The sequence below is a fragment of the Triplophysa dalaica genome, chromosome 21 (genome assembly GCF_015846415.1).
Source record: "Triplophysa dalaica isolate WHDGS20190420 chromosome 21, ASM1584641v1, whole genome shotgun sequence".
Taxonomy (NCBI): domain Eukaryota; kingdom Metazoa; phylum Chordata; class Actinopteri; order Cypriniformes; family Nemacheilidae; genus Triplophysa; species Triplophysa dalaica.
This window is the reverse complement of record NC_079562.1, coordinates 12163919-12236007: the sequence shown is the minus strand read 5'-3', so window position 1 is coordinate 12236007 and position 72089 is coordinate 12163919. Positions and strand designations below refer to the sequence as shown.

General features: G+C 37.7%; 3 protein-coding genes across 17 annotated transcripts in view; 2 read left to right on the top strand and 1 right to left on the bottom strand.

Annotated features, from left to right (window-relative positions):
* The window catches only part of mcf2l2 (MCF.2 cell line derived transforming sequence-like 2), a 55604-nt gene extending 14937 nt beyond the window's left edge, over positions 1-40667 (top strand). For 2 of the 8 annotated variants that reach the window (XM_056734296.1, XM_056734298.1), the window contains exons 3-34: positions 3459-3573; positions 3721-3811; positions 5054-5173; positions 5889-6005; positions 6801-6950; positions 7377-7501; positions 8932-9046; positions 9177-9296; positions 9669-9860; positions 11844-12035; positions 12712-12889; positions 13115-13218; positions 13976-14064; positions 19496-19562; positions 19984-20099; positions 21332-21401; positions 21486-21578; positions 21882-21974; positions 22819-22944; positions 23092-23313; positions 24362-24454; positions 24638-24716; positions 25805-25859; positions 25989-26086; positions 30990-31085; positions 31898-31981; positions 33446-33517; positions 34056-34145; positions 34344-34459; positions 35270-35385; positions 37902-37996; positions 39356-40667. In XM_056734296.1, coding sequence (XP_056590274.1) covers positions 3459-3573; positions 3721-3811; positions 5054-5173; positions 5889-6005; positions 6801-6950; positions 7377-7501; positions 8932-9046; positions 9177-9296; positions 9669-9860; positions 11844-12035; positions 12712-12889; positions 13115-13218; positions 13976-14064; positions 19496-19562; positions 19984-20099; positions 21332-21401; positions 21486-21578; positions 21882-21974; positions 22819-22944; positions 23092-23313; positions 24362-24454; positions 24638-24716; positions 25805-25859; positions 25989-26086; positions 30990-31085; positions 31898-31981; positions 33446-33517; positions 34056-34145; positions 34344-34459; positions 35270-35385; positions 37902-37996; positions 39356-39450 — 3584 coding nt within the window. In that variant the 3' untranslated portion in view covers positions 39451-40667. Of the gene's footprint in view, positions 1-3458; positions 3574-3720; positions 3812-5053; positions 5174-5888; positions 6006-6800; positions 6951-7376; positions 7502-8931; positions 9047-9176; positions 9297-9668; positions 9861-11843; positions 12036-12711; positions 12890-13114; positions 13219-13975; positions 14065-19495; positions 19563-19983; positions 20100-21331; positions 21402-21485; positions 21579-21881; positions 21975-22818; positions 22945-23091; positions 23314-24361; positions 24455-24637; positions 24717-25804; positions 25860-25988; positions 26087-30989; positions 31086-31897; positions 31982-33445; positions 33518-34000; positions 34460-35269; positions 35390-37901; positions 37997-39355 lie in introns of those variants that run through there. The other 6 variants (XM_056734297.1, XM_056734301.1, XM_056734299.1 and 3 more) reach the window with 6 other exon arrangements.
* b3gnt5a (UDP-GlcNAc:betaGal beta-1,3-N-acetylglucosaminyltransferase 5a) lies at positions 15447-18771 on the bottom strand. The gene is made up of 2 exons (XM_056734303.1): positions 18614-18771; positions 15447-16948 (listed from the first exon to the last, which is right to left on the bottom strand). The coding sequence occupies exon 2, from the start codon at positions 16714-16716 to the stop codon at positions 15586-15588; it is 1131 nt and encodes a 376-aa protein (XP_056590281.1). The 5' UTR covers positions 16717-16948; positions 18614-18771; the 3' UTR covers positions 15447-15585.
* Positions 40668-42671: 2004 nt separating the features above from the next.
* Positions 42672-65825, top strand: ect2 (epithelial cell transforming 2). Of its 8 annotated transcripts, none has more exons than XM_056735596.1 (27): positions 42672-42949; positions 43465-43634; positions 43793-43872; positions 45545-45640; positions 46724-46906; positions 47458-47547; positions 47640-47750; positions 49096-49169; positions 49840-49970; positions 50154-50269; positions 50516-50578; positions 50693-50915; positions 51217-51333; positions 52810-52934; positions 54153-54272; positions 54359-54427; positions 54542-54652; positions 55091-55187; positions 55473-55554; positions 55638-55716; positions 56639-56758; positions 59168-59306; positions 59569-59723; positions 60323-60430; positions 60602-60742; positions 62445-62752; positions 64968-65825. In XM_056735596.1, exons 2-26 carry the CDS (start codon positions 43514-43516, stop codon positions 62739-62741), a joined length of 3048 nt encoding a protein of 1015 aa, XP_056591574.1. In that variant the 5' UTR covers positions 42672-42949; positions 43465-43513; the 3' UTR covers positions 62742-62752; positions 64968-65825. The 8 variants fall into 8 exon arrangements, with proteins under 8 accessions (XP_056591574.1, XP_056591573.1, XP_056591575.1 ...); XM_056735595.1 differs by having other exon boundaries at positions 43399-43634; XM_056735597.1 differs by lacking the exon at positions 45545-45640 and having other exon boundaries at positions 43399-43634.
* Positions 65826-72089: the final 6264 nt, after the last annotated feature.

The window sequence follows — 72089 nt, the reverse complement described above, 5'->3', positions numbered from 1 at the left end:
ACATTAAAGCATTAAGCGCATGCTTTTATATTCAAAGTGACATACACAAATGAGGTAAACAATGAAGCAGTTCATCTTAAGGTGGCAATAATATAGAAATGTATACAATTATCCGTCAACTGCTACTTTAGTTGTCATACAGAGAGCAGAGTAAGGGATATTTCAATAAAAACAACAAAAATAGTTTCTATTTATTTAGATCTTAGTTTTGTTTCCTACAATGGTTTTATTTTTACCTGTTTTATATGAATATGTTGCAAATATGAGTTGATGTGACAGTATTCATTGGAAATCTCTTATTCCACAGTCGCCCCCTTGTGGCTGAAATAAGTCACCGCTCTTATCTTTAAGCAGTAAAAAATAATTGTGTGCACATACTGTAAATGGAGAAGCAGTAAAGTATAAATCAGATAAGATGCCTCCAGTTTTGCATACTAAGTAAGATAAGATACATCAGTAAATGGTTTTACTGCATAAGCCTTATGGACTTGGTTTAGCATGTGGGCAATTAAAAATTTGTGTGAGCATGCCTTAGGCTTAGAATAACCCTTTTTTTCATGTAAGAGCATCCGCAGAAATTTTCAGTTCCACAAACAGACGTTTACAGTGGAAAAGGTTCTTTAGACGCAAAACAGTAAGAAAGAAATAGTTATTTTAACCCTTTCAGCTCCTTTTTACTTTAAAGAGACATCAGGCCTGTATTAATGAAAAATCTTAGCGCTGAGAGTTCCTCCTTGTGACCAAATTCTAAGAAAATTCTTGGAAATGTGGGCGTTTCCCCTTAAAATGACAGAAAAGATTCTTGTAAAGAAAAAGTAATTCATAATGCATCTTAACCTTTCAACGAGCTCTTAAGATCAAAAAGTTTGAGAGTTGCGAGGAGAACTTTTAAGAGACTTAAGAGTTTCTTTAGCAGCAGAGAATATGGAGAAAACATGAAAAGTGAGCAGAAATGTGTTTCAATGCCTGACAATTTCCATTACTACTTTCGAGGTTTATTTGATTTTGTATTTTCATAATTTTTTTGTGTGTGTCTGTTCATCTTTCATTTTTCTTGGTTTTCGTTTTCATCTCCAAGACGGCGCAGAACTCCCATAGCGCCAGAAATAGAAGTAATCATATTAACATATTTGGCAACTGGAGAAATGCAACCATGCAGCAGAGATGATTTGGTTCTGTCACAACGGTCACAATCTGATCACACAAACAATTACAGCACTTACAGAAACTTACACTGTTCATTTTCTATCAAATACTTTGATATTTACAGCATGGAAAAATCTATGTATATACACATGCACACACACATATTTAGTGCAAGTGTGTGAGTGAGTATGTCAAAATCACTTTATTTAAAATGGACAATTTAAAACAATAACTATTGACCAATGTGCTGATCAATTAATCAATACATTCAGACAAATTAACAAATAAATTAAAATAAAACATAACACACAATGGTACATCAAATATAGCATGGCTTTTGTCATGTATTATAAGCTATTTCAAACAGATACGAATTCAGTTTTCACTTCATTATATAAAATCACCTATACAGTTCTGGCAGTCCAATATTAACCGGCAGACTTTTCCACAGTTACTGTAAATGCCCGCAGTCTCCATAAGTTAATAATCCTTGATTTGATGATCTCGGGGACTTCCCTGGGTCACATTCCACCAAAAGACCAGTAAGGTAATAAGGTGCCTAGCCATTCAGAGCTTTATAAAACATTAAAAGGACTTTAAAGTCGATTCTGCAGCGGGCCGGCAATGAGTGTAAAGACATCAACGTCGGTGTGACGTTCCCAGTCAGGAATCTTGGCGCTGCATTTTGAACCATCTGAAATCTAGTGAGTGATCCTTGGCTTATCCCTATATAAAGTGTGTTGCAATAGTCAAGCCTTGAGGTAAAGAGGCGATGAATAGCCCTCTCAAAGTTCTTAAAGAAAAGAAAAGACTTCACCTTTGGCAGTGCTCTTAGTTGAAAGAAACTAGATTTGACCACAGAGCTAACCTGACAGTCAAACTTCAAATCACTATCCAGATAGACTCCCAGGTTTTACATATGGAGCCAGAGGGCAACAATTTTTTTTATTTGTTTTTGATTCAATGATGGCTCTTTTCCTCCTCCTCCGCCTCAAAAGCAATTTAATGTTTTGCGAACTTGTCATATATCTTAAAGCTAACATCAAGCACATTCCGCGTTTGTCCATCATGGTTAGAGAGTATTCTTGGCTCAATAAACTGTGTTCACGCATGCGTGATGTTTAAAATGGTTTGGCATGTGTAAGCAAGTAAATCGGATATGTGTCACAATTGAAAGTACGTGTAAACGTACGGTTGGATACAGGGAACCAATCAGAATCGAGCATCAAGACCTGCAGTGTACACCGGGCCTTTGACTTAAAGAAGAGGTTGTTCGAATGGTTTCACTAGATGTTAAATAAGTCGCTGGTGTCCCCACAGTGTGTTTTTGAAGTTTTAGCTAAAAAAACACTACAGATCTTTTAACATACCATCCTCTACATGCCCACTTCTGCATGTGAGGAGAAACGCACTGTTGTGGTGTGTGTTTCTCTTTAAATGCAAGCGAGCTGCTAGTCTCCGCCCTCTTTTCACCAGAAACTGTGCAATAAGTGAACGAGAAACAAGGTCTCTTCTTTGAACACCAAACACATTGTTTCCGATAAGCAAACCGGTTTCCCCCGGGACCATTCGACTTTCGGCTTAAAATGTTGATACATTTTGACCCCATTTCACAGACAGGGCTTAAGTCTAGTCTCCGACTAAAAGAAATGTGTGACCTATCCTAACTGAATGTAACTTGCTCAGAAAGATCTTAAAATATATCAGTGGCATTGTTTTGTCTAAAGATGTTCACCAGTAATGTATTCTTCCAAGGCATTTTCTTAAAAGCTACATAAACATCTCAATTCAACTTATGCATAGTCCTGGCTTGAGCTAAACCGTGTCTGTGAAACCGGGCCTTTGTGTCCCTGTAGCTTGTTTGATGCTAACAAACCTGTTACCTAAAAGAGGTCATTGGTTTGATTTCTATAGGCAACTCAAGTGTATATACTGGGAGTCAGTGGTAGAAACAGAAGAAAAGAAGTGTATTGTTAATCATAGGTGAAGGAAGCTACATTTCTCACATCTGCACATCTGTGGCATGCTTTCCGCTGCACAATTTCACACAAGCTGCTGTAGCTTTCATTTTGGGTGTTGTTCTCACGCATGTGGAAAAAAACAACAGTAGTGAATTGAAACTATACGAGTCTTAAAGAAACAGCTCAAAATAAAATGAAAATCTTAATATAAAAGCAAATGGGGAGTGGGGCTGTCAAGTTTAAAAACTACTGTTAAGCCTCAACAAACTCAGTAGTTGTATGTGAGGAACAGATAAAATCAAAGTATGATTAAGAAAAACTTGATAAGTAATTCAACATGACTTTCCACAGGAGGAAGAGGAAAAGATGGAGCACCAATAATCACCTTTCCCGAGTTCTCAGGCTTCAGTGAAGTACCAGATGAAGATTTTGATAACGTTGTCACATACCTGACCAGCATACCAAGGTGAAACCTCACGTATATTTCTTATTACCTTCAGCAGAACCAACAGGATGAACATCATTGAATATCACTGGAGCACACAAATTCACATGAGATCAGATTGGTTTTATCACTGTGTGATGTCTTTGCTTCTGTTTCTCTCTCCATTAGCATGGACGCCTCTAGCATTGGCTTTGTTATAATCCTGGACCGCAGGAAAGACAAATGGAACTCAGCAATAAATTCATTGTCTCGAATAGCGGTTAGTACATACTCATGTATGCTCGATTCATATTTGATGTTAAGGTTGTCAGTACAAAGAACTGAATGATGTGCAGTTAGGCTAATATTTGAAGTCAAGTTGTCCATCTATGGACAAGAACTCAGTGGGTTATTTCTTCTGTGTGTTAAACCGAACCAAACCCACGAAAACTGATGCTGCTATGTTGAGAGAAGACTGGTGATTCTGCAAATGAGAAACAAATGAAAAGACACAAAAAAATCTGACATTATTTCTTCTTCTGATTGTAAGGCAAATATTTAAAACAGACCAAAAATATGTGTCATTTTGCCCTCATAATAGCCCTTACGCATAAAATATGCCTTCCTTTATATTAACTTTATATTAACTAATATTTAAAAATAAATAGAATAATACATTGTTTGAAATAATTGGAACTTATATAAAAAATATGAGCACATGGATCCAATATATGTAAATGAATTATTTTATAGATTACATTATATTTAGCAGTATATCCCAATGTAGGAGTAGTCCTATTAAATAGCAAGGAAAAATTATTAAGAAAAATAAAAGATTTCTCTACATTTTGTATTCCCGCTTTCTGAATTCAAGTGTTTAAGAGTTTGGAAAACATAAGGGTGAAATAATTGTGACATTTGACACGAGAACAATTTTTATTCTTATTTTAATAAAGTTTAAAGGAGGATAGTTTGGATTTCACAACACTATGGGGTGGTTTCCGTACAGTGCTAAGACAAATAAATCCTAGATTAAAATAAACGTTAGAGCTGTATAACAAAAAAAAAAACTTAAAATACATCAGTGCCATTGTATTGTCACAAAATGCACACACGTTTTTTGATAGGCATGTTTGGTAAAATTACTTAAAGGGACAGTTTACCCAACATGAAAATTCTGTTATCATTTACTCGCCCTTTATTCCAAAACTGTATTAAAATCTTTGTTCTGTTGAACGCAAAAGACAATATTTTGAATCATGTGTGAAACTAAACCGTTTTGGGGAACCATTTACCACCATATTAGTTTTTTCCCTACTATGGAAGTCTATAGTGCCCCAGATGTATTTGCTTACAAACATTCTTAAAAAAAAACGTACTTTGTGTTAAGCAGAACAACAAACAATTAAACTGGTTTGGAATAAATTGTGTACACACTTCGATTTTATTGCTATCTAAGCACACCGTTGTTGATATAAAAGGTCATATTTTTCTATGCATTCTTGTTTTTTATCACCTAAAGGGGTCCTTCCCAGGAAACCTGCAGCTCGTGTTGGTTCTCAAGCCATCACGTCTCCTCCAAAGGGCCATTGCTGACGTCAGCATGCGGTTACACCGAGATGACTTTAAATTGAAGGTACCGGTAAGCATGCTTCCGCCTGCTCGGACTCTCAGTGCGTCTGTTGACCCGCCGCAATGCTCCAGCAGAAACGTCTGTAACCATGATCACTCATCCAATGAATTATTGACATGCCGCCTGTCGCCCTGTTGCATTATGCATGTCTTATAGGTGCAAATGATCTTGTCTGTCATGTGCTTTTAACACCACTGCAGGAGACACAGGGTGCATTGTTACAAAGAGATCAGGAAGGTTTCCGCATTGTGCAGAAGGTCATGTCTGTTGTTGTTTGTATCAGTCACAGTAGTGATAATGCAATGTATGCAATGTAATAAACGCATGCACTGTAGTTTGTTTCCATGCCATTGAGTTTTCACAGCGGTGAATGCGATTATCATCTGCCTGCGATTGCAAATGTGAAAATGAGGGTAGGGGTAAAGATACGGGTGCAGCCTTTAACATTTCACAACATTTAAATGCATGAATGTTTGTAAGCTTTCATCAGCAACACAACGTTTTGTGGTTTAGTGAGTCTGGTGTAGGTAGATGGGGTTGGAAGGTTGAGGTCATGACCGCACACCTACACTGCTCAACAGACCCAGATAGTAACATGCAGATGTGTTGTCTTAACCTCAAAGTAACGTTAGACAAACGTTCTTTTAGTGTGTTTCCCAAGAGCTATGGAAAAGCCAAATGCTTTTAATGTACAGATTTTCATTATATTCTCTTTCCCTTGTAGATTGTTATGCTAAACTCCCTGTCAGATTTATATGGATACATTGACAAAGGCCAGCTGACCTGTGACCTTGGGGGAACTCTGGAGTATTGTCACAGTCAATGGATTCATCATCGGACAGTAAGAAAGACCGTCACAGTGTTATTTATTTAATTTCCTTAAACAAAAAATCCTTAAAGGGATTTACTCAACCTCGAGTTATTCCAAATCTATATACATTTCTTTGTTCGATGAATGATTGCTACCAAAGAGTTCTTGACCACCATTGACTACCATAGTAGGAAAATTGACCCAACTGTTTGCTTTCCTTCATTCTTCAACATATATTATATTGTGTCAAACAGATCACAGAAATGTATAAAGCAATGTTTCCCACTATGGTAGTCATTTCTGGGTGAACTGTTCCTTTAATTTTACACATTCAGTCATTTGAAAATATCTTGTTTCTCCAGAAGTAAATGTTCTACACAGTTTCACAGCATAAGAGTGGAGGTTTAAGGCATAGTTCAACCGGAAATGATTTACTCGCTTCCTCACCCTCATGTCATTTTACAGACTCAAAACCACTGAGACACCTTATTTTGTGTTCTGCAAGAATAAGTCATATACAGGTTTGGAACCAGATGAGGGGGAATAAAAGATGACAGAAATTTCATTTTTGGGTTGAACAATCCTTTTAATCACATTTATCATCATTTGCTCTTTCTACTTGAATTGAGTTCCTGGGAACAAAAGTAGCATTGGAACATGACTATGGGTGAATATCTTGAAAAGATATGTATATATTTTGCAAAAAGAAAATAAACCTATTTCAGGCCCATTTTTTATTGGTTTCTTGGATGAAATAGTCATAGTCTGTGTAGAAAGTATACACATGCACATTATTAAGATTGGAACTGAATTTTGCACCCTCAGGCTATTGAGAACTTTGCATTAACGGTGAAGAGTACAGCACAGATGCTGCAGCAGTTTGGCAGTGACCTGGCAGAAACTGAGCTTCCCAATGATGTGCAGTGCACCAAAGATTTACTCGTCACACACACCCAAAAACATGACAAACTCAAGGTACAGTCATGTATGATACAGTAATCTGTCTAGAGACAGTCATATTAGGAAGTCTGTTTATAGCTAGATGTGTTATTTAATAGTAATTGCTAAATATTATATACAACAGTTTTTCCATTATTTTACTGCCAATGTCAAACACAAGTTTTTAAATTAACATTTGATCTGTTCATTGAGTTTCACACTATGGAAGATTTACATTTTTTTATTTCTGAAGGTTTTATAACCTGTTTAATGCATAAGTACAAAATTGCTCTGACGGAATCTTGTTCATCATTGCTTTGTCTCAAAATGCTGTCATGTTTGTAAAAACTGCTTAAATATCTTAATTTACCTAAGCCCTAGTTCTCGCTTAATCGAACCTCTGTCTGGGTAACCACATATGCGTCATTGATACCTATAAAGGATTTCCTTTTCTCTGCACAGGATGAGCTAAAACTGGCTGTAAAACAAGGAAATACTCTACTCTCTTGTATCAAAGACCAAGCCATCAAATCTGAGAACCACATTCTAAACCCAGACGAGATAGAGAACCAAACAACTGTCGAGAGGTGTGTGACACGCTAACACGAGCCAAGAACTGCCTGACACACAAACAATTATTTTATGGACTGTTTAACCCAGATAAAAAACAATTAAACGAAATCACCATTTGTTATCAGATTAACCAGGAAAGTAAAGGTAATAAGAAGTCCATTCAAAATAGAAGAATAGAAACCTGTGATCAGAATGTGAATAGGGTCTGTTCTGATTTTAATGTCTTTGCCCAGCCTGATCTCACGGGAGTTCAGAAGTATTTTACGAGGTGGATAATTCGTATGAATTTGTATGATGTGAATCCTCCCAAAACGTACGATTATTCGAAAAATGCAATACTCAAGCCCCTCCCCTAACCCCACCCCCCACCATCATTGGCACGAAAGCAGACGAATAAGATCGTATGAATTGATAAGAATTAGCCACCTAGTAAATTCTTAAGAATTCTTGTAAGATTGTGTTAGTTTGCCCCATTTGCCCCATTTTTAGTGTCCATCAAAACTGTTCATTTCACATTTAGATGATGTAAATACTGCTTGAGATTTTTTGTGGAATCAGATAGTAGTACGTCATTACTCTGGCGTGCATTTTGTATCATAGCAACCAAAGTGTCTAAGCTAAAACAAAAGCAGCCACAGTTTGTGTTTTCGTCCACTTTTACTCTGGTTGACGCACGGTCTAAATGTTTACCAGTTTTGTGTAGGCCTACAGTTATGCATTTAGTAGACACTTTTATCCAAAACAACTTAGCGCATTCAGCTTTAAAAGGATATTACAATACCAAATCAAAATGCCCCCTTGTTTTACTCACCCTCAAGGCATCCTAACTGTATATGATTTTCTTCTAGAAGAATAATCCAGTCAGAGTTATAACACCACGTATCATTTACTTCAAAGCGGTAGAATGGGAGTGAACGGTGTTTGAAGCTCAGTGTTTGAAGCTCCAAACAGTTCATCCATCGATCAAAGAACTGCTCGACAAGGCTCTGTGGTCTTTCCAAAGGTCTTCTGAAGTGAATCAATGCGTTTGTTTAAGAGTAATATCCATATTGACAGCACTATTAACGTTGATGTCAAGCTTCTGTCATCTCTGAATGCGCTTGAACCAGAGGCTTGTTCTTCCGACAAATGACAATGACGTGATTTCCCGCCAGAGTAGACGCCATCCTATTGGCTGAAAACGGAAAATGGAGCGTTCGTCACCCGCACTTATAACACGACTGTGTCCCGTGTGTTTTTTTTATACGTGTATTATAACTCTGACAAAATTATTCTTCCAGAAGAAAAGCATATTCACTTAGGATGCCTTGAGGGTGAGTAAAACATGGGGAAATTTTGTCTTGGTGGTGAAATATTTTAATTTTAAGACAAGTGTCAACTTTCCTTACTTTAAGTGCAGACAGTGATGCACAAAGTACTTAAACTGTTTGTTTGTATGTTGTAGGTTGTTAGCGCAGCTTGATGAGACTGAGAATGCATTTGAACAATTCTGGTCGAGGCATCACTTAAAGCTGGAACAGTGCTTACAGTTACGTCACTTTGAGCAGGACTTTAAAGAGGTACTGGATGTACCTAAAATCCAACACGCTCTATAAATGTATTGGCGCTTTATAACAAAAATGGCAGGTTTGTCTGTGTTAGGGGTTCAGCCCGTCTGGTTATAGTTGACCTGTTGAGTTTATGTGTCAGGTGAAAGTTTCTCTGGACAGTCTGATGGAGGCTTTACTGGGGCTCTCTGACACTGCGGACTGCGTGACTCGAGTGGAAAACCTACTGGGAGATCTGAAAACTCTGGAGGACAAAGCTCAGGTATGAAAAATGAAGTGGGCTGTTTTGTTAACATTAAAATTAAATCAAACTGACAGTACATTTTGTATTAAATCAGTACATATAATATTTGTAATTGATAAGGAATAATTGTATTATTCTTCTAATAATACAACTTGTGAACTTGTGGGTAAACGACTTCTAACACTCATAAATCACCATGATACCATTTGCACATATAGTCAAATATTGTGAGAAAAACAATATTTGCATCATTTGTTAACAGATACCATCAGGTTTGAAATTCTGGTATACATCTTCTATCTATATAATACAATTAAACTTTTTCAAGGGTGGTAGAATGTGTGAAAATACCATTGTCATTTCTTGTGTTTTGAAATCTATTATGTCCAGGAGTGTTTAGAAAAAGCTCAGCTTCATGCCCAACATGGCGACCAGTTGATCCAAAGCAACCACTATGCTGTGGACTCCATCCGGCCCAAGTGTGTCGAGCTCCGTCGAATATGTGACGACTTCAGCAACGAGGCCAGAAAGAAGCAGGACATTCTGACCAAATCGCTTGACATCCATAAACGAATTGATGAGGTTGGTGAAATATTTCGAACCCTTCATAATTGAAAAGTGAAAAACGCACAAATAAACTAAAAATGGCTACAGCATGCTGAATACATACAACTTATCCAGACAATGGGCCTCATTTATGAAACGAGCATACGACCGAAAACTGATACGGAAGCCTATACCTGATTGGTTGACTACTTTTGACAGTTTACAATCCCTGAAAACACAGGTGGAACTCTCTCGAGCAAGAGTACCAAAGAATCTGTGAATGCACGGCAGGCATTTTGAGTTCGCACACACTTACTGAGCGACAGCAGAGTACATTCATAAGAGAGCAGCGTATGATTGTGAGCGCGCGTCCAGTTTTGTGCATGACAAAGGAAATCGTTGTGAGGGCGGAGAGATTCACGCGCTCGTATTGCATAAATGCGCTCTTACTTTGTAACGATGCGCCCGCGACATTTGTTACGGTGGCCGCAAGGTGTCACTGCGCTGCAACAGAAGAAAACACATGCAAACACAAAAAAACAAGCAAATTCAGAAAGCATCTTCATTAGTTTGACGACACATGCCCTGAAAATACTCGAAACACAAACAAACACAGAAACGCGCTGCAAACTGCACAGACGACAACGGAAGTGTTTCCGGGGAATTTTAACTTTCTTAACGTACGTCTGTAGGATATTGTTAGCCTGTCGATTTGAACAGTTTAACAAAAACGATGAGACGTAGTAACTGCTCGACTTACTTAAACAAGTGTCACTATAAAACAGTTTAAAAAAACGTATTCTAGTCGACATAGTCAGTGTGGCTGACAACTCAACTAATGAATTTGAACAGTCAAAATGAAGCGCGTCCCAATCAGGTGCATCAGTTTTTGCGGTCCCCGGAAACACTTCCGTTGTCGTCCGTGCAGTTTGCAGCGCATTTCTGCGTTTGTTTGTGTTGCGAGAATTTGCAGCGCGTTTCTGTGTATGTTTGTGTTGCGAGAATTTGCAGCGCGTTTCTGTGTATGTTTGTGTTGCGAGAATTTGCAGGGCATGTGTCGCCAAACTAATGGAGATGCTTTCTGAATTTGCTTGTGTTTTTTTTGTTTGCATGAGTTTTCTTCTGTTGCAGCGCAGTGACACCTAGCGGCCACGGTAATTTGTCATTAAATTAACGCCATAGAAGACATGCACTGGGTCACAGCTCGAGATTGCCTGGCTTTATGTGGCAGGTTCCAGGCCTGTTAGTGGGGTCTGAAGACCGCTGGTCCTACCACAGATCTTTCACCTTAATGAAGAAAACTGCATAAAACATTTACATATAAACATTATTCTATAATTCAAGATGAGATTGGCGGCATACGAATGTTTGATGATTCACACGTACACCCTGTCGTAAAATGATTGCTGCGCAAGAATGTTTTCACACAGTTTCTGACTGTTTACCCACAACAGACTGTTTTGACACTGTTTAGAAGAAACATCACAGGCATAAACATTATCTTATCTCTCTCAAATGACCCACAGCAGACTGTTTGCACACAGTGTTGCCATGTAGAAAGCTGTGTTTTTGGTTGGGGTATGGGTTGCTGGTAGGAAGGGGGGACATAGGATGCCCAACAACCAGACATAAAACTAGATTGACATGGTTTAAATAGCACAACCTCATTTGATTGACAGGTTGACATTGTTTTATAACCCGCCTGTTAAAACTATCAAATCTTGACTTAATGACATAAATTCGTTTTTAAACAAAAAACATGTTTTTTTATGTTATCAGGTTTTTATTGTGTTTCATTGTGTTAGTTTGCTGTTTTTTCTTTTCTTATTTTGCCCTAAATCAAAACAAACCAACTGCAGTTTGAATGATATTAATTGGAATGCATAATAAAAAAAAACTGATTTTCGAAACTTGAGTTATCCTTTTTGAACCAAACTCTTCACTTATATACTACTGAGATGTATCGGTTGTGTTAGCATGATGATGTGCATTGATGCTGATGTGATTGTGTGTCGGCAGGTCAACCGGTGGTGTGAGTCTGGTGTGTATGTGTTGGCCTCTCAGGCTGTCGACAGATGCCAGACTCAGGAAGGGGCAGAAGCGGCGCTAAAGGATATTGAGAGGTTCAAGGAAACAGCCCAAGAGCAGCAGCTCGCTCATCTTAAAGACCTCAGCCACCAGTACGAGATCACCCTATCAGACCTTGTCAAGGTACTACTGAAGTTTGTGTCAATGCAGTGGGATGGAAGAGTGAGAAACGGACATTTGCATTTTTCCAAATTTGTTGCATTACAGGTTGTATTTTTTGCACGATAATTTTGGGCAAAACTAACCAAATTATATGGCGAGTCTTGGCTGATTTGTATGATTCATGCAATCTTATTAGTAGGTTTAAGTACAATCTGCTTTGCACCAGTGATGGATAGGTTTAGGGGCAGGGTTACACTCTTAAAAATAAAGGTGCTTAAAAGGTTCTTTACAGCGATGCCATAGAAGTACCATTTTTGGTTCCAGTATTAATTATTCAGTCAAAGGACCTTTAAAGAACCATCTCTTTCTTACCTTTTTATGTTCTTCTATGACATTGTGAAGCGCATAAAGTGTACGGGGTGGGGCTTCATTATTATTTTTTTACTAATCAAAATTTTTTGTAGAATTTACTTCATACCAATAAAGAGTCATACAAAGAAACCACCTCATGAAATACTGTCTTCATCTGCTTTTTTCCAAAAATCATTTGGTGTACTTCAATGAGAGCAAGTAGATACTAGAATCTGAAATAACTGATTTGTGTCAAATTACATTTGGATTCCACTCTTCAGTAACAGTAGAAATTGTTTATCCGCGTCCAAAACTGTTATGTACCTGCACATTTCCCCCCTTTCAGAACAAAGTTCAAAAGGCTCTGAAAAGGTTGGATGACGTTCAAGAGATGCTTGATAAACGGCGCGCAAGTCTGAAAAAGCTGTCTGCTAAGCAAACAAGGCCTGTGCAACCTGTTGCTCCCCGACCAGAATCTTCCCCCAAACGGCCTTCGTACAGAACACCACAAGCCACCGGCCCAGGTGAGTTCTGCAGAAACCAGGCATGTTTTCACAGAAATGAATGCACGTCCAAACCGCTTGTGGTTAGATTTAACTTTTCCAGAAGCATGACCTGGTTTTGAGCATTTTGCCAACACACCCACACTTAGGCTCTCTTTTTATCATAATAACCTTAAATTCATCTGCAACATTACATTGAAAGTATTGTAAATCACTTATCCCTGTTTAATTCTTTCAATTCTACAGCGTCAAATCGCAGAGGTACAGAAAACTCCAGCACTAATAAGCAAACTAGTGAAGCAGAGCTGGCAAAGCGCAAGAATATTCGCAAATCCAAAACTCTCCTCAAGGTATAAACGCTCTCATCAGTCAAATTTAAAAAAATATATATGTAGAAGGAATTTGTGTACATAAAAATATCATTTACTCCTTCATGATTTTTTTTGTAAATCTTACAGTATTACACAATAAAGAGTGGTCCCAAAATATGTCGAAGGGTTGACTCTGACTCTGAAGGTCACATGAAGAACTAAAGGGACAGTTCACCCAATAACTTACTCTCTCGTTTTTCCAAACCTGTATACATTTCTTTGTGTGTTTGAACACTGGGAAAGGTTTTTGGACGAATGCTTACGTCTACATTACATTTATGCATTCGGCAGACGCTTTTATCCAAAGTGACTTACATTGCATTATACTATACTGTGGAATCCAACTAAACTAATCCAACTAATCTTGGTCCCCATTGACTTCCTTAGAAGGAAAAATGACAAAGGTAGTCAAAAGTTCCACAGAACAGTTTGCTGTCCTACATTCTTTAAATATCTTCTTTTTTATGTAGACACAAAACAAATTATAAAGTAATTTTTCCTACTATGGTAGTCAATGGGGTCCGAGCATTCTTCCAAATATCTTCCTCTGTGTTCATCAGAACAAAGACATTTATACAGATTTGAAATCACTATAACACAACTTGCCAAAGATTCTGAGAGAAGCTCTGACGTACTTTGGATATGCTATCTGATTGTGTTATTCTGGTTTGGTATCTAATGCAAGGAACCATTTCAAGGGTGACGGAATAAGTGAAATATTTGTGGTTTCTTACAGATTGAGGTCATGCATGAAGGAGGTCAGGGTGGTTCAAGTCATGTTTTCATGAACAATGAGACAGAGGAGACGCTTTCAAACAGACGCAGGTAAGAACCAAAATCATGTCGTTTGGAAGTAAGGGCCTTACACTAGAGTTAAAGGTCATGTTAAAATAATAAAACGAGTTTAAGAAGTTATAACCTATAATGATTTTTCTTCATAGCACATACATCTCGGCTTTTCCCACATAATGTTTGCATTGTTCACTTCATGAATTGCTTACCAAACCTTTTGTTATGGACTGCCCCAACTAGTTAGAAACTATGCTCCTCCTCAACACCTTCATGTCAGCTTTTGTTGTTTTAGTGTGTTTCTGTTTCCACAACGTAGTGAATTCACAGTTTGTTTAAAGGCTTTTTCTCTTTTGCCCTACCTCTTAATGTTGTAATTTCTCACTAGGATGACCACACATCCTGCTTTGTGTTCTCCCACATGGCACAGAAAATGTCAGTCTGTTGGTTTTTTGTTGTCACATTAAGAAAACACACTCTTTTGCCCGGAACGCACATGAGATGTTTGTTCAACCACGTAACAGCTCTGTGTCAACAGTAGCAACATGTGCCCTCCCTTGTCAACTTGCCGGATAAGTCTCTAAAACATCGTAAACTGTGTTTAAAAGGATTTGGCAATTATGCATTATTTAACAGTACTTTTTAAAAGAGAAACTCGAATTCATTATTTGTCCGTTCTTTATTCCTTCACTTTTCTCTTTATGAGGAGATTTTCAAAGTTTACAAACATTCTGCGTCTGATCAGTGCATTTAAAGAGAAGGTTAACCTTTAACCATTCAAATTGTTTTATGTTATTTTACATTTTATCTAAGCCTTAATTATGTTATAGTTAGAATGGACTAAATAACTAATTATTTTGATGAGCTGGAAGATAGAAAATATATATATATTTTTCATTACGTTATAATATCACAGTTTGACGCTAAAGTAATTACTTACTAATATTTCTGCTGTTTTGCTTAAGAGTAAACATAACCTTGTTTTCTTTGCAGCATTTGAGGTCTGAAAAGATACAGAGCATATTTTTGTTATGTTGACCTGTTTCTATGGTTTTCATTTTCTGCAAAAGGAAAGCAAATATAAACAATGTTTTTTTAATTGAAATATGGGAGTTTTGAAAATGGTTGAACCCAATAAAATGGAGTTGTTCAATTACAATTTCTCGAACAAATAATTAAAATCTTAACAACCAAAATTATTAGATTTTATTACCGAGATTTTTATGTAATTTTATCAATTTTAATGTCTTTTCACAAAGATCTACTAAGGCACATAATCATTTTTTTCCAGAGCTAAAGTCTTTCCACAGTTAACAGTTGTGATGTCATTTAAACATTTTAAAATGCAGAAGTGACTCCATAGTCAAACGTGGGTTCAATTTCTGGCACATGTAATTTCCCACTTTTGATTCCTCTTTTATAAAAAATACGTTGACCAAAGGCTTATAGGTACATCGTTTTATTTGATTGACACAACTGACATGATATTTCAAACTGAAAGCAGAAGTAAACAAAAGTATAAAAAATACTGCTTGGACATATAGAGCTCTCAGTGAATCATGTAAAAGCTCCCGTGCATGAGTAGGTATTTGAGAAGTACGGCTTGCAAAGTAACATCATTTTCACAGCCACACAATACAGTCTCCCCATTACTCCTGAAGATGTGCCTTTTACCTGCGGGTCAGTTGCCGCCTTCCACAGATACCCGATATCATTCTCGTGTCCGTGTGAGGTGATCATTTTTTCATAAATGCATCGGTGATAAGGCGTTTTCCCCTCACCTGAGAAGTAAACGTGTTCTTGGGGCGAGATGCCCGCTACGATGGCGCAGATACCCATGAAGACGTCATCGATGTACATGGAAGCATTAAGAGATAGGGTGGCCTGATAGATTTTTGCTGCCACGTCTCCGGACACCACGTAACCGGCGCCGGCAGTGTAGTCAGGATAGGACGACCACTGGTACATGTCAAAGGGCATGTAGTATTTACTGCTCTTACTGCGAATGGGAGGCGCTCCCCTGTGCACGTGGCCCACCCAGAAATTGCGCACGTTCTGTCTCTTGAGGTCCTGTAGGTAACGCACCAGATTAGGCATGTGAATGAAAACATCATCATCGGCAGACATCAAAAAGTGGGCGTGTGCGCAGTTATCATGCATCCAGCTGAACTGGAGAAGCAGTTTCACAGTGAGGTTATGGAAGGTGTCGAGAAAGTCCTGTTGAACCAGGTCGCCATGGCTGGTGCTTTCCTTGCGCAAATCCCCTTGCAGGAAACCATTGTCTTTGTGAACTCCCATAGCAAACACAACTTTCACCTCGACACCCAGCTCGCTTCTCATGTACGTTTCGTTGCCCCAGGTGGAACGTATTGCCTGCCTTCTGTTGAAGTTTTCCGGCGAGGATTTCACAAAGAGCAGCAGCAACACATCCTTGTCTTTACAAATGTCCTTTTGATTGAACAAATACGGGAAACTGCTGAACCTCGCCGCGTCCTCCTGGCTGACGCTCAGGCTCTTGTTGATGAAACCGTAGCTGTTGATCAGATAGCGGTAGGAGTACGACTTCACGTGGCTGACCACGTGGTTGTCCACGTGGTCCCAGCAAACCATGAGCACCGACAAGATACAGCACATTGAAATAAGCTGTAGAAAATGCCATTTCCTGATCCGTCTGTGATTTATCAACATTCTGCTAAATTAACAGCTCTCTCTCAAGACGCTCTTGTTAAGTCCAATAATGAGATTCCGATTTACTCCGAATTTCAGATTTTGTTCCATCGCAGGTATCTCAGTGCAGATGAGACTGTCTACCTGAAGCATTGACCTGATACATTTTCTTGGTTTTCTGCGTTTGCACTTTATAAAAATGGTCAAAGTTGCATTCGAAGCAGGAATATACACTTTACTCCATAATGGTAATCTGTGAAGAAAGATGCATGCATATTATAAAACAGTAAAGATATAGGAAGAGGACTTTACCATACAGACCAAAAATAATGAATAAAAAGTCATTTAAATTTTGGGTGATCTACCCCTTTAACTGCAATTTACCTTAAATTTTAAGTAACTTTGATAAGCTGGCATGCTTTAAAACATTGTAGCTAGAACAAACATGTATATAGTATACTATACAGTATATTGTATAAATAAGCAGTCCATATTTACTGTATTATTATTATTACAACTGTGGACAATTAACTCTCCATTTTATTATTATAGCTGTCAATTAAAATGTTCTGTTAGATTACACTGTAAACCCCACCAGAAAATATAATTTTACTTTTTTTCCCACAGATTTTTCATGTGGTTTTTAAAAGAAAATGCCCCAAAATGTACAAGATAAACAGTGAAAACATGTCATTTTTCAGGGAAAAACCTTTATATTACCCTCTATTTTTGGCGCCCCAGCTGCCAGAAAATATCAGTTTTTTAGGGATTTATTTTACAGTAAATCAATATACTTAAAATCCAGACAGTCATGGACTGGATCTGTTTGCTTTTAAAACACCAATTCTCTTTTAACAAATGCTCCCTGTTTACTCTGTTAAGAGAGCTCAAAACCTCACCCATGTGGGGGACCAGGCGAATCCATGTTGTGAATGAAAGCAACGGCTGACTCAGTCTTACATTGAATAAAAGAAGGCTTTAAGCCGCCCGAACGCATTGATCCGCTGAGAGCCGTACAACATTCACAACCATGAAAAAAAGCTCATTCGACAGCAATTTTACTCAAAGGGCACCACGCACAACAATGAAAGCGAGCTCACACGCGGGATCACACACGCACCAAACTACCATCCGTCAGGAATGGCAGAGATCATCTCTCAAACTAGATCACCTGCTCAAACAGTCAGTTGCAGGACAGGCTTTTGTATGATTGTCTACATGGCAATAGTCCACAGTCCTGTGTTTGTTTGTTATTTTGACGAAATGAATGAATGAAAGACATTACGTTTCATTGAATGCAATAATGTACACCACTTCTGAAACCATTTTTTTTTCTCTAGAAATAAATTGCGACACGTTTTCTTACCGTGAAGTAGAATTCAATTCAATGCCTTTGAATCAATTCAAAAATAGTTTCTTAAAATTGTACCCATATGATCCGTTGAAGCACTAAACACTACACTGATATTTTCCTTTACATATTAAATGAATAGAAGAAAAATAACACCATCTCTGCCATGATTTCTCAAACATCAGCACTACTTACAGATCTTACACTACTTACTATCAGAGGTTAAATTTCTTCACATGAATAACAAAGCCTGATTCTCATGTGACCCCTGCGAACCGGTTGCAAAGTTGCTAAGTAATAAAATATAAATAAAATGTATATTTAAAATATATCACACACATATAGTCATGTTTAAAAACTAGAAGTGAAACCCATTAGGAAATAAAAGCCTTGTGTCTCACATTCGGACTCAGTCTTCACAGTCACTCTTTAAATGTAGTATGAGCTCTCTAAAGCTTGACAAACCAACGAAACACTGGCCTGGCTGGCTTGGTGTTTCATATATTTAGCAATGAACGCAACTCCTTGAATACATGTAAAAGAAAAAAATCAAACGGTGTGACTTACCATCCAGACGGCGGCCCATTCAGGTTTAATGTGTGTAACCGTTCAGTTTCCAAGCCCAGGATTTTACTCCCACAGCTCTCTAGAGCAGAACTCTTTGACAGAGTTGGGTGTGTTTCCTGATGGGCGGAGCACATCCCTGTTCAGCTCAGAGCAATTTCAGTTTGTCATATGAACCACACAGCTGTGAAAAGAGAAGCTTCCCCAAATGAGTAGCATGGAATTCAGGTCATATGATAGACACACTGTACCTCAGCACAATGATGTAATTCAGTCTTGGTCTGCGTTAGAGGAGAATTTAGCAGGATAAATTGTGAAAGTAGCTTGCACACTTTTGTTGAAATAGTTGATTTACTAAACTTCCGTTGCAAAGATGTAAGGTAATAATTGGTAACTTGCTGTCTCCAAATGTTTTAAAAACTGTGTCTCAATGTGACATTGTTTGGCATAATTTGCTTAACCACTGCCAGGAGTTGTGGGCGGGCTGTCAATTTGACTAGCCAATAAAAAAAGGAGGGTTGTACTCATTTCATTTTATTCCATCATTGGGAAAGACGTTATTGCAGCATTTTACACATTCACACAAAAACGTCACTTACAGTTGAATTGTTGCACATGGATGGTGAAATTAAGTCTGTATGCTCCTCATTTGAAAGATGATTCAGTGCAGATTTACAGAATACTTGTCATCATCCATTTTAAGCTCATTCCTCTGTATGTATTATAATAATAAAAAGCATTACTGTGTCAACCTCCCCCGGACGAAATGATGTTTTGATTTGAGTGTCCTGCGGTTCATTTTGACACTTTTATCAAATGTCTCGTCACATGAATCTTCTGACTTTTTTTAGCCGATACTGACATTTTTTTTCCATTTCCTCATAGTCACATAATGAATGAACTGATAGAGACGGAGAGGCTGTACGTGGAAGAGTTACAAAGCATCATAGAGGTATGAAACAGGGTGTGAACAAAGACGTAGTATCAAGAAAATAGGTAAAAAATAAGACATGCTAGACATTTGGAGCACAGCTGCTCTTTGAGAATTTGATGCAAGTTAACCAAGACACTTGAAAAATAAAATCTTTGCACATCTGCCCAGAAAAAGCCTTGTGCATGTTTTCTTTAATCGTCTTTAGAGACTTGTCTGTTGTGGCTGAGTGTGATGTGTAAAATAGTACCCCAGCTGTGTATTAGTTTACCAGCAGCATGGTTAGAATTACAGTATTTCAACTGCTGTGGCAAGGCAACTCTGTTGCTCTTTGAAAGCCATAGTTTAACTACCCAAAGATCTGTGCTGAAAGTTAAAATGTAAATGTGTTAAAACAATGTTAATGTGGTGCTTTGAAATGTCTCAATCTGCTAATCTGCAGGGTTACGCGGCAGCCATGGACGACCCTGAACTCATCTATCTCATCCCACCATCACTAGAAAACAAAAAGGACATTCTCTTCGGCAATCTGCCTGAAATCTACCAGTTTCACCAGAAGTAAGTCAATTAAGTTGAACACAAGAGTACTGTACGAGCCCACCACTTGCTCATTCCCGCCAATACCACTCATGGTTAATCCAGACAACTGTTTAGTCTGGTTTCTTCAGCTTTCTCACACAGGAAAGGATTCTATCATCAGTAAAAAAATGAATGATAATATTGCAGGAAAATAAAACGAGAAAATTGAGTTTTGAGATTGTGAAAATCGAACTTGTCCTCATTCAGTGTTTTTTAGAATCCACAAAAGTTGACAAAGCTGTTGTTTGACTGGCCTCATACGCTAACAATTGTTCTTCAAGTTCATTGTCTCTCACGTGCTCACGTGCAGATAGAGTTACAGGGAAGTCCAGAGTTTTAACAATAGCACAATCTACAGCAGCGCCCCCTCGAGCTGTGACACCACCGATGCACAGCATAGGCCGGATCAGTCCTAACCTGATCTTCTGTTTTATGCTCATTGAAACCCAATCTGTCAGTGCATCAGTAATGAAAGGCTTGTCTTTTGTGTTTGTGGTGTATCTGTAAACGTTGCATTGTTTTGCTTGGAGGAGTCGACAGATTCACAGGCTCATTTAAGATGCTATTGTTCAGTAATGTGTAAATTTACCGTAATTCCTCAGAACAAATGAACAATGTGTCATCATTTGCTCAAACGTTCCAAACCAGGAAATCTTTTCTGTTAAACACAAAAGATGTTTAGCAGAATGTAAGCGCAGTTCCACTGAGGGCTTTTAAGACCAAAAAATAAAGCATCATAGTGTTTTTTATTTGTGTGTTTAAGGTCTTCTGAAGTCAGACGACAGTGAGGAACAGATTGTTATTTATGGAAAATATTATCAGCCAAGAGTGGAAGCTTTCCACACTTATTAAACAGAAAAATGATGTGCTTCTTTCCTCCTTTTAAGTTTTGTAGAAGAATCACAGTCAAGAGTTTGGTTATTTGGGTGAACTTCCCTTTTACCTCTGCGTTGGTGAAGCACTTAAAGGGACAGTTCATCTTGTCTTCATTTACTCATCCTCGGGTTATTCCAAGTCTGTATAAATGTCAGAGTTCTCATTTTGGGGTGTTCCTTTAACTTCTGATGTTAAGTGGTGAGAGACGCGACGTTTAAAAAGAACGTCAACCTCATTACAGAGGTCTTTTTTTAGTCTTTTCTCACTATGTGTTCTCCTGCTGACGACCTTTGGCTCGATTCATAAAATACTCTTTCTTCTCACTTTTTGTGTAGGACATTTCTCAAAGAGCTGGAAAACTGTGCAGAAAAGCCAGAATTGGTGGGGAGGTGTTTTTTGAAGCGGGTGAGTCAGCATTCATAGGTTATTTGAGGTAGGTGGTTGCTTGGTAAGTGGAATTTTTACGCTTGTCTCCGTCTGCTGTTACAGAAGGAGGAGTTGCAAATCTATGAGAAGTACTGTCAGAATAAACCACGCTCTGAAGCTTTGTGGCGGCAGTGTGGGGACAGTATGTTTTTCCAGGTGAGGTCTACACTCATCATTTTGAAATGATATCCAGTATGTAAAGGTTTTGCCTGCCTAGTACAAACAGCTCTCTTCAAATTTGCACAAAGTCAAACATAATATTTGTGTGAGGTGTCCTTGGCACGACAAGGTAGCAAGCATTACAAAGACTGACAAGAGACATTTTTCCCAATATTTAGATTCTTTCATCCAGATGGATAGCTCATTTTAAAGACAGATTGTTAGACTCTTTATTCGCTCCGAAATATTTTGTTTTGTCATGAGTACTGGATGTAATTAAACCTGTGATTATTCATGCAGGAATGTCAGAAAAGGTTGGACCACAAGCTTTCTTTAGATGCGTACCTTCTAAAGCCCGTGCAGAGAATCACCAAGTTTCAGCTCATGCTAAAGGTAACTCTTTAAATATTTACAAATAGCACACCTTATTGGCGGAGACTATTTGTACATTCTGCGCCCACCAATGTTTGATTGGAATAGAGAAAGTATACAAACGACACCATTTCAAACAGCAAGGCGTAAGGTGTAAGTCTTCATAGGTTGGCACTGTAGACTGGGGTTCTAAGCTCTCACTGAAAACGCTCTTTTACCCTTTTCTATCACATTACAGATCATAAAGGCATTTGTTTTCAATAAAAGTGATGAGAGACTTAATATTCATATTTTTATTCATAAAGTTAAGGTTTAGGGAAAGAAGGGGGTAGGTGTAAAGGCTTTAATATCTCAACAAGCCATCATTTTAATATTTTTTATAAATATAATGATTTACACTCTGTTATTGTTGCATAATGTTTAAAGCACAGCAAAACTGAGGCAAACACATACACATACATGCATATAATCTACCAATGAAACAACATTTATATATATAATTTTAATTATTAGTCAATATAAATAAACACATGTAAATGTGTTCTAAATATGTACACATGTATGTGTTTATAAATATGAAATTAATATACAATGTACACAGACATATATTATGTAAACACAAACTTTTTTTCTGCATGCGATTAATCGTAATGAAGCATCTGACAGCCCTAGTTTAAAGACTTTAGGTCCATAACACAAGGGAGTCTGTCCACCAAATTGTACTTTAAAGCTTATAATTTAGGCCTGCTTTACCTAACCTGAGAAGCTGAGAATATAAAAATATAAAAAAAAAAGTTAGAAGTTAGAAGTACACCCCCTAAAACAACACACACTATCCTCAATGTACTCATTGTGTATTTTACAGGAGATGTTGAAGTGCAGTAAGAACTCCGAGGGCACAGCTGAGCTGGAGGAAGCTTTGGCCACAATGCTAGACATCATCAAGTCCGTCAATGATTCCATGCATCAGATTGCCATCACTGGTTTTGAGGTTTGCATGATATGATACGATTTCCAATTTCTTAATTTTCAGCGCATGCGCAGTAACGTTTGTTCATGTTGTTAAGATGAAACCATCTATACTGCGTTGGCCCACGACAAAACTGCTCACCTCTTCCTGTACGTTTCCATCTTACAGGGCAATCTGAATGATCTGGGCAAACTGCTGATGCAGGGTTCTTTCAACGTTTGGACGGACCACAAGAAAGGTCACAGTAAAGTGAAGGACCTGGCCCGCTTTAAACCCATGCAACGACATCTCTTTCTCTACAACAAAATGATTTTGTTTTGCAAGAGACGTGAGGAGACATCTGATGCTCATGAGAAATCCCCCTCTTACAGCTTCAAACACTTTTTGAAGGTGAGAGGCCGGTGTTAACCATCACAGTTAAACGCATAAATTAGTGTTAAGATTGTAGATGTCTGGTTAAACAAGTTATCTAGATGCATAGACATCTGGCAAATGGCAGAGGAGAATGCAAACATAACAAAGCCAACGGTTTTTCGATACAAATGTCAAATGCTAAGTATCACCGAGTTTTGCTTTTGAAAAAATGAAAAATGGTTTGTCAACAACTAAGACGTGTGTTTGAGTTAACATGTCTAAAAGAGTAAAATAGTTGATAGCATAGCCTATGAGGCATAAGATATGATGACTGTGTATATGGTCCATTTTATTAGCATTGAGGAATTCAAAAGACTGCAGAACTATCATCAAAGGTAATGAAATGTCGGAAATTTGTCTTTAATGTTCTGTTTAAAATAGCTTATTAAGCATATAAGTAAGCTTCTTACTTATTAAGCCCAATGGGTAAATGTTTTCTCTCTTCTCGGTTTATAAATCCTATACGCTAACATTGTAAGACTTGTATAATAATAATGTTGATTTTGGACTTTATAGCTGATGTAAAACAATACTTGTTTGCAAAGTCTAGTCACACCATGTCATGGTCAGTTTTAATACATTACCATTATATTACATGTTTAGGCAGGCTTTTATGTCAATTTGATTTCTATTTGTTGCTTAGACTGTAGTGGCCTGTTTAATGTTTTATTGGCTTTCCATTGTGGCATGAAATATCTTTTACATTTGTGATTTATTGTGCTATAGAATGGTTTTTGAATCATTGAGTTATGTTGTGTGCTGGGTTTTGTGGTCCGCTCCAGCCCAAAAAGTCCATGGCCACTTTTTAGTTCTAGTCTGCCCCTGTCTAGATGGCCAATGAAGCAGCAATTTGTCAACTATTTGTTTGCAATAAAATTATTTTTGTGTTCAGATTATTTTACATATTTTTGCTTGTTTTTCGACACAATGTATGATTGTGAAAATGATGTACAGTACAGTATATCGGTAGCAGTGTCTCATAAAGTTCAAGCTTCATAGAAGTTTTTAATGTGTTGCAATACAGATGAGTTCAGTGGGAATCACAGAAAACGTAAAGGGAGACATCAAAAAGTTTGAAATCTGGTACAACGGAAGGGAGGAGGTTTACATAATTCAGGTAAGGCACAATGTCAAAGAGTTTTGATTAGTTGCATAACAAACTTGACTTGTTTTAAAGAAGTGTGTCGTTTTTAAAATACTAGTCAGTTTTTAATGAATCTTGTTGTTTCATTTCTGGACGATGAGGGAACTGTTGTCTCATAGCAGAACGACTCCAGTGTGCTTCTGTGTGCTCTTTCAGGCGCCTTCAATGGATGTGAAGAACACGTGGGTTACAGAAATCCGTAAAGTCCTAACAAGCCAGCTGGAAGCTTGCCGAGGTATTTCTTAGCATATTTTACCTCAAGACCGGCACCCCTCCCTTTAGACATTCACTATAAAAAGTAACAAACCAACTTCACACAAAATCAAAGTAATACACACTAAAGGGTGACACGGGAGTGGATTTTCAAACATCTCCCGTCCCACTCCCCCCAAGAAATTCCTGTCCCATCCCAATCCCGCGAAAGTCCCCCACCAACAAATGTCAATCTCTAATACACACAGTTTAACATAGTATTTCCTCAGAATGATTAAACTGTCCGCAAAACAGATACTGTCTATTTGTATTTGACAGAAAAAAAACACTACAGTGATCAACTGCATATTTACATTTTTGATTTTATCACTTCTCTGTAAAGGTATTTGTAACAAAGTTCCAAGTAAACGGGAAGAAGGAAGCGGGAATTGGCTAACATTCAACAAACTTTGAATAAAATAAATCCACCACAAAACGAAAGTAAAATGGTGCCCAAACATAATAAACCATAATATAAAGTCCAGGCCTGGTTTTCTCCCGTCGTACACTCCTGTCGCTCCTCCTTTTATGCTTCCTATCTCCTCTGTGAGAGATGCGAGACCGGTACAACGCGCAGCTGACGCTGCAGAATGTTGCCAACCAAACAACATTGACCCCAATTGACTTCCATCGTTTCAACACAAAATCACTGCGACATTACTTAAAAAAATTAAAATAGTTTTTGAAAAGACACAAGGATGAATAAATGATGGCAGAAGTTTTTGAGTTATTTAATAACCTCTAAATAACCCCACACCTCAAAAAAATGAACTGTCGCAGCTGATAGTTTTACCTAACCCATCCTTGTTCACAGTACATAAAGAATGCAAGTAACTGAACTAACGTAAGTTCTGTCAGCTCTACTGTTGTGTAGTGTTTGACTGGTCAACTTTACATTGTTGCGTAGAATGCAAACATTATTGGACCTATTGTTGACTTGTTAACTTAATATAAAAAAAGGAATTCAATTTACTTCATATTGTTGCGTGGAACCACTTGACGCAGCTTTTTTAAGTAAATTCAACAAATAAATTTTTTGAGTGCAGTCTCTTTCTCTCTCTCACCACACAGAAGCCAGTCAGCTCCATCAAAAGATTACAGAGAACATCTACAATGCTCCCATGAGGTACTCCGGCGTGTGTGTGTGAAAGTGTTTGAATATATGCCTGGATGCATTTTCATGCTTATTTGCATCAGTTTTCCCTACTGTGTTTTCTTTACCGGCTTTTGTTTGCTTTATGTTACTACCTGACAGAAACATTCGCAAAACCGCCCTTCGGCAATCCGACTCATCCAGTCCTGAAACGGGTTACAGACGCGGTGACACAGGACCCAATATGCGTCAGAAACGAGGTGAGATTCATGATGCTTTTTATAAGCACTCATTCAGTGTCAATCAAGCAGTCCGAGCCTGTGGCTAATCACTGTTGTGTGTCTTCCTCAAGAAGAAAATAAGTGTTCCAAAATGAAAATGTAGTCATATTTACTCATCGTAATGTTGCTCCAAGCCCATATGCTGCTAGTGAAACACAAAAGGGGGATTTGAAGAAATTAGAACAGCGTGTTTTCATTCAAACCAGAGGAACTGGTTGTAACAGTCGGATTTGTCATCGGGTCAGTCTTACAGACAATTTTGTTAATGAAGACAGTATACAAATTAGTCATAAATCAGTTGTTATGTCTAAAACAATGTCTGGATGGGACCTGTGTGATGCAACAAGACACATCATCCAGTGTGGACAACATTTAAAATTATAATGGGTTCTAATGTGTTCTATTGTCTTTTGTCGCATCCGGTGTAGACACGTTGCAACATGGTAACTTATATTCTCGTATTATTGCCTCCCTGAGATGAATCACGTTATTGTTTTCCTCATTCACTTCACTTTGGATAGAAGCATTTATAGCAAATGTAAATTATTCGAGTCAAGGGTCAGATATGGGCAATTCTATGCAAATGTCAATCTTAAAATGTAAAGTTTTTATCAAAGGTTTTCTGCACACTCAAGTCAGATTTGAGTATTTGATGATTTGTATGCCCATGTGAGGTCTTTCTTAAAGTTTTTAAAGCGTTTTTGTGTTTTTAAAGCATTTTTTTTCATATCAGGTAAAAGCAAATTGTCACATCCACACGGGACATATTCCTTATAGATGGGCACATGAAAATTATAATATAAGTAGAGCCATCCCTTCTCCATTTGATGGGTATTATTGCTTCTGGTTTGCACATTTTAATTCTTAGAAATCCTACAAAGAATTGTGGCTCTCAAAAACGTGTGTTCTTTTTTGCATAAGATAAATATGTCATTCATAACGCGTGATTTTCCCCTCTTTTAAAATAAAAAACTCAAGCATAGACTGATTTTCTTTTCATGTTTGGACTCTCTCATCAGGGGTTTAGTAAAATAACATATGGTTCAAAATATATGAGATAAATACATTCGCTATGAATTTATATGTCAAGTTTTGACAAAAAAAGTTACATCCATAATGCTGGAATTGCCAATTGTTGGCAATGAACAGTTATTTGAAAAAGTGTGCAGTGGGTGTGTATATAACAATTAGGTGCATTATCCTCAATTAGAGACAATTGTTAATCATGTTTAATTGGTTAATGGAACGAACATTTTAATGCTTCATTTGCTTTGAAGAGATGTGAACACAAAATTGTGTTATGACTCTTTAGTTCAGATCAGACATTTCAACTTTGTCGGACACAAACTGCTCTCCTGCACTTTACGGTGTGTGTTGCGGTCGGGTTAGACAGGAGGGGTGATTTGGGGTAAATGTTGCTCTGTTTGGGGTGATAAGGGCTCATATTGCTGGTTTTGAGTGAGTAAAGGATTCTGACAGGTATTCAGTTCCTCTAAGGATAGACAACCTCCCGGCTTTGATCAAGCGTTCCTGTACACTGTAAACAAATAATCAAACAGATTAAGTAATGTAAACTTAATTTTATAAAAATTTGTTCTTCTTACTTAAATATTTTATGTTCCTGAAACACTTTTTTACTTTTGAATAAAGTATAATGATTATTTTTGAACAACTTTACTAAAAACATTTTTACTCCTTGTTCAATTTAATTAATATAAACAAGTTAATTCAACACAATTGGTCAAGAAGGATTTCCAATTCCCAACATGCTTTTCGTCAGACTGCATTAGGAGAGTAAATACAAAAAAAAGATGTATTTACATGTTTTTAGTAAAGTGAAAGAGTTGTTAGTTTTTAATGTTCACTTCTTTTAGATATTTAGAAGAGTTTGACATATTTTTCAGTTTTGTCGGTACCATTGTTTAGAAGAGTGGTGCATGTGCTTAGGATCTGGGAAGCTACACTTGACCTTTAACATGTGTTATGATACCAGTGAGCAGTAACTGTGCTAATGCCAGTTCTGAGATCAGTCTCGTCTTGCTAATTTTGGGTTGCATAAGTCTAAGTGTTTGATTTATGCATATTAAGACTAAGAAATATGTAAAATAAAAAAACGAAATAATTAAGTTTAGTTAACTTTAAAATGCAATTTTGGTGTAGTTATCCATCCATCCATCCATTTTCTACCGCTTATCCGAACTACCTCGGGTCACGGGGAGCCTGCGCCTATCTCAGGAGTCATCGGGCATCAAGGCTGGTGTAGTTATGATCAATGTAATTTCATTAAAAGGATAAATTAAATATTTAAGTCGCACTTGCAAAGATTTGGTAAGAACTTTAATTTAACAGTTATCAAAGTTTGAAAGTTCTGCTTACTTAAACAAAGGACATACAGTACAAACATACAATGTTTGAGTATTTTTATGGTTTCATAGCTTCAGTAGTAGGTAATAAAGTAAGGCTTTCTGACTGCAAGTGAAGTACTTTCATAGAGGCCTTGTCTTTCACAGTTTATTGTGTTTTTTTAAATTATTTTTGAGTTCCTGTATCAATATTCTCATCAACCACCCCCTTACCCTTTTATTTGAATATTGATTTGGGTAAGGCATATGTTTCACAGGTAGGAATGTTTATCTAGGAACAAGTGTGTGTGTGTCTGTGTGTGTTTGTGTGGGTGTGTGTGTGGGTGGGTGACAAATTTAATTTTGCATTTGTGGTGTCTAAATGTCAATAATACATATTTTTTATTTTTATTATAAGGGGATCATCAAAAAACATTTTTAGTAGGCTTATATTGAGTTTTAATTGTATAACAGATATTTAAATATATACCCGGAGATAATAATAATAAATAATAATAAAAATTACTTCTTAAAGGTACAGTTCACCCAGAAATGAAAATTCTGTCATCATTTACTCAACTTCGAGTTTTTCCAAATCTGTATGAATTTCGTTGTTCTGATGAACACAGAGGAAGATATTTGGAAGAATGCTTGTAACCAAACAGTTCTTATACACCATTGACAACCATAGTAGGAAAAATTCCTTTATATGTTGAACACAAAATAAGATATTTTGAAGAATGTAGGACAGCAATCAGTTCTGGGTCACTTTTGACTACCATTGTCATTTTTCGTATTATGGTAGTCAATGGGGTCTAAAAAACTGTTGGGTCACAAGCATTCGTCCAAATATCTTTCTCTGTGTTCAACCAAAAAAAGATATGGGTTTGGAACAACTAGAGAGTGAGTAATTCATGACAGAATTTTCCTTTTTTGGGTGAACTGTCCCTTTACACATCAATGCCTATTATTCTTGATGAAAATCCTCAAGGTACTTCAAATTTTTCGCGTTCCCAGCATGGTTTGCTTGATTAAGTGCATCATTGAAGTTGTTAATCTTATGAAAAGAATCGTGTCAATTTAGTTATTACTTTGGAATTACAAGTGGAATATATTAAAATCTCTGTTACACAGCTCCTCACGGCAACAGAACCGAAACTTTGTAATAATCTCTCCTTTTATGCTAAACATCTATCAGATTCTGTATAATTGATATCAAAACAAATGAGCACAAATAGTTGATTGATGTCCGTTGTAGGCCTACTATTTATTATTCACATATGTGTGTGTAGGGATCAGTCAGTAAATTAACCTTCTTTGTTGGGCATTTAACAATGATCGCATTTAAAAATGTGAAGTGTAAGAGGAGATGTGGCATCTGTTTGTGCTTTGGTGAAATACACCGGTGTCTTTTGAACCAGTGTCTATGAACGTGGAGATATGAGTTTTGTTAAATAATAGAACAAAACCAGCATATTTGGACAGATGCTGGTTATGCTTACCTTATTCTCCATCACAAATGCTGTCTAAACTATTCTTTCAGGACAGACCCATATCTCTCTTGATTTCTCCCTCTTGTGTCCGTAATCCCTCCCTATGTCCTATATAGTGTACTATATGATGACAGCCAGTGTGTACTCTGTGCAAATCCTTGCTAAACAATAACATTTCCAATAAAGTGCACTTGTTATATTAATAATGCATTTACAGCCACTTAAAACAATTAAGAGATTATTTTATAAATTTTATAGTATGTGGTCATTCCAACAGTCATTCCAAGTCATCCAACAGCAATGTGAAAGACTGGCAGCATGACAAGACTCATGAAAACTGTGATTCAATTCCTAAGTACATGTACAAATATTACTGTTGTATTGCTTAAAAGTGAATATGAACTTTTTTGGGGGGAAGGAATATGACATTATATAAATAAAAATGATCATTTTAATTTAACACATATAGCCGATTCAGAAAAGCTGAAAATACTTTCGAACTGGTCTCTTAATTTTTCCGCGGCTGTAGATGTGTACATTACACAGTCATTCATTTTAAATTACCCATAATGCAAAGCTTTTTTGTGCATTGATGGGTTTTTAAGAACAAAATGGTACCAATGTATCATTCATTGATCGATTAATTCAATCTAATGCAAAGTATTTTATCTTTCTTGTAGATATTACAGAAATTTGTACATAAATATATACAGTTATTTTTCTTTACACATAAAACACATAAAATGTTTACAAATATAAATTAAATACAAAAGAGAAAAATAAACAGAAATTAGATTATTAGATTATGTACAACATAATTTTACATCAATATTTTTTTAAACGTGCATGTAAGATTAAGAACACATAATATGTCAAAGATTTTTATATTTACACCAGCATCCACATTTTTAAAAGCCCTTTGGCATATACTGTAAGAAACAGTGCTTTCAAATACAGCATCGTTCTCTTTTCTCCGCCTTTCATCTCATCCTCCAGACTTCATACCTGTTGCTTTAACCGCAGTCCTTTCCTCCTCTCCTCTTATAGCCGACGCTTCGGCCAGCATCGGTAAAGAGCGCAGTGCTCTCGCTAGAAAGCGCTTCACCTTACAGGGCCTGTCAAACCGCAGGTCTCTCCCCGCAGGTAAAGGCACAGCATCTTGACTCCTCTCTGTTTGGACTCATCCATTATCTCATCCCGATGTGTTCCTGTTGTCCCACTGTGAAAATTAACCATCACTACTTTCTTTCCATCGTCACGCAAACCCCTTGTGTCTTTTGTTCAGATACGAGCGCTCTGTCATTGTTACACTTTTAAACTCTCAAAGAAATGTGAAATAAGTAAATGTCATAACATTTCTTCTGGCATTTTCAAAACAGTATTTATATTTTTAATTCATGGACGCCCTTAATTTTGTATGGCCTAAAAAAGCAGCCATGCATATATTTGGTAAAGTTGTTTCTTTTTTTCCTTGACCTTATGATGCAGAGTCTTTTTGTAAACTGTGTAAGTTATACAAGGGAAGCAAAATTTAAACATTTAAATAAAAATTGAACTATTGTGTCAATTTCCCTTACCTAACCAACTAACAGTCTACTCATGGATTATTTTACATTGCGGTGAACAAACAGAGAAACTTGACTTTCAGAAGATGAATGCTAGTGGGAAGTGTGAGCCAGCCTCAAACTTACATTACCTAAATGAACACTGGAGCTCAACATGTACACTAACCAATAAGAAACATACATTCAAAATAAAAAAATGTATCATTTTTTTAAATGTGATAAAAGAAAACTACTTAGTTTTTAAACTAAGAAAAGAACAGACAGACTATCTTATAATTTCCTTCATGCGGTTTCTTCCCACACATCCTGTATGTGACTCATTCTATATCTTAAGCTTTTTTTTTCACTAACATTCTACTCATTATTAACCCCTGCTGCCTTCTGCTACAGAATCTGTGCCTAAAGAAACAGAGGTCACGCGCCGCTTCTCTTTAGCATCAACCATCAGCTCTGCCACTGCACCGCGCACTAAAGGTACCAAAAATAACATCTGCTTTTGCCTGCATGATGCTTTTATTTACAATCAAGATGCCACGATTTAAGAATCAGAATAAACCTGAAAATACAATGTAAAAACTAATGAATCAATTATTTTGATGTGTTGGACTATATGAGTGCTGGGATGTTAACATCATTAAATCCTACTAGAATAATCCCCAAAACACACGACACAAAGGAAATTTTAATCCTTTATTAACATTTATCAAGGATTTCTTAACCCGCCAGTGTTTTTTTATTGTTTTGATCGTCACAAAATGTTCATGCCCCTTGGAATATATTTCTATCAGTATGTGAACAATACGGTTATATGTAAATCTGAGAACAGAGATTCTGCTTTCAAACAAACAAAAACCTTTTCTTTAAATGTCCTTTTTATCTCTGATTTTTTTATTAAAAAAACATTCTGAACCAAAAGTGCAAATTGTGTTTGTATCTGTAGGTGCTGTACTCTTCCAGATGTGTAACAGCACCCCCTGCTGTACACTGTAAAATACACTTTTAAATACAGCAATATTCTGCTAGATGGTGCAGCAGAAATAAAAACATAAAATAAAATATTTAGAAAAGTACATTTGAGTAAACTTACACTTCTAAATGTGCATTTTAGTTCTGTAATTTAAGTTTTTTTTATCATTAATTTAAATGTGGAAATACTATAAATTAAAACAAAATTACAGTTTTACTGAGTAAACAGTAAAAAGATGGACAGCAAAAAAACTCGAGTTGTTCCAAATCTGTATGAATTTCTTTGTTCTGACGAACACAGAGAAAGATATTTGGAAGAATCTGTTTGGTTATAAGCATTCTTTCTTTTAATGGTATACAGTCACAGTAACACATAGTGTAGAGATTCAGACAAGATAACAACTTCACTTCCAGAACATGCATTGCAAAACTTACCCCAGTTTGCACGGCTCCGGTGGTTGTAAACCACAAAAATCTAACAACAGATAACTTGCAGTATGTCAAAAAATTCTCATAACCTCTTCACACTTAATCAGTCCTTAAAAAGCAGTAACATAACATATTTTATTAATCAAGCATCGACGTTGTATAAAAAGTACTGTTACTTTTGACATTTCTACCTCCTTCATTACATCCCTGCGAAATGGACGAAATCAAACTTGCACTTCACAGCAAATGAATCCGCTAAAAAACATGAAGGGACAGATGCACTGAATAATAAATACTGACTCTTGATAAGCTGACATTTGGGATGTGGCGTGACATTTCGAAGCGTTGCCCCGCTGCGCAGCTTTAAGAATGCGAATGAGAATCTGAATTTACACGAGCCTTTTGTTTCTCGTGGCCTCATTATTCTCTTTTTAACGTGACAAAGATTATTGTGATTATTAATCTCGGGTGGGTATGTTGCGTTAAATGGGAGAAGTTTCATTTCTACAAAGGCATTCTAAATAATGAATTTCTTGTGCTTAGCTCCTCTGTCATCCAGCCTTAAAAGCAAAAGACACCAAATCAAGAGTGACCCCACACCGTTTGGCTATGAAGGTACCGCATGGACAGCTTGGCATGATGCATGCTCAACAAGTCATTTTGTGTGTGTGTTTTTGAATCCATTTTTCTTTATTGTAAGTTGCCAGGTGGTTTGCATTCAAAGCAGGACATCATTTTCAGTTATCCTAGAAATATTTGAAGCTCAGTGCCTTGTTTTTGGGCACCGTGGCGGGAGAGAAGAGTTAGTTTGCCTCTACGAATCTGAACCATTAGGCATTTTGTGCTTCTTTTGTTCATCTTTGATTTCATGTGTTGTTGCTTGAGCTTTGGTATCAATTGAAGTGTTCACTTTCTATTATGTACCATCAAGAAAACACCTTACCCCTTGCCTTGTGAATTTGTGTTGTGCCCTTCTTTCATTGTATTTTATGTTGTTGGGATGTGGTTGCATATATGCGTTTTTAGGTTTATGGTGAGTCATGTCTTGGGTTTGCTTTTGCCATTTGATTTTGTTATATTTTTGCACGCTGTTGTCAGATTTACTTGCTACCAATAAGGAGATGCTTGATAGCCCACGTGAATTTTCTCACAGACACCATGCGAGGTGCACTTCCCGTTGAGAACAAAACTAAAGGTACCGCGGGTACCAAGCCCCCCGTGCCGAGGTCCGCTTCCCAACCAGGTAATTAAATGAAAAGATACAGCGACATGCCAATCATACTTTTCTCGGATCACTCAGGTGTTTGGTCTAATTTGCATTCTTTATATCAATATTTTGTCATGCGGCAGATTCAAGCTATACGCTATTCCCGGAGGACCTCTGCTCATCTGTGATGTGGTGTTCTCTGAGTTATTTTAACTTGTGTTTATTGTTTTCCAGGATGGAATCAACGGCGGCTGCCCTCAATGGACGCAGAGGATTTCGAGACCATCCCATCGAGCGCTGAAGAACTCTCCATTTCATCCGATGGAGAAGACGAAAGCCACAATAAAAATGTGTGTCTCTTGAACTACAACGTTTCCAAATGAACACTTATAGGAGAAAATGTGTGGCACCTTTAATATTGTCTCTTTGATACTTGTCTTTGGAGGCCTAAGAGGCTTACAATTAACACTTAAAGAAGGCCAGATTATCGAAACGCCCAAGCAGTCTTCTCTATTCAAAATCCTCCTGCTTAAAATTTAAAGAGGGGGGATCTGCTTTGGTGAAACGTCTGATTTATGCAAGGCAACGTCGGAACCTCTTTAACAGTGGCCAGGGGGAATTACATTTAACTTCGCATACATAGTATTTACCACCAGAGGGCGCTGTTGAATAATTAAATGATAAGACTTGAGCTATTGACTTAGGTTCGCACCTAAAGGTAATTCAAAGGGTACTAAAGTAGGTCCGGGGGATGCTTTGGAATGATAGGTCAAATAATAATACAAAACTCATTAAAAAACCTAATGTTTATTAAATGCCATGTGACTAATATCTCTGGAGTCACAAAACAATGACAATATCTCATATTATATAAAATATTTACATTATATTGTCCAATACATTTGTGCTTTTGAATTCCTATCAATGGAAAGCCAATTATTTTCGGCACTTAAATGATGTAGTTGCAGCAGCAATGGCTAACCAGCCCAACCTCTACTGTATTTTAAACCTTATGCATACGGTTACTACCACCAAAGGGCGTCATTACAAACCCACTGCAATGAATCCTATCGTTTCGCATTTCTCGTAATCGTAACTACTGGTGCCATGACCCTAAACTAAATCAACCCCCTCTCTCTTCTGTGTCTCTCTATCTTAAGGGGGAACATGATCAATATCAGGTGCAGCTGACGTACGAGTCAGGTACCGCTCAGGATCTCTCTGTGGAGGCGGGTGATTTAGTACAATTCCTAGAAGAGTCAGAAAACGGCCACTGGTGAGTAATGAAGTGACCATCCAGATGCATTGCTGCAGGCTCACTCGCACACACATTCAGGAAGACTTTACTAAAGACCCAACACTCCGTAACCCCACTCTCATGTAGCTTTATTTGATTTAGAGATATGTGTCAGTGTTAGATTATTATTTTAAAGAAGTGATTGTGGCTTCATGTCTTTAAATTTTGAAATAGTTTAGTGATAGATGTGAGTTTTTCAAGGTCTTTACAAGATTTTTGTGAAGTGCCTTACAGAGCACTAAATACTGTACCTTTTCATCTACCCAAATTTTAAAAAGAAATGAAAACTACTCTCATACATATTTAAGCTTTGAAACTGTCAAAGGAGCTTTTTAGGTCTTGAGTTTCTGCTTTGCGAACTGTTTTAAACATTTTTATAAATTCTTTTTAAAACATTTGCAGGCTTTCACAGTGTGCATTTATAATGCTTTGATATGAGCTAACGTTTAATGTTTGCACCACGAGCCACAGGACATCATTTAAAATGCCAGGAATGCCAAGACCATGGGTTAGATTCCCATGATGAACTATTTCCTCAAGTCTTGTAAATTTCCCTAAATAAAAGAATCTGCTGAATGCATTAATGTAAATGTGATTTACTGTAAATGTCAAAAGCAGAAATGCCTATTCCCACAATTTTTGAAATATGAAACGCAATGCTTCCACAACTGATATAGATTAACTTCCCCTTCCTCTACTACACAAAAGTACCTGAAGTACCACATTTTTGACTTTCTGGTTGTGCCCTGTTTGAGCCACAGCTAAATTGCTGTAAAACCTAACCATGATAACCTAGAACTTTACATGTTACTCAACTTACCAGAAACACACATTCTTCCAACCTTCTTGTTGGTCCAGGATTAACATTTCTATTTTTGGAATTGAGAATAATGAAATCTTCTTCTTGTAAAACTGTCATTAGTATTTTCTCTTGAGGTAAACAGTGGGAAACCAATCTAGAAACGACTTGGTTTAAATGTATTTAAATTTTTGGTGTAATGTTGCATGGACTCCAAGGAGACAAACAAATTATGTTGATGGATATTTTTATACTTTAACATCATTTACAATTTTATCACATCCAACTGCCAAAAAGCATCAAAATCACAGTTTAAAATATATGAATGTCATTGCATTTCATCATCTCAGTCTAACCATCAAGTTATACTGGTGATTTCAAAACTTTTCAAAGTATTTTTACCAACTGGTCCCATTTGGGGAAGTCATTTTTATGGATGTAGAAAGTGAGTATCCCTCAAGTTAAAGTGGTCAAATGGCGCGAATACGTGTTTTTCCGAGACTTTGGTGTGTTCTAAGTTGGCCATGCATGTATTAGACACATAAAATTGCAAAAATTAAAGTGTGGGAACAAAAGATGCATTCTGTCTAAAAGTGAATGCTCTCCCAGACCTGCCTGAAACGCCTTGTGTAACCACACCCCCTCACTACTTCAGTTCATTGTATGATTTGACTAAGACAGCCCAAATGTATACGCATGTAAGCTGGACGTACCTGTCAGTACAATTGCTTTGGAACCTGTTGTTCCAAATAAGGTATGAGGCGTTACATTTCCGTCACACGCTTGCAGTATTCAACCAATGACTACGCACCGGTTAACTGGCCAATCATAGCGCACCTCGCTTTTCAGAGCGATTTGCTTTGTAAAAAATCTGCGCGTTGCTGAGAGGCGGAGCAAAGAGGAGATACAACATTCGGTATGTGGAAAATACAGCCTTTTTTAACCTTAAATCGTGTATCATTGCATTTCATCTAAAACAAACGATGATATTCATTTTAGCTGTGTCATATGACCCTTTAAATACTAAAGGGTTAGTTCACAGAAATAAAAATTCCGTCATCATTTATTCACCCTCACATCATTCCAAACCTGTGTGACTCTTTCATTTGTGAAACTAATGAATACAATGTCAAGTCAATATGGGCCAATGTTGTTTGGTTGCCAACATTCTTAAAAATATCTTCTTTTGTGTTATGCCAAAGAAAGAAAGTCATACAGGTTTGGAATGACATGTGGGTGTATAAAATGACAGAATTCAATTCTAATTGGTATGTTATTTCATTATCTATGCAGTGACATTCAGACATTGTAAATGTGACCGAAGTGCACAAATTGGCACTCAATACTATCAGAGAGGCGACGAATCAGTTTCAAAGGAGGTTCAGAAAAATACAGCTAGAACAGGATTGCAAATGTAAAGATTAGAGAATACACAAGTAAAAAAAATGTAAATTGTAAATTGGTAAATTGTGTATATATTCACAGTTTTAGCATATGCACAAATGAGTCTGTAACTGTCTAAGTGTCTTCCAAATGCAAATACAAATGCATTGAAACCTGTAACCTCTTATCTTATGTGTGATAATTCAAATCAACGAGTCACCCATTCATTTAACACTTTTACTCTGAATTTGCAATACTATCCGCTCTGAGCTCTCGGTTCGATAGATGAACCTCATGTTCTGTCATGTTCTAGGCTAGTCAAGAGCCTTAGAACTCAGAAGACAGGGCTGGTGCCACCCACTGTCCTGCAATCCACAGTAGAGGGACTAGACCTTTACACTAAATCTGGTACTCTCTCACACCCATCACAGGAAGAGCATCCCAAGGGCATGACTGACATCATCATTCTGGACATATGAAACTTAATCCAAACTGATGTTCTCCGTAAACATTTCTCATAGACATAGGGTGCATCTCAGTCAGCTCTTTCTAGATCTGTTTTTCACCCAATTTGAATTTGGCTTTGTCACGCAAAAATGTAAATTCTGTCATTATTACTCACCCTCATGTCATTTCAAATTTGTATGACTTTCGTTCTTTCGATTGCAGAACATAAAAGAGGATATTTTGAAGAATGTTGGTACAAACAGCATTGGCCTTCGTTGCCTAGAGACAAAAGATGTCTCAAAATATTTTCAAGCTAAACTTTTATTATAGAAAATGGTCCAGGTACCTAACCTTTGTGGCATTGGCATAATATTCTGAAAATGTGTTGATTGTATTATTTTAAGTGTGTTATGTTATGTGTTGTCTGGATGTGTTTTTTTATTATTATATATATTTTTTATTCCAGTATGATTTAACTATAGCCAGTTTGTGACCATGAAGCTGTAACCGGGAAGCAAGTTGGGAGGGGTATGAATGGGACCAAAGTGGATTCTGTATAAATTTATTGTATCATATTTCTTTTAGAGACTCATATGAGAATCAATAAAATTGTTAATTTGTAAAATATCTTCTTTTGTGTTCAAGTGACATGAGGGTGGAAAAAATATGTTGTTGTGGTGAACTATCCCTTTAGGGAACTGATGGAGATGTGCTCGTATTAACTACATTGAGTTCACTTCCACAGCAATGCATTAAAATGCAGGTCCATTTTGACCTTTGATGTCACTCAGTCTCTTCCCGCTTCAACACCTGCATTACACGTGAATGCAAACAAGATTTGAGACACATTGGCAAGATCTTGGTCAGTAGAAGGCAAGGCTGTCTCTGCTTTGTTTAGGAGGCGTGCATGATGACATCATCTTACAGACATGCATGGAACTTCATTCTGTGAAACCTTGACATTCTCACGATGCCACATCTTGTTTGTCTGGTTGTCTTAAACTCTCAGGATAACATGCTGCTGCCTGTATTTCCTCAAAGCTTTAACTAAAGGCCGAGCTAACTGAATACCGTGTTTGTATATGCTTTTCATATTGCGCTTAAAGCCTCAACACCTGGAAGGAACAAACACTACGTATGTCATGCCATTGAAAAAGACATAAAGCATGATTGTCTTTCAAGGTTCCAGTTTTCGCACAACTTTTTGGATGTTGCACTTGCCCTGACTGGTTTTGTTCGCCACCTGTTTCCCGAGACACGTGCAGCGCGAGAGGGTTTGTGAGGTCACTAATGCACGTTTCTTGTCGTTCTCTCTTTCAGATATTTTCAGTGACCTCTGCACTGCTGCTCTCACCGATACAGAGAAAGACAGTGCTGGGCCGGATCCCATTCAGGACAGCAGACTTGCGTGCTGAACAGACGTTTGCATTCCTTTGTGCCACGCTTATATGCATCTCTGATGTCTGATGACAGCTCAATATCACTGATACTCTTGTAATGCAACATATAAATCTACTCTAGTGGAAGAGTAAACTCTGCTGCTATGTGACCGCTCTGATTGACCAATCAGAATGCACACTCTGATGAATCTGACCAATCAGAATGGATTCCGGTATTTTACTGGCCTTCTACACAAAGCCTTTCTCCAGCTGCTGATGTGACATCTTCATAAGACATTCAGCGTTCAGCCTGTGCTTTCACTCTGCTGCCTTAGCAGCAAACACAGGGGCAGGTTTTGAGGAGAAAAACGGCAAAGGACCTTTGTGAAAACTGGCTTTTATGCAATATGATACGTGCCCCGTGCTTGCTCAAACACCAGAGGTGGCCATCTGAAAACACTGAAACTGGTCCTGCTGAAACTTCCACTGAAATGCTTCAATATGCTTTTGTTTGTTTTGTTGTCTAATGCCTGTTTGCTTATGATACAATTGGTCTGAAACACAGCACTTTTAAAGAATAAACCTTTTCTTTTGGTTATGTACAATATTTATACTCTCTTTTTATATTTCGTATTGGTCTGTTAAGCTTCATTCCTCTTTGATCCTCTTCAAATATTTGCCGTAACTTGATATTCATCTCTGTTGTGGTCTTCTTGTTCTATATAAATTATCTTGGAACCGCACCCTAATTCTTTCCAACTTCAGAGGAGACTCTTGTTTTTATATGGATTTCTGAAAATATGATCACACAGATGTACTGTAAAAGAATCCTGTTATTTTATAGTATTGCTCCTGAATGTTGTTTGTTCATATAAGAGAATTTAATACAAAAATCTGAAGTACTGTAAACCACCTGTTCAAAAGACTGGACAGCAGTTTGACGGTGAATGTAGTAATAATGCCAAATGTTTTTTTTCAGTACAATGTCAGTATTTGCAATGACAATTTAAACACGATTCAGGCTGTAATTTCCAATATCCAGACTTATCACCATGATTGTTTTGAGTTTCCTTGTTTGTTTGTAAATATAAGCACAAACATTTAATATTGAATGCTGATGTGATAATTAGTAGTATCACAACATTTTGTTCATGCATATGTGCATATTTTGCTACACCTATGGACATATTACAGCTGATGTGAATATGTATTACAAATATGTACATTTTCAAATAAATAATTAAATGCATTAATTGGAATAATTGTTTGTGTATTTGCTTCTTTTTAGAATATATAACTTCAATCAAGAATTGTAAATCTTTAATTTGTCAGTATGTACAGCCGCAGAATAAGAGACCTTTCAAAGCCCATTTTCAGTTTTTCTGAACATATTATTTGTGGGTATGAGTTAAGATAAAATGTATAATTTTTTGTTGCATTCTGTAAACTACTAACAATATTTCTACCAAACTCCAAATAAAACTATTGTTTCTGATTGCATTTATTTTCAGAAAATGAACTGGAGAAACAGGTCAAAATAACAGAAAAGATGCTCCGTATTTCTCAGACCTCAGATACTACAAAGAAAACAAATTCATGTTCACTTTTAAGCAATATAACATCAATATTTTTACATGTGAAATTCTTTGTGGTGGATTTTTCACAGTTTTCATGAGTCTTGTCATGTTGTCAGTATTTCACATTGCTGTTGGGCGACTTTGTCACTCTTGAGGTTTGATTTTTCAGAAATTCAACAGACTGGAATGGCCACAATACATTTCGAAATGCTGAATTAATAAAACATTTGAATGGTCTCTTATTGTTTTCTTCGGCTGTGCATGTGAAAAAAATCATTGCAGAGCACCCGTGCTTTTTATTTATAAACTTGATCTAGTAAGACATTTGAAGGCTTAAATCTTTTTTAATTTCATGTGTCTTGATGTCATTGTATTCTCTTGCACTCTTTACACCCTTTTTTTGCAGTACATACACCAAAAAAGAAATAAGACCAATTTTATTATATTTTTAAACAATAATCAATCATTTTGCTTACATATTTTGTATATTTAATTGCCTATATGATGAAAACATCAATGTGATGTTGTGAACCGGGTAGAGGAGGTGTTTATCTCTGCCACATGGACATTTAACCCATGCATGCCAGGAGAACAGCCTGTGAGACACAGAGGCTGGAATGCTTGACTGGGCTATGTTCTACAGAAGATGTCTTTCAAACGCCCAAACTCCTGAGGGACTGCAGAAGGAGAAAGCAGAAGAGAGGGGAGAGAGCAGGGCACAAAGATCCAGAGAGATGTGACGAGCATTGAGAAACACATTTGCACTCGAGCAGACTTTACCGTGTCCTTCAGTCTGGCTTCAACCATTCAAAACCCTGAAGACACCTGAACATCTATTTATCATGAATCTTTGCCCTCTGAAACAAGACAGGGCAGAAGAGACGACTTTGTTGGCGGCTCTCATTGAAAAGGGAATGATCTTTTTAACACTTGTCTCATTTTGTTCATTAAAAGTAGTTAATGGCGTATAACAACATCAGAGGAGGATGACCGGCTTTGTCTTATAGTGTTCAGATCAATGATAAGTTTTAAAATCTCACGAAAGATCGTTTAAGACATGAATTATTGAAAAAAATCTAATTCAGGCATTTACATAAATATATTCAAAATGAGGATCAAATGACACGATAACCATAGTTTTTAAAGTAAGTACTCCAGTTAATGCAGCTAAAATTGTAATAGTATTTTTTTTCACTTTATACAATATGACATTTCAAAGCAGCTTACAGTGAATATAATTAGTGATTAAAATAACATATATTAATATGAATGAAAATAATCATGAATGACAACCATGTCACTCGCCAGTGCCTGTGATATTTTGAATTAAACGAGGGTTGCCACGGTAACGTTACGTAAGCTTTAACACTGGTTTTACCCAGAGCTCTAGTTTTAGACACTACAGGCGAATAAAAACTATAACAACTGAAACATATTACTAAATACAAAACTCTTCTTTTAGCGTTAAATCAAAGATTACATTGCAGAATTATCTTCACTGCGTCTTTTGTTTATTTAGTCATAAATCATCTCTCATACATGACTGACTGCGCACAGCGCGCATTGCTGTTTGAATCCAAAAGCCAATCAGCAACGCCGCCACGGAACTTCCGCCGAGCTCTTCACTTTCAGCCAATCAACACTCACCTCTCATGTTTGCCTGCGTTTTTGAATTCCGAGAGCGAGTTGAACCGAGCCACCCATCACATCAACTCTACAATGGACCTAATAATTAAACTAAACTTATATTTGTAACTTTATCTTGCATAATTTTCATATTATAAACTTTGCGTGGCCTCGCGGGCGTAGCGCTGAATACGTCAGTTTTAATAATAAATCGTTTGCCTAACATTGACTCGGCTGGTCCCGCAGCCAGCTGTAAGTTAACTTACTCTCGTTGTTTCTTCATTCATCAAAGCTTTATCCAGCTCGTATCTGGACTCTTTCAGCTTTCCACGGTAAGTTTTCATCATACTTCTGCCTTGAGCTGAATACACAGCTATGATGGAGAGATTTTCTTTTGTTTAGAAGTTAGCTAGCCAGCCCTGTGCTAGCTCACGTCGTTGGAAGTGCATTGATCCTGACCTGTCACAACATTGTTCTCTTAAATCCTGACACAATGAGATGTTTTATTCATGTAAAGTTAACCTTTATATCGTATTCTCAATCATCTATTTGATCAAGTTTATATGTGTTTCATATACGAATGTTTTGTGACATGCTCAACATGCTTATTTAAAGGGGTTCTGCAAGGTCATATTGATATTGCAACATTGCTTTCAGAATAATAATCTGAATATTTAATGCATTTTACTGGTTAGGCAGTATTTCTCATAAACAGTTGTGTAGATTTATACATGTATATTGATTTATTCCTTGCTGTTTCTCTTTCCCATATCCCTCCTAGAAACTCGCCTATTTGTCTCTTTATTTTTTCCGTCCTTGTTCACTGTATCCCTGCGGCCTCCTCCAGCTTTTGATATTCTGGACAGGATTGGGTCGCCACCCCTTGTCACAGTGCCATGGCTGACAGCAGCATAGTTACTTTGGGGACGGGCCGTAGCCTGCTGGTGGACTGCTCCGTATTTGACTCCCGGATGGCGGAAACCTCCAAGGAGCAGTTTTTTATTGAGGAGTCGCAGGGTAAGTGAAGTGCCCTCCATCTCAATCAACCTTATACTGGGTGACATTTCTGTAGGGCTGACCGCTTTGCTGCAGAGGCGCACAAACACGGTTATATTGTCAAAGTCTATTTCCATAGAGATTCACCTTTGCCTGTGGTCTTTTAAACTCTCTTTCAGATGTTTTGCCTCGAGTTGAGACCAGGGTGGTGTTGGTGGGCGAGGCCGGCAATATCGCAGAACTTGAGAAAGCTGTAGAGGTAATTTTACATTATTAAAGAGACACTTATTTTAATAAACAAGACCCGGTACGTGAAAACCAGGCTAAAGTCTTCAAATCTAATTATGATATTAAGAGCATCAATGTTTAATTCATTTCACCATAATTTCAATCTTCGACACGGCATCGACTAAATCAGTAATAAAGACATCTAGGTTACAATTTACAAGAACGTTCTTTATATTTTGTTGGATGTTTTAATTTAAGTAAATGACAAAAAATGACGTTGGCTGGGTTTTCACAGGTAGGGTCACAAATGATGATGAGATCAGCTACACTAATAAAGTCATGAAATTAGTTGTTTTATTGTCAATAAACAGAATACATTTTCTTCTGAAACACAGAAATGTTTCATGTATGCATATCAAACAAACAACATGCATTTATTTAACAATATGATTATCTGGCATTTTTAATTTGTTTTAGTTGCTTGACTTGGAAAAGTCAAATCATGTTTTTTTTTTATAATAAATGTACTTTTTTCTAGCTGTTTTCAGCTCTGAAATATTTCTTCCTGGCTAAAAGTGCTTTTTTAAGCGCAGTCTTATTCAATAATCGCCAGCGACTGAAAAGTAACAGTTTATTGGTCAAAAAGTATGTAAAGCCTGTAAGGTGTAATTTTAAAATCTGATGCAATTCAAGTTTGGATGTTTGCTACAAGCATATTGTACACTCCAGCCATCACTGTCTATATTTAAAATGTTCAGATTCTTCTAATCTGACTCAAATTCACATAAAAGTGTTTGTTAACAGGAAGCAATTTTCTGTCGGCCTAAGTTGCCTTGAGTTTAGAACTGGTCAAGTTCACTGCCTAGTATTTTTAAAACAATTGAAGATGAAAGTTAAATCCTTCCTTTTGCCACATTTAGGGAATTTATTTTCAAATTGGTTCACTGCAGTGTTTCCTGTTTAACCGATGTAAAATGGTAACACATCACTGCGAAATTTTTCAGGATGACTTGCAAAGGTTTGTAGAAGTGATGCAGTGAAACATTAGTTTTTTTTGTCTCTGGCTCATCACAACATCAAGAGAAATGTGTCAGAAATGATTGGCCTGTTGGAAACTAGAACAAAAGCAGAATGTGATAAAGCCGCTTGCACTGCAGCTTTGAGGACAGTGACCTCTGATTTGGAAGTGCACCACGTAACCCCGGTAAACTGGCCGATCATCGACCTCAGCATTCTGCAGCTTGTGTGTGGAATGTAGGGGTCAGGAGCTGACAAACCAGACAGTACTAATGCCGCTTCATTCACTCTGACGGTTGGATTTGGAGGGAATGCGAGCGATTGTTTGGAACCTTAGGCTCGGAGGTTGATAGATGAGATTTGGATGTGTGTTGATACTGCACCAAAGTTTCCATTATGGAGGTGTTCTAGAAGCTGTCCGGTCCTCGCCCTTGACATGATGTGAGAAGACTTCAAATGTAGCTCTTGGATGGGTAATCTATTCTCCCTGCCCTTACGCTCAGACAGCTTGATCAGAGGCTGTGTGAATTGGCGATGCTTATTAACATAGCTGAACTTCCTCCTGGACTCCGCTTGACATTTGTTTGAAGTTCTCATCTCGGTTCTGACAGGTCGTAAGGCCCTCCTGCCTGGGAAATTTATCAGCTTTGGGTTGCCAGGTTGATGTCAATTCTTCATTTTTACAGGCCATCACAATAATGGAAGTCCCGGTGGTTAAGATTAAGGAAGGCCTGCCGGGCACTGAGGCGCGTGAGAAATTGATAAAATCTATAGTCAATATGGTACGTCTTGGGAACTGGAATCTTTGCATGCTTGAGGGCACCGGGGCATTTGCGGCATGATGTTTTGGGGGGATTCGGAGGGCACTGGGATGTGTAATATCAAACTCACTCACATGGTGGTCTGGACTAAATTCTCACGTGATCTAATTTGTGTTTTGTGTTGTACACAATGTCTCTAATCCATTGAATTAAGAATAATTAATTCATTAAATAATTTAATCAGCTCTCATTTAATTTTTTACTTTCAGGTGGGTCTTTAAGCTAATCCTTTAGTTATCAAAGATCAAGGGCCTATTTTTAATATTGTTAACTCACAGAAAGCATCATAATGGGTGGTTCACACTAGACATATTCTTGCTTTTTATTTGCATTTCTTTTTGTTGTTAGTCTTTGTTCAAAATACACATTTTAATGGGATACTTCACCCAAAAATGAAAATTCTTTCATCATTTTTGTAAACTTCCAGTTTTTCGAACATGTATAAATATCTTTGTTCTGATGAACACAGAGAATAATATTTTTAAGAATGCTTATAACCAAACAGATCTTGCTCCCCATTGACTCCCGTAGTACAAAAAAAATACTTTATACATTTTTATGTTCTGTTGAACACTAAAGAAGATATTTTGAAGAATGTAGGACAGCAAACGGTTCTGGGGCACTTTTAACTACTATTGTGTTTTTTCCTACTGTGGACGTCAACGGGGGGCAAAATCACTCTGGTTATAAGCATTCTTCCAAATATCTTACAATCATGACGGGTTTTGCCTTTTTGGGTGAACTGTTCCTGTAAGTCGTGTCTTATTGGAACTAAAGACCCGATTTTGTTGCAGTGGTCAGTTTTGAATTCAAGAACGTGTACAGTGTGAACTGCTTCTGACATGATGTTTGTATATGTTTCACAAACTACATGTCACAGATAACCCATTTCTTTAATGCCTTTCCAATCTCTTTGCATTTCTAAAATTCTGTGTCTTCAATAATCACAAGCCAAGCATTGTATTCGTTCATATTATTTGAACCACATATTGTGTCATTTTTTTTCTCATATGCACTGCACTTACAACTTCTGCTCTTCATCAGGATATAAACACCCCCTGTATCAAAACCGACAATGTCAAAGAATTTGGCGACGGGGAGAATTGCGAGTTCGAGAACGTGTTTGTGCTGAAAGACTTCCGGGCTCCAGAATACAGCTACTTGTACAAGAATGACAGCCGTATCCTGGGGCCTCCGGCGGTGATGTACTGCGCCAGCAAGGGAGAGGTGAGACCTAAAATAAAACAACACAAGCGCACAAAACCTTCCCGTGGGTTTATTTTCCCCCTTGAGGCGATAAAATAGTTTGATACCGCTATGGCACAATTCAGCACCTGCTTGCCTTCGCGGGTCGAGCGAAGGCCTTTTGAAATAAAGTTGTTCTTCCAAGTGCAACGGGTTTGCAAACAGGTTTATTGTGCCTGCAAAGCCTGAAAAATGTAGCTGGCTTATCTGAGCGTACACAGGAGTGTCTGCTCGACTCCCTCAGATATTCCAGAGCAAGATGAACACTTGACTTGCCAGCGATCGTGTGGGACGGAAAGATTAAGTTGGACACACACAAGAATACAGATACTGAGTACAACACTCCTGTGAGAAATGAGAGCTTGTCTTATTGTATTACATCTTGTAACTCGCAGTGTTGCAGCAGGAATGCAAACTTTAAACTAGTGTCTGTTTTTGTTTTATTTTTCGCTGTTTCATTTTTATTTTATCAAGTGTAAAAGAAATTGAGATTTGATATTTACAAAACAGTCATTATCTTTTTTCCCTCTTAGCCTCTGCCGTTTTCCTCACGGCCTCTCTACTCAATGACCATGCTGAACTTATCTCTGTGCTTCACTGGTTTCCGTAAAAAAGATGAAGTGGTGAGTTTGAAACTTCAGCTCATGTCTGGTGTCGGATGAGTGGAAATTTCAAAATCAGAAGATTTGCTCTCATTAAACGCGTGTTTCCTCAGGTTAACCTCGTCAATCTGGTCCATCACATGGGCGGGGCAATCCGAAAAGACTTTGACAGCGCTAAAGTCACACACCTCATCGCCCATTCCACACACGGTGAAAAGTACAGGGTCTGTATCCACCCACGAACTGGCAGCGAGAAATCTTCTATGTGTAATTAAAGAACAGTGTTTTCTATCATGTAACTTCCTATATGCACGTTGCCCACTGTTAGCTGTTCCTGAGGCCGATGCGTGGTGGTGGCACAGGGTTGCGGTGCCACATATGCGAGGGCCCGCACATTGCAGCTTGCAGCTTTAATTTACTTTTTATTATTATAAGTTTTTAAAATATTTTATATTACTATTATTTTCATTTTAAATATTTAGCAATTTGTGCTTGTGAAGCACTTTGAATTACATTTTATGTAAGAAAATTAGGGCTGTCAACGCATTAAAGCATGCAATAAAAAAAAATCTGATTAACCTGTTAAAAATACTTAACACATTTAACGCAGTGTCCGTTTTTGGCTATAATTAATGTTAATTTAAATCCATTTAATAGAGACATCAGTTGAATTTCTAATATCAGAATGTTGGCTTTTGTTCATAAAATGATGCTGTCAAAGAAATCAGTTGTTTCTACATAATTTGGTGATTAAATGTGAAATTTTAAGAATGTACAAGTATATTTAATAACATTAATGTTGTGTGCGATTAATTGCGATAATCACAGGAAAAATATGTGATTAATCAGATAATTTTTTTGATAGATTATACTAAAATAAATGATTATTATTATTAATGTCAAATATGGTGGCGTTTTGATAACTTCAAATAGCATTGGTTGTCTCCTGTCTCATGACAAGTTGATGTACAGGTATGTGTGTTTCTTCATGGGACTCAAAAGAACCAATGAGATTTGAGGTTATCAGTATGCGCCATATTTAACTGTAGCACTTGGTTCTTCTGGTTAACGTTATTATTTGGTTAAATATCATTAATATATTAATTTTCTCTAACAAACATATTGTTTCACTTCAGAAGGCCAATCGGAGTGGTTTTGATTGCTTTAAAGATAAATGTGCTATTTGAATCTTCATCATTTCAAGAACCATAAAAGATAAAATGACTAAATTAAATATGAAATGATCAGTGTTCAACATAAGGAAGTCATAAACATCCATCTTGCCATGTGGGTAAATTGACTGAAGTATGTCTTTTTCTCCAGTGGTGTACATGTTCCTCAAACCTCAGGTGTGCTCTCTGTAACAAAGTCTCCTGTCCGATATTGACACGTGGTTGTTATTTAGGGAGGGTTTGATTAAAACAGTTCTCATGTATCTCTTTTCACAGCAGGCTGAATCGGACTGAATCATTCATTAGCCTCACATGCATAATGCAACCAGCAGGGTTTGGTGAAGGTATCTTGCCTCCACATGCTATTCACTTTGTTCCTCTCTCTCTTGGCTTTTAGCTGGCGGTGTGCATGGGCACACCCATCCTTACCCCTGAGTGGATACGCAAGGCTTGGGAGCACAGAAATGACATGTAAGATTTTGCGTGTGTGTGTGTGTGTGTGTGTGTGTGAGGAGAAAAAAATACCCCTTGCGTCTATCCCCCCGACTGGGTGAGTGTAGAGGAGTAAAAACCGTGACTGATGAGGCCGGAAAGTCCACCCGCTGGTGCTCAAACGTTAACCAGTGCCTTCCATAATTGAAGCCCCACTCCCATCTTTCCCAACGCAATTGGGTTTTGACATTTTTCACACATGCATCAAACATTGAATCTGACCTTTCACATTAATAACATGCCACTCTCATGGTTAAAGGAAGAGGGATACTTCCGGAACCATGTGTTTGAAACCTCTCCCACCACATTCACATGTACACTCTAGATTGTCTTCTGGGGTGTATTTGACTTATTTATATTGTTTATTAGCTTTTTTATGTTCTTTTCAGTAAAATGCGTTTTACTGACAGTATTTTTATTTATTTATATAATTTAATATAAGTTCTATTTATTAGTTATTTTTTTGTGATTTTAGGGCCAATAAATGCATTTATATAGTGCCAAATAAACATACATCACTTTATTGTTAAGGCAGCATTTCTAATTTATTTTTTATTATAATATTTATATGTATTTTATTTAATTAAGTGAAATGTTTTAATGTTGTCAGTGATCTATAATAATCCTGCTGCTGGTTTTTTGGTTTCAGCAATTTCCACGCAAGCAACGAGGATTTCCGCACCGAGTTCAAAGTTCCTCCGTTCCAGGATTGTGTGCTGAGCTTTCTGGGTTTCTCAGAGGAGGATAAAACAAACATGGAGGAAAGGACACAGAAACATGGTACCAAAGTCTTACTTCAGCACTCATTCATACTGTTAAGAAGTAACGCTATTAAATGACACAAAAACAGTCTATTAACCAAGAGGCATGTATTTAGTTGACCCCAGGAAATAGTTCTTCTCTCACAAAATATATAACCCTTTACCTCAACTCAAGTCAAAATGTTTTGTTTGTTTTGTCCAGGTGGTCGGTTTCAGGCAGTGTGTGATGAAAAATGCACACACTTGGTTGTTGAAGAGAACTCCATTAAGGAATTGCCCTTTACCCCCCCGAAACGGCTGTATGTAGTGAAGCAGGAGGTATGAACTTGACTTACAGTCTCACAAACACACTACGAGCTTCGTGCGGGCTGTAATAACAGTGTATAAAAATACACGCTGGTCCTGCTGGGCTGTTATTATATGTTGAGTTCTGCTGTCAGACCTTTTCTTGTTATCTACTGTTTTTTTAGTAGCACAGTTGTGGACATATGCATCAGTATTTTTTCAGTTTCAGTGATTTAGTAAATTTATGAATCTCTCGTTCTCTTTTGTCTTATTGTGCAGTGGTTTTGGGGAAGCATACAGATGGATGCCCGTGCCGGCGAATCAATGTACTCTTATGAAAAGGTAAGATGCATCATTTGCATCATTTATTTAAAGGAACAATCATGAACATTTTGTTGGGGAGCCCTACTAAAACAATTCACTCATAGCTGTCATCCATTATTTTGTTTTCTGCAGCCAGAGAGCCCTGCGATGAAAAAAGCGGTATCTCTGCTGTCTCTCACGACGCCCAACAGTGGCAGGAAGCGTCGGCGTCTCCGAGAAACATTGGCTCAACTCACTAAAGAAACAGAGATTTCCCCTTTCCCCCCACGCAAGAGACCGTCGGCAGAACATTCCCTCTCCATGGGCTCCCTGCTTGACATTTCCAACACACCTGACACCTGCAAATCCGGTGGAGGTGAAATGAACGTTCTTGCATGTCATGTGATTCAGGCAACCAATTAACACCATGCAGGGTGATTTAATGAACACAGAAGCGACCAGTTTGGTCACTACGTAGGCAGCAACTCGACACTCCACATAATCCACAAAACCGCATGTAAAAATCCGTGGCGGTATATGTTTGTAGATGATTGCTGGAGAGTATACCTCACAAAGCTTTGATCTCAGAGGTCCACGTTGACTTCGTACAGCGCTGAGATGAACCTGAAGAGCAGTCAGGGTTGGTTTTAGATGAGTGAGGCCGTTGTCTTTTACAGAACGCAGGTACAGGAGAAGCAGCAGCAGTAGGAGGAGGAGGAGTGTGAGGAAGAGTAGAGCAGAGGATGCACAGCAGCGCACCAGCACTCCTGTGTGCGGACTGGAACACCAGACAGGTGACATCCATTCGCCTTCAGGCATGAGATTAATCTTAATATCAATCAGAAGTTCTTTGAACTGTTATGTGGTGATAGGTTTAAAGAACGTTCTCAGCAAGAAAAAAGTGAACCTATGACAGCATTTGAGGCAAAATTGGCAATAGACCACTTGGGGACACTAGAAGAACCTGTTTCAGTTTTAACGCTGCTCAAACATTTTTCAACCTGGACCACAAAACCACGGGAACATTTAGAGTAAAAGCCAAAAATACAATGTATGGGTCAAAATTTCGATTTTTATTTTATGCCAAAAATCATTAGGATATTAAGTAAAGATCATGTTCCATGAAGATATTTTGTAAATGTCTACCGTTAATGTATAACAACTTTAATTTTGTGTGTAGTAAGCAATACTAAGGACTTAATTTGCACAACTTTAAAGGCGATTTTCTCAATATTTCGATTTTTTTGCACCCTCATATTCCACATTTTCGAATCTCGGCCAAATATTATTCTATCCTAACAAACCATACATCAATGGAAAGCTTATTTATTCATCTTTCAAATGATGTAAATATCAAATTTTCTGAAAATTGACCCTTAAGGCTGGTTTTGTTGTCCGGGGTCACATTTGATCAAAATACAACCAACAGTACATTTATAACCAAATCAAAATATCTTTAAGATTTTATTATACACGTAAGATTTAAAATAAATAACAACTGAAACCAGAAGTGTCTCTGGACAAGTGTTAACATGTTGCGAAGTGGTCTATTATATTCAAACCGGTTTCCCTGAGCGTCTCCATTTAATACAGTTTCCAGGTTTTACATTTGCGTCTATTAGGTCAGGTTACTTTATTTGTACCTGTAGGTAGATTTAGTTCACAGTGGATGAGTTCATACATCTTGGCACGCTTTACATAAATGCAGAGAGTGGACATCTTAGTAAATGTGATCGAAGAAATTTCCATTATCACCGAATACACAAATAAAATAGAGAAAACTAAAAACAACCAATCAGTATCTTGACATTTCCTTATTTCTGAAATAATGTGAATGCTTTACTCATGATGATTTAAAGGGATAGTTTGTCCAATTATTTTTTATTCTGTCATCATTTGCAGAATCTGCAGAACACAAAGAAGATATTTTGAAGAAAGTCTGTAATCGAAACCGATGGTACCAATTCACTTCTATTGCACGGGCACAAAATCAATGCAAGTCAATGTGAACCACTGTTGCTTAGTTACCAATATTCTTCCAAATATCTTGTCTGTTCTGCGGAATAAAGTCATATAGGTTTGAAATAAGAAGAGGGTGAGTAAATGGTGACAGAATTTTCATTTTTGGGTAAACTATCCCTTTAATATAAAATGCTTCCACCTAAACAAGGAATTAAATCAGAAAAGCATATGTCGTAAAGCAGATGTGACAATGCGAAGTATCAGTGTGTGATTTTTAGTTCACTTCTATTTCAACTGGTCTTTTTCAGACAATATCAAACCTCCCAAGAGCTCAACACCTTCGCTGCCCAAGCAGTCAGCAAGATGGCAAGTCTCCAAAGAGCTCTACCAAACCGAGAGCAACTACGTTGATATCCTGGCCACGGTCCTGCAGGTTTGTGTTCATTGTGTGTTTTTCATGCTCTCTTTACCACGCACACACACACAAAGTATCTGGCTCCGGCCTTATCATCCTAATCCAGTGCCTCTGACCAGTAGGAAGGCAGTAAATTAGATTTGAACACCAGTACCATGGATATTTGAGCTCTGCATGTAAAGCTCATATAAACACACACGGCCCTTTGACTGCACAGATGGTAAATGCCACAATCAGAACCCAACAAATTTCACTGAATAGTGGAGTCAGATCAGTTCATCAGCCAGCGCGACACAACCTGACCTTTCCGTGTCGTTCTACTGGCTCTTTATGAAGTTTGTTGAGGAGCTGTCAAGCAGAGGTCTGGCCAGGACTGACTTTTCGGTCCCGCTTGTGCGAGTCTCATTCCACGTCCATCCACTTTCTCTAAAACACGTCAAGAAAAAGTAAAAAATGGCATGAAGATGATGCCTTTATTGTAGGCGTCTTTTGACAATTCTGTCAGCTCACCTTCTTGACATTTCAAACCTTTGTGACTGTCACTCTTCTGCAGAACACAGAAGATGATATTTTGAAGAATGTTGGTAACCAAGAATTCACTTCTATTGTATGAATACAAACCGATGCAACTCAATGGAGACCAATGGTTTTCTTTTACCAGCATTCTTCAAAATCCCTCCTTTATGTTCTGCAGAAGAAAGAAAGTCATACAAGATTAAAATCTCAATGAGTGAGTAAATGATGAGAGAATTTCCATTTTGGCGTGAACTACTCCTTTAAGGATGAGATCAATAATACATGTCTGTATTGGTCAGTCAGTCTAAACTACATTTTCAATTAATCGATTCAGCTATTCATTCCTGTCATCACTTTCTACATTTGAATAATATGAAAAGAGACTTGAGTGGTTTTTTTTATTAAAATAGAAGGATGTGTATGACCTTTAGGTATTTTAACGGTGCATGCAATTGATATTTAATCTCAGCGTTGAAACATTTAGATGTTTTTGAGCCAGTTGTGTTAACTTTTTTTAATAAACCTGTCGTCATTGCAGATATATGTTTCTTTAAAAGCCAAAAAAGATCTTGAAGGCTCATGTTTAGATCTACTAGAAGTGTTCTCTGTAATGCCGAGAGAATGCGGACCTCTCCAGTCAAGTCCCGCTCCATTAGAGAGCGTCTCCGTCGTCCATCCAGACTCTGCGAGCCGCTTTCCTTTATTCATCTCTTCTTTCAGCTCTTCAAATACCCGCTGGAGAAAGAAGGGCAGGTGGGCGGCCCGATCCTGGCTCAGGAGGAGTTCAAGACCATCTTTAGCAGTATTCCAGACATCTATGAAGTGCACACCAGAATAAAGGTGGGCAATAACCTCTCCAGAACTCTGAGTAAAGGCTGAACAATGACCGAGGGGAAGGTGTTTGACTGATGCATGTGCTTTGACAGGCGGATCTGGAGCGGTTGGTGATGAACTGGTCTGAAGAGAAGAGCGTCGGAGACATTATCCTGAAATATGTGAGCGTGATGAAGCTTTGAACTCGACTCCTCCAGCAAGGAGCTCATATCACAGTCAAAGGCGTCTCAATGGCAGCTTTGTGATCTCTCTTTCTTTCTTAAACTCTCCCTCAGTCTAAAGACCTGGTGAAGGCGTACCCGCCATTTGTCAACTTCTTTGAGATGAGCAAAGAGACCATAGTGAGATGTGAGAGGCAGAAGCCGAGGTTTCACGCGTTCCTGAAGGTACTGTCATGTGCTGTTAGTGTGTTTGACAGCTCCTGCGTCGGTGAGGGACCCGTGTATCCGCCAGGACAATTATTTACCTGACGTTTAGCCGTTTTCTTTTGCATTTGACGTTCTTGATTCAATACAGATTTTGGCAGGCTTTCACAAAGCACTTGTGTCTTGTTCCTCAGCTTGTCACATTTTGGCTAATATACTTACAGTGGGATACAATGCGTTGCCCTGTAGATTTTCCCTTGTAACATTTCTTCAGGTATATTCGACATTGGTCGATATTGTCTGAAATTATTTTCAGTTTCCAGATATTGAGTAAATGTTGTGTAAGGCTACATAAAAGCATTGTGTTGCCAAGCGTTATTTTGCATATTGACATGTTGCTATTGATCAGCTGTTCTTTTTATGCTTGTGTTCAATGAAGGCCTTATAATTTGTTGACAGATTAATCAGGCTAAACCCGAATGTGGCCGGCAGACCCTCGTCGAGCTTTTGATCCGTCCTGTCCAGAGACTGCCGAGTGTGGCTCTCTTGCTGAATGGTAACACATTTAAATTCCGGAATGCTCTATTGACTTAGTTAATATGCTGTATTGACATGAATCAATTTTCCTTTTTGGGTGAACTATCACTGCTCAGTAGCAGGTTTATAACATTTCACTTCTGTTGACAGTGAGACGTTTGACAGGGTTTTCGTCTTTCTAAAGTTTGGTCTGTGTCAGCTGTAAGATGAACTGTAATTGGTTTGGACTTGCGAATGTTGTTGAATGATGTGTGCACACTGTGACAAAACAAGACAAGATTCAGAATGGATTTGTCCTTTTCAGATATAAGAAAACACACATCAGATGACAACCCAGATAAAGTGACCCTGGAAAAGGCCATCGAGTCTCTCAAGGAAGTCATGACGTGAGTCCAGAGATAAAAGTTCAGGCCTTCAATAGGATTTGCAGTCTGTTTTGTCTGAGGTTTCTCTTTTGAAATCTTCACAGGCACATAAATGAGGACAAGAGGAAAACAGAAGGACAGAAGCAGATCTTTGATGTTGTTTATGAAGTGGACGGATGCCCTGTGAGTAAAAATACAGTCATTAGAAATGTGTTGCATTAACACTCACATCTCTGTCGAGTTAAAGGAACAGTTCACGCAAAAATAATTATTCGGTCATCATTTACTCACCCTCAAATCTATTCATTTCTTTGATCGGATGCAGATTTTGGACTCCATTGACTACCATAGTAGGAAAAATTACTCTGTAATTTCTGTGTTCTGTTGAACACAAAATACATTTTTAAGAATGTAGGACAGCAGTTCTGGTGCACTTTCGACAACCATTGTCATTTTTCCTACTATGGTAGTCAAAGGTGTCCAAGAACTGTTTGTTTATAAGCATTCTTCCAAATATATTTTTCCGTGTTCAACCAAACAAAGACATTTATACAGATTTGGAACAACTGCAGAGGGAGTAATTCATCATCACAGAATTTTCATTTTTGGGTGAACTGTCCCTTTAAGGGAACCGCTCTGCAAAAATAAATAATGTCATTATTTATTCACACTCATACTGGACGACTATATGCCCCCATTTCTGGACTGAAACATAATATGCTACATTTTTGTCAAATCTGAAACGTCCCCTGATTCGATCACTCGAACAGATCAGAGTGAATGAGCTCATGTGGTCTTCTGTCAGGCTCGGCATTGAACATCTGCGTCCAGAAATGGGCCTGCCAAAGCTGTGTAATCCCCCTCCGATGGGAGTGCTGTTCCTGGATCAGTTTGCTTCTGGTAATCAAACCAGAATGAAGTCTGATCCAGGAACAACACTTTCAGGTCTTCTCTGAGGGCATCTTGTAGGCTCAGAGACAGGAAATACAGCATGTAGACTAGAGCACGATTACACCCGACTGACCCCTCACCGGCTATTCATTCATGTACAGTCAGCTTGTTAATGGATTGTTAGGGTGGAAACTGATCTGTGTGTGTGTTTCAGGCCAATCTGTTGTCGTCACACCGGAGTCTGGTTCACAGGGTGGAGACCATCGCTCTTGGAGACAAACCCTGTGACAGGGGAGAACACGTCACACTCTTCCTCTTTAATGATTGTTTGGAGGTAAAGCGGCATCTTTCTATTATGTCTGATGTTTTTGGAAAAACTTTATTTTAATTCTTTGGAGTTCTCAATTGGGATCAGAAACAGCATAAAATTCTGTTAAAAAGAAGTCAGGTTAAGTTTTAAGTGTGTTAAATAGTATGATAAATAGTACACATTCATGGTGTTAGGAAAACAGACTTTGTGTATGGGCCATTCTACACAATTGGTGCAAAATCGGTGTTGGAAACATCTTGAAAAAAACTGTTTGAAAAAACGAGAATTGTTTTATTTATGCATATTGTATAATATCAAAGATACATTTCTAGTAATCATGCAGTTAAACTTCATATTATAATTTCAGAACGTTTTGGAATGTTCTTCCTCTCCTCAAATTCGGTCACTACAGAAACACAATAGTATATCTTTTAATAAGAAGGAATATGTTTACATATTAAGATTTAGTTTAAATCGACTTTTTATTTTTAACAACTGGTTTGACATTTTTCACCGTTACTCAATATTTCAAGTGTAATTTAGGAGTTTTTTAAGTATTTTGAATCCAGTCTTTCTTTTATAAAAGGCATTGATCGTACTGATTACAAAGTTAAGGATTCATTCATTAACACCTTAGTTATCATTTAATATACTTTATTTTAGACAAAACATCATGTTTCGGTCGTGACACACACATTTTCAGTAGTGATGGTAATGTTTTGGTAGTCACCACAATACGCAGACACACATATGACAGTAAATATTCACCAGAAAACCTACAGCTCACGTACTGAAAACTTTTTATGGGTTTTGGCTGTTCATTTACACGAAAATGGCATTTTGGGTCACTGATCACGCAAACATTTAGAACGGGTTTTAAAGTGCACATTTTTGAAAAAGACGGCATTACTATTTCCGTGTAAACTCTGATGGTGCCGTTTCCCAAAACTCATGCGTATTACGGGTTCAGTCTTTTGAAATGCGCTAGTTTTCCCTAAACAATAATTGCGGTCTCCATCCTGCATGTTTTTGCCGCGTGACATACCCATTATTTCTCCAGCAAAACGTAGATTTACTGCTCCACTACAACCAGCGGAGACATAATATTTATATGCACACTCCTATAAACACACATACACGCCAACAAAGTGTATTACAAGTGCTTTTAGATAAAAACAGCGCTATTCACTGGCCTGGCATGCATAATACATTGTCTTCCCGGATTCATGTAGTTTTGATATAGCTGTCTTGTGTACACTTAATTTTTCATTTTTTACTGTGTAAACGTATTCTAAAATACAAATGATTTGCATAACTGTACAGAGTAACTGTACAATCTACTCACCATTGCTTATTAGAGAGAGAGACACACAGTGATGATTCTTGATACAAATGTAGAAGTGTGGCTAAAATCAGTCTCTGCCAATTGAGTTAAACAATAAACATAAACTGTTTCTGTTGTGAAGTGAAAATCCGGGACACATTTTTTACATAAATTTTAATCATTAAAAAATAAAATTAATATTTTTTTAATCTTTTTAGTTTTGACATCAAAAATATATATTTTAAAACAACAATGGAAAAATTAACATTTTATTTTAAATATATAATTTTCATAAGTTAAAATTTAGGGGTTTGGGATCCCCATCTCCCAATTGAAAGTACCCAACACATTTTGATAGAAGGATCTTGGTAAACAACTAAAATTTGAATACTTGAATGCTTTTTTTTGATGTGGCACAGAAGTTTACATGAATTCTGTAGAAAGGTCCATATAAGAAAACAAAATACAAAACTAATAACACACTTTTTAAATTAATCAAATCATGATTTTTGAGAATTTTATGTTTTTACGATGGTTTCATTTTTAAAAACAAGGATTACGCGTATATGTCAGCCGTTATAAAAGCAATAATCTACGATAGTTGTGTCTGTGTATTACGCTGCAAAGTTATCCACGTTAGCTTTAATTTCCTCGGGCTCAATTACCTTCCTTTTATTTTTGTCCCAAAATCACAGCAACCTCTTACATTGTTTGTTCAGTTCACATGGACTGGTACTGTTGAAGAGAAAATGTGAATAATTTATGCCCGTGCGATCTACGCTTGCTGACTCAACTCTCAGGTTTCTTTCCCCAATTAGAGATGGGATGCGTTTAAGCACTTTGAAAAGGTTTTCTCGTGTTTGCGCCGGCACACGGCTTACGGTCTTCTTCACCCCCTGCAGGGTATGGGCTAGTAATGAGTCCAGGGAAAAGGGAAGCCTCTAGTGATCAATTATTCATTTTAGAAGGTCCTCCGTATGCATGTCACCCCGTCTCCGAATTGCACATTTTCGGAACTAACCCATCTGAAGGGGCTCCCCACCGGATTCTGGCATTATGAAGGAACTTTGGGGTTTAATGTGTTTGTTTTTCTTTCTCTTGGTATTCAGATTGCCAGGAAGAGGCACAAAGTAATAACCACGTTCAGGAGTCCGTTGGGTCAGACACGGCCGCCGGCCCAGCTTAAACACATAGCCCTGATGCCTCTGTCTCAGATCAGGAGAGTTCTGGACATCCAGGACTCTGAGGGTGAGAGCTGAAAGACCACCTAGTGAAGTCATGCATGTTTTATTTTTCTGCATTCTCAGTCTCAGCACTTTTAGAGAGTCTGCCCCCTCTGGCATTGGTCCTTTTATCAAAAGTGATTTACATTACTTTGAAAATATTTGATCAACAACCGTGTTCCTGGGAATTGAACCCACAACCTTGTCGTAGCAAGCATCATGTTCTAGTGAATTTACAGGAACATTTTGTTAACCAGAGACTGTGTGTGTGGGTTCTCTCGTCCCAGAGTGTCATAACGCCTTCGCCCTTGTGGTACGTCCTCCTACGGAACAGGAGAACTTGTTATTCAGCTTCCAACTGATGGCCGAAGACACCCTCAAATCTGCCTGGCTCAAGACTCTGTGCCGTCAAGTGGCCAACACGATCTGCCGAGCTGATATGGTACGCGCACATACACATAGACAGAAACACAGTCACTTCCTCCTCCGATCATCCCCCTCGGGCCTGAAACCGAACTCAATTATTTATTTTATTAGCTCGGCTTTCTTTTTATTGTAGCTATAAATTAGAAGGTTTGTGTGGGCCTTTTGCTGTTGGCTAATCCTATTAGCCGCTCCTGTGTGGTTTAAACCGGAAGGCAGATTAATGTAATTAGGAGAGGAATTGTACTTGAACTTTACACTTCAGACGCAGACATCTTTATCTTGGTGCCGCAGAACCGCGGGTCACTCTCACGGACCGGCCCGGCCCTGCCAACACGGCACATGTAATTGGCCCGGGCAGACAGATGTATGTATTTCCCTTTATAATTAAACAAGCCGGCTTGAACCCTGCAGGCTAAATGCTGTTTGGCCCTGCCTGCAGTTCTCGAGCCGTCCATGAGGTGGGGACGTATGCACACGTGGCCCACAGACAAGGGGCACGCGTCCACGTTTGCTCCTGTGAATATCAAGAGGGGCAGCTGTGTGGAAGGATTCTCTTTGCATTTTGACAGGCCAGCAGGATCGGCGTGTATTTATTTAATTTTACGTCTTAAACAGGAAGATCTCATTCAGAGCGCCGATCCTGAATCCGTCCAAGTGAACACGAAGGACATGGACAGCACGCTGAGCCGAGCATCCCGGGCCATCAAAAAGACGTCAAAGAAGGTAGAGCTGTTGAGAATGTTACGGGCATGCAAATTAATTTCGGATGGTATGACATCTAGTACTCCAGAATGAGAAGTAGTGCGGTTGTGGATTCGAAGCCGGTTTTTCTGTTGGATCTTATGACATGCTAGTAAGGAATACTGAGTGTAAAGGGTTGTGTTTGTGTTTCAGGTCACTAGAGCTTTCTCCTTCACTAAGACCCCTAAGCGCGTGCTTCAGAGGGCGTTTATGGCCAATGGTACCCCAGATGAGAAGAGTCCTGGCCTGGATGGCAGTCACATGGGACGAATGGGAAGCAGCTCCACATTGTCTGTGAGTCTCTGTCTCTCTCGCTCTCACTCTTTTTCCCCTATTCACACTGCTTTATGCTCAATTCTGAAATCACAACACTTTGTCCTTAGCCTTTCTTTAGGACTTGCTGTGAACTTTAAGCAAAACATTTGGAAATTAAAAAAATGAATCTGCGCATTTCATCCCTTTTACGCTGAAGTGAAAGACATTCTTACTAACCCTGTGTCTGAACCAGAAAGCTACAGGGGTTATTTAAGCATTTCACATCCGTTCCATCATTTTTGTCCTAATTGTGCAAGCAAGAGTTTTTTAGAGGGCGTTTTGCATTTCTTTTGCATTATGTTTAGTGTCCACGCTCGCCAAGAATTTCAGGAATATCGCTCCACTGATTGGCTGTCGTTGTATGATGTTACTTAGCGTCTTTACATGCTAAGTGCATGGACAAATAGCTTATCACGGGAAACTTTTCACGTCGTATCTGGTTTTGACACAGTGTAAGACTAAAACAGAAGCGTTCTTTAAGCTGAAATAAACACATTTTAATCATATTTATGGTATAACGGTTCCATTTATTTATATTAGAGATGCACCGATATAACCGCCATTAATCGTTATCCGTTTATACTTTTTTTTACATTATCTGCTATCGGCTGCTATTTAAAAAATGTCAGGGACGATATATCCTGTTGATCAAAAGAGGACAGGAAAATGCAAAAAATGTGCTCTCCATTTAGAAAATGTTGAGAAACATCACCGATTTGATGTTCAATATTAATTATTCATCATTATATGAATTATTAATATTAAATATTCATTAAGTATTCTGAATCTTTATTGGCAGATTTCACTCGGAATGTATCTGTGGAGTTTCTTATATCAGTACAACTCCAATATATATTTATTTTTCTACCCACTGTCATATTACTATAAATGTAGTTTAGTATACCTTTATAATAATCATTTGTGTTATGATATCTTTGTAGATTTGTTAATATGGCTTTTAAATGAAAGACCAATTGTTATCAGGTAGAATTGAATTAATGTTGCTTGTTTAATCTCGTTTTAAAATGCTTTTCATGCTATTCGATTAAAGACATTTTAGGTCTTGAAGGGATAGTTTAACCAAAATTTAAAATTCTGTCATAGTTTGCTCCAAAACCTGTAGAAATGTTTATTCTGCTGAACACAAAAGAAGATATTTGGAAGAATGTCAGTAACCAAACAGATTTACTCCTATAGTATTTATTGTACATACTATGGCAGTGAATGGAGGATGATATCTGTTTAGCCACTGACATTATTACAAATGTCTTTTGTCTTCAGCAGAATAAAGACATTTATGCGGGTTTGGAACATCCTGAGGGTGACTAAATGATGACAGAATTTTCATTTTTGAATAAAACTATCCCTTGAACCTGCAGCGATTGTTCATACTTCCATCCACTCATTCCCTTCATCCACTGTTTTTCCTTTGGCATCATGGGTATCTCTCTGTCCTCTCCCCTTTCAAAAAAATATATTTTTACCTTTTTCATCAAGGTGATTCATGCACTGCTAAATATTTGAGAAATCCCCGCCTCTGCAAACAGATCACGCTCAAATTTTCACTTCCGATTTCAAAATCAAAGTGAGCGATTGTGAGGCTGAAGCACTTTTCTGTGTGATGCACGGACGGATGAGGTTAATGCGCTCATCTCTCTCTCTTTCTTCTGTGCGAGTGTAGATGTCTCGTTCTGCCTCTACGTTCAGTCTGACCGGCTCTATTAAAAGTGCAGTGGTTCAGCGGTCAAACTCTCTGGATCATGCCCCGAGGCTCCGAGTCCCTGTGTGTGTCCGTACACCTTGTAGTCCAGAGAGGGCTTGTGAACCAGCACCTCCCGAGACCCTGCCCAGACCGTCCATCCTCTTGCTTCCGGCACCCGAGCCCATAGCTCAGCCGGGGGATGGCAGGGAGCTGTTGGCGCCCACGCAGCCTCAACGCAGGGTCCACGGTCCCCCGCGGAGGGAGACCCTACTGTAGGACTCTTAAAAGTGAGCATCGCAGTTTTGTCACTTTGACTCACTGTGACTTACTAACTTGAATCTGGGGATGGTGTCCGACTAACTCACTACCTCACGGCTGGGCTATGGTGGCACTCATTTATTATTATGGAGTATCATGGGATTTGGTTAAAGGGATAATTCACCGAGAAATTACATTTCTTTCTGTTGAATAAATAAGTTTCTCATAGACAACTTGTATATGTTTTTACCAGTCCCCATTCACTTTCATTATATTCAAATGACCATTGCATGCTTTCTGCTAAATAGTTTTGTCTTAAAAAATGATAGAGGTGAACTTTTTCTTTAACACAGACCTCTGATCATTTATGAACGATGGCGTGCGAAGGAAGGTGTTAGATCTCAGATGCGATCTCAGATTCTTTTATAGTCCCACAGTTCTCTATATAATAAAGATGTGGTTTCTCAAATAAAGACGTAATTGGTACTCTTCCGAGATGGAGGAAGGGCGTGCTGTGTTTTTTTCCATAAATCTTGTATTTTTAATGTGATACTCTTACGAGATCACGATGGCATGATGTATGAGCGTGAAAGCTGTAAAGTGGTTGATGACCGTGATATAATCTCTTTCCCCTTCTAATTTGATCCCGTAAAACGGCATCTGTACCTTGGAGTGTGTGCGTGTGTGTTGTAGAGGGGTTTAATGTTTAGTTTAGCCCATTCAAGGAAATTCATCAAATAACCTCTTTTCCACATTTGCCATTGGCCACTTTTATGATTCCGAGGCCTCCGATGGCAGTTCAAGGCTACTTTAATTCTTATTAAGCAATGCTTAGTAAAAGGATTATGCTTGTGTGTAAGAGAGAGATACAGAAGCCATAGTGGTTGTTACATCTGTGGGCACATTAAAAGTAAAGCAGACTAAATTTAATCTGCAGTTTGCTAGCATCTTTTTCACCTTCACCATCTTTGTTTAGAGGGAAGAATACGGTGTTGTCTGCACAGTTCAGGTGTTTCTTTCGGTGCAGGTGTTGGTTTTAAAGGTTAAACACTTAACTACGGTTGACTTTGCTTTTTTACCAGCGTGAGCTTTCAGGCCAATATTTTGTAATGACTTTCTTTTCTTTTTAATTACAGGCACCTGTGAGCAGACGTGCATTTTCAAAACGTTAAAAAAAAAAATTAAACACTGGGTTTGTGCCTACCCTCGATCCATAGAAATGAGCTTGGATGGTGTTTTGCTGCTAGTTTAATTTCATTTATTACAGGTCAAATCGTAAATTGTAGTGATATCGACGATTTTACAGAAATTTTAGTTTAAAACTGAATTAAAGGGATAGTTCTGTCATAAATGATTTTCCCTCTTATAATTTCAAGACTGATAAATTTCTTTGGTCTGCTAAAAACAAAGGAAGATATTTTCAACAATGTCAGTAACCACTCATCCCCTAATGACTCGCATAGTATTTATTTTCCCTACTATGGCAGTGAATAAGGAATGAGATCTGTTTGGTTACTGACATTCTTGCAAATATCTTCCTTTGTGTTTAGCAGAACAAAGATAGTTTGCAAAGATTGAATCATGTACACTGTAGTGCATAATGTAAAAAGTGTGAATTTAATCCAGATGACATTTAGTTTTTTAATAGATAATCTTTTGTTGTGCATCAATTTACAGTAAAAGATCAAAATTCATTACAAATATATATTAATATCATCAATGTCCTTATGACACTTTTTCAGGTGTCATTTTTTTTATGATGCTTTTTCAGCAAGTGGAGAAAACACTGTACGTTTAAAATGATTAAATACTTTTTATTGGTTACATATATGCAAAATCCCAGTGACAAACATTAAGATAATAATAGTGAATCATGGAGAAAAAAAAAGACAAAATGTGGAGATACAAGCTTTCAGAGGCACAACAGCAATATGTGGGTAGTTGACAAATAAACTGCCCAAGTGTCCCATGGTCTCAAAAACAAAGAAGATAAATCTCTCATGCTAATTTATATATGGTGTTACCCCATATGACACATGTACAGTATATTGTTAACTAAGCATATACCATTTTGTGTTAAACTTCCAGCAAAACATATAGTAATGCATATAGGTCAACACATCTTTTTACTGCAAAAATGACAAAATCCTAGTCTTACACTACTAAACTGTAATTGAAATAACCAGGAACACCCCTAAATTTCTTTTCATCACTTTATATTATGTTGTCTGTTTTGTTTTGCAGGCGGTTCATTCCCCGTCCATGATCAACCTCTCCTCTGCGTTTGAGAGGAAGTACCACACCTTCAGCCGATCCACAACTCACCTGTTCTAAATTCTTGTGTAGCTATAGTTCTCTCCAGTATTACAAATCACCTTCTACACAATTCTACAATATCTGCCTCCCCAGGTTTAATTCTCAGGTTCAGAAGTTCTCTGCAACCCACTAAATGAAGGATGTCATTGTCTGAGCACAAGATACAATAATAACTGACTTTTATTAGAGGAGTAGACTTTTCACTCGGTTATTAAAACCGCTTAAAGTATTTCTTGAACTTGTATCCGTTAGGGCCTTAATCTAAACAAATCTAGTTTCCAGCTTTTATAAAGCTATAGACGTCTGTACTTTGCATTTAAGTGAGAAATGCATAGAGCTGCCATACCATGGGCGGGTTCATAACACGGCCTTGCACGATTGCATACTTTTTAGAAGTGATTTTTAATGTTGATTCATGGGTGTCGGTTTTCTAAAATGCAAAAGAGTCTCGCATGCAGGTTGGCGTATTTATTTTCCAGAATCACAATTTATGAGTAGTTTATGTAATTCCTGTACCTCTTCTTTCTGTCTGTATTTATGTGTAAATATTTTTCTTTTTGATTTGCTTCACTAATATTTGTTCGTCCTGGTTTGGTTGTACCTTAGTAGTCTCTGCACTTGTGTCAACAAACACTTATTCATGTATAAAGCAAGTTTCACTTCTGTTTTGTTCAGGATTGACATATCTGATTCCATAAACGGAGTGGGCTGGTTTTATGTTCTTGGTCTGACTACTTTTAAAGATGACTTCATTTATTCCTTATCAATAAAAGAAGCAAAAGCCTTCATCGTCTTCTCGTCCGTTTGTATGAAACTTCGCTGACAGGAGAAAAATCAAACATCCATGACGGGAACACAAAAGTGATGGGCGCTGTTTCTCTACAAGAGTTTCTGAAAATAACGTCAGCATTTGAACAAACGACAAAGCTTGAAACTTGGATCGCATTCAAACCAATAAATAGAAACGATAGCAATGTTCAGAACATTTGGATCTGGCCCCAGATTGTCTGAAAGCTGTTGTGGGGGTGATATGTGTCACGTCTGAAAGCCTCTTAAATGCATCATTTGATTTGAAGACGGCATCTTTGCATATGTATCTGGGATGCAACCCAGCAGCTGTTCCCCAAAAAGAGCTTATGCCACCACATAAAGAACCTCGTGTGTTAAACAATACACTTTCGTGAACGACACATTTGGGTCTATTAACAAAAGCCTCAAATAGGCTCATTAGAAGGTTGTGTACCTTTTGGTGTACCGTTGACTTGTTTACAACCCTTCAAAAAATGAATTGAGGGGCTTCAGTAGTTGTATCCAGTCTCAAGCAAATCCATTCTGCCATTCAAGGGTGCTCATTATAGCACCGGGGGCTTTGGAAGATTTTGGCCTGCTTTATTTCTTCCTTCAAAGCGAAACCGGGGTTTCTCATTGTATTAACACAGCTGTGCGTGGTATAGCATTCTAGCCGGTCTCTGTGTCCACTAACTAAATGAAACGTGTTGAATTAGTATCCTGGATACTAAGCCAACACCACAGCCTTGAGGCAACAAGACCAAGAGAATCAAAAAAGGAAAACAGCGGTAGTCTTATCCACTTCAAAGTGGGGGAAAGCTTCCCGTTTATCGCAGAATAGACCCGGCCAGGCTGCACATGGCTTTTGTTCTTCGCAATCTTCCACAGCGTTTCTTAGGAGAGACGTCGGATGCTGCCTTGAGCATGGCACTTACCTCAAAAGTGAGCGCAGCGAGACGTTTTTGATGTAGTTAGGATGACCTTACCTGAGGCTGGAATGATGATATGAACTAGTTTTTGAGTTCTAACAAGCTTCTTTGTTTGGTGATGGGTTATTAACTCAAGCAACACATTCTGTTTGACTGGTCATCGAGGGCGAGGCTGAATTATGGCCAATAGGTTCTACACGGAGCAAATGTTGGGTCATTTAAGTGTGGCGAGAGGGCTCGGGAGCTCATGCATTATTTTGTATAAAATAAAACGCCTCTGATACAAACTCCAATGTCAACATTTCATCATTTTGTATTTGGAAAAGCTACCCAGATGGCAGGAAAATGCTAGCTATTGTTGATATAGTGCGGGTCTAGTCAGCCACGAAGCTCTTGTGATGTGTACAAGTCATGGCTTCAGTGTGCAACACATGTTTTGATGATGTCTCCTTAGAGTGAGAGAGCTGATAAACCCATGTCTTGTCAAATCTCCACCCGTCGTGAAATGAATCAAATCGAACGAATAGAAGTTAGTAGGCCATGTTGATTAAGGAAAGGCAAAGCCTTTGACCTTGTTAGTCAAAACTTGTAGTCTAAATTCTCAGATTATGGATTTATTACCAATATAGTGCCACATCTGTTTAGTTTTTACTGAACCTTTTATGACTATGCCTATGCCAAACTGCCTTTAAACACAAAACCAAAAAATTAATTAGAAAACTTTAAGAACATGGGTAATTAAACCACCAAATGTTGACATCTGACTCATCAGTGTGGTGAAACCTTTGTAAAAAATGTTTTAATCTTTTTTAATCATTTAAAAAAAGTCTTTGTACCAAAAAAAGTCATACATGTTTGGAATGATATGAGTGTGAATCAAGGTTATTATACTTTACTAAAATTATTAAAATATGTCTGTTAATTAAAATCAAATAATAGAAATATCTGCCTAAGTATTATTTGGAAAACTAAACAAAACATTGAAATGTTGCCTCAGCAACAAACTAAAATACCTTAATTTGAGGCACTATAATTATTAATAAAAATATGAAACCAGAAAATTCACTTAATCTATGGGTAGTTGACGAATAAATCAGACATGTGTCCCTTGTTACTGGGACATAGCAAAATTTATAAAACAAACTGTTAATATTACATTGTTTTATATTATTAATATATACATGTTATTATATAAAATAGAATAAGAGAGATGTATCTCCCTTTTTTTTTTAAACCATGTATGCCACCACACCACGGTGGAAAAATTACATATTAGTCTGTCAACTACCCATAATGATAAATAGATGCACATAACCGAATTTGTAATGAAACTTAAATTAACATGAAAACTAAAAATATAAAAATAAAAGCTAATAAAACAAATATATAACTAAAATAAATTGAAAACAAAGTAATATTTCTGGGGTGAGTAAATGACAAATTATTAAACATAGGGTGAACTATTCCTTTATTTATCATGGTATTTGTATAGGCAACATACAGTTAGAACATTCAACCCCAAGGTTGCTGTTTAGTGTGGGATCTGTATTCTCAATTCACCAGCACCACATACTGTTTTGAAATAATTCATTAATTAAAAAAATTAGGTTGCAAGAATCAATAAGAACTTTGCAACTTCTGGAAGTCTTGCCAAGACAAACCTCTTGTGAAACAGCGAAACGCAGCGGGAAGTTTTACCTAAGGGTCGCAGATTATACAATGTTCAATGAGCTGATGCATATGTGCATAAAACTTTCTCCAGTACATTTCGCCTCTTGCGAGATCTCCCGTAATATTTGCATATTCATCCACTGCACTGATGAATGTTTATTCTTGAGGTAGAGGTGTTGATTGACAGTTAATGAGTTTATTACTGTAGATGCTGGGTGTGTTGGTGATGTTCTTACCCAGCGATGAATGACACAAAGTTTTCTATTGGAGGTAGAAAACTTCAGTCTTTGATTTGTCATTGTGCCCTACAGTCCTATTCACTGACTCCATATGATGCAAATTGCACAGAAAACTTGCAAGGTGTGATCTGATAGGATGGCTTTACGCAACGTCTGGGAGTTTAAGGTCTTACAAGGGTCCCTTTAAGCAAAGTCCTGTTCTAGTTTGTCATTTTGTCAGGTCAGTGGCGAGATAGAAGTCAGTAATATGCATGTATTTAATTTGGATAAAGAAAAAAGTCTGTTTACAAAAGTTCAACACATTTCTAAAAAATGTTCAATGTTTCCACTGCAGGCAGTGTTGCACAGCTTTTGTCATGCTGTTCTTGTACTGCAGTATTTGCTATTTCCAAAAAATCTGTTGCTGGGAACCTTGACACTAATATGAAGGCCTATTCACATCAAGCCTGAAATTTCAACAAATTCTACAAAACAACAAAATCTGAATATTTTGTACAGGAGGTCACATGAGACTTGGGATTGGGGTCAACAGGTCTTTACACACATTAAAGTGATACTTTACCCGAAAATGAAAATCCTGTCATCATTTACTCACCCTCTTGTCATTTCAAACCTGTATGAGTTTCTGACTAAGTAATGAAAGAATTTTCATTTTGGGGTAAACTATCAATTTCACAGCACAACGCTAAGAGCAACTGACCGGTTAACATGCTGAAGCCAGCAGGATCTTTTTCTTTGGGCCCAGTTGATATTATCAGACTTATGTACAGCTTTCCTGTAGCTTAGTGGTAAGAGCCATGTGAAAACAACGCAAGGTTGTGAGTTCGAACCCAGGGGATTGCAGATTCATAAGTATAAATGTATAGGATAATGAAATGTAAGTCTGCTAAATGCATTAATGTAAAATGTAATGTAAATGTGCAGCCAGCCAATTTCCTCCATTTTCCTCCCAGCACTTCATTCACCTTTGCATGCTGCGTTGAATCAATAGTGAAGAAAAGCACGAAAAAACGCAGCTAAATGATGCATTAGCACACAACTGGCTGCGTACAAATAGCTATAAGTTGCTGCTGAGTTTGTAGTAGAACTGCGAATTGTGTAAGCATCGCTCATTAGGATTCTGAGGAATTTTCTCTACAAAAAGACACTAATGATTTATTGATGATGTAATCCCGATGAGCTCCAGGCTTCCTGCTGAAGATCTCTTCGCAGGTGAGAGTCGGGTGATAATGGGAAAAGACTTGAAGGGCACAGTCGAGACTTTACGCTTAGCGCAAGATTTCGCCATTGGAGGGGACCTTGGCCGTTTCTCAATATGCGTTCTTCAGCGGTCTTGTGTCCTTGTCTTCTCGCTCTTTGTCATCAATAATCGTCAAAGTCTGGTTCCAATACTCAAGAACAGAGAACGCATGGAAGTACCTGGATGTGTTCTCGATATCATGAATGCATAAAATGGAGCCTTGCGCACGTATGGAACCCGCTTGAAATCGCCGAAGTCACTGCGGGGCGTCCATCCAAGTTTGTTCTTCTGAGACTGCCTTGCAAGACAGGTCTCCGCAAGAACACAAGTCCGTTCTTTGCCTTCTTGGAATTAAGAAACAGCCCTCGTTTTCTGCCGGCAGTAAGCGAATTTGGGAAGCAAATAAGATAAAGAATTCACATTCAAAAATTTTATTAAGGGAAGTCGCTGTTCGGTCAACAACATTTTTCAATATATCTTCTTATGTGTTCTACGGAAGAAAGAAAGTCATACAGATTAGAAAAGACCAGAGGTTTAATAAATATGACAGAATATTCATCTTTGGTTTTAACTTTCACTTTAACAAATGATGATTGGTTCCTTTTACTGGATGGCAGGACTTCCTTTGTAGGATTTGCTGTTTTGAGTCTTGCAGAGATGACATATTTTTGTGTGCTAACCCAGAAGTTAGCGCCGCAGTGGTTCCCTTAACCGAAAGCCTAACTTTTTTTCCCATAGACTTTTGCAAGTTGCAAACAATAACATCGGTGATTAACAAAGGTTCATGATGTTTACACGTTTTGTTTGTTAAGATAATTTTTATAGGTTAACACAATATTTGCTTTTTTGAAGCCTAAATACTGATTTAAATCATCAGAAGTGAAAAGCTAATGTGATCTTATTAACCGACTACAGTAAGTTCGCTCATTATCAACGTCAACACCAACAAGCCTTCAGCAACTTCTTCAAACTTCATTTAAAATGTGTTCCCTGGTAAAAATTGCTTCATGAGTGAATATCCATTCACGTTTTCAGAGATTTTTGTCCATGTTGCATTATTTATGAGATTTACATGCAATATGACATCTTACTTCCCCACCAAAGGATGTAGAGCAGTTGCTTTGAGCAACTTGTTAGCATTTCTGTCGTTTTTAAGACACAATAAAGCTTAAGGAAATCACAAGCAGGTCGTAACTGGTGCGTTTTATAACATGAATCAAAACGTGAACCTTGTTTTAGACATTTGACCGAAAATCCATAGACTGGGGCGATGGAACCAGAAGTGCTTAAATACTTACTCCCTTCCGGATTTTGCGATGCTCTATTAAGTGTTGTTTTTCCCCTATTCACAGTAATAGCAGTGCTGCATCTTGCAAATTAGTTTTATCTTCAATTCTACACAACCAAAGGTTGAAAACAACTGTACTTTAAAAATGTATTCCAATTACATATATTACCCTTGTAATGGGGGTTTTCACACAGTTGTGTGTTTCTCAAAACATTTTATATCACTGTTTAAAATTCCATGTAACTGGCAGTTTTTTTAGCTCAATTATCTGAGCTGTGACCTCACACTTGAGCCAAGGAAGAAAACAACCTAATAACAATTCTGTGAATAGCCCTGCAAAGCATTTAGCATCAGACAGGAAAAACATGCCTCTTTTGCTCTTTAAGAACCCTCCAAAAAGAAAAAATCGAGTGCTGGTAAAACATCTACTGTTATAAAATATTAATGACATAGATGTTGTTTGCCAATCTCTTTACTTTGTCAGAACTCCTCCTGAGTTGCTTTTGCCGCAACAGCAAAAACTCATTTGAAGCGTTCATAATGTTCAAAGGACTTTGATTATTCCCAAAAGGCGCCATGTTAATTCTCACAAGACTGCAATAATGACTGCGTGAGTCGTCTCTTCTCTGAAATCCTAGCAGAAACTTCCATTTAAAATGTGTTTGTTCGGTCTCGGTAAGACAAATCAGACAGGCCTCATAAATGCCGGCAATTAAATATATTTTGGAAATCTTCCTACTTGGCTAAGGAGCATTAAAATAGCAACCTTGAGAATTCCGTCAGGATCACAGAGTTGTAAGATTCAGCCTCCAGAGACTGACTGTTAAATAAATCTGTTTGATAACTTGAGTACAGACAGTCACTACCCAGCCATGGGAGCACACGGCTCTCACA

Bases quoted from the DNA above. Each gene is read 5' to 3' on its own strand.
- ect2 (XM_056735596.1), top strand. From the start codon at position 43,514: ATGGCTGACAGCAGCATAGTTACTTTGGGGACGGGCCGTAGCCTGCTG. The intron at 50,270-50,515 runs GTATGAACTTGA...CTTATTGTGCAG, and splicing joins TGTATGTAGTGAAGCAGGAG to TGGTTTTGGGGAAGCATACA. The intron at 50,916-51,216 runs GTGAAATGAACG...TGTCTTTTACAG, and splicing joins CACCTGCAAATCCGGTGGAG to AACGCAGGTACAGGAGAAGC.
- b3gnt5a (XM_056734303.1), bottom strand. From the start codon at position 16,716: ATGTTGATAAATCACAGACGGATCAGGAAATGGCATTTTCTACAGCTT.